At 64.2% G+C, this 67,651-nt stretch overlaps 2 protein-coding genes and 1 long non-coding RNA gene across 8 annotated transcripts; 1 reads left to right on the plus strand and 2 right to left on the minus strand.

The window, feature by feature from the left end:
• Positions 1–4,802: 4,802 nt before the first annotated feature.
• On the minus strand, positions 4,803–6,526 carry LOC125162073 (uncharacterized). The gene is made up of 3 exons (XM_047852617.1): positions 6,415–6,526; positions 5,661–5,977; positions 4,803–5,334 (listed from the first exon to the last, which is right to left on the minus strand). The coding sequence occupies exons 1-3, from the start codon at positions 6,524–6,526 to the stop codon at positions 4,933–4,935; spliced, it is 831 nt and encodes a 276-aa protein (XP_047708573.1). The 3' UTR covers positions 4,803–4,932.
• A 9,993-nt stretch (positions 6,527–16,519) lies between these two features.
• On the minus strand, positions 16,520–41,407 carry SLCO4A1 (solute carrier organic anion transporter family member 4A1). 6 transcript variants are annotated; one of them, XM_047854466.1, is made up of 12 exons: positions 41,316–41,407; positions 29,568–30,430; positions 28,453–28,543; positions 26,692–26,813; positions 26,380–26,491; positions 23,126–23,280; positions 21,698–21,893; positions 20,593–20,758; positions 20,330–20,502; positions 19,998–20,062; positions 19,452–19,600; positions 16,520–17,689 (listed from the first exon to the last, which is right to left on the minus strand). In XM_047854466.1, exons 1-12 carry the CDS (start codon positions 41,387–41,389, stop codon positions 17,525–17,527), a joined length of 2,331 nt encoding a protein of 776 aa, XP_047710422.1. In that variant the 5' UTR covers positions 41,390–41,407; the 3' UTR covers positions 16,520–17,524. The 6 variants fall into 6 exon arrangements, 3 of the variants coding, with proteins under 3 accessions (XP_047710422.1, XP_047710421.1, XP_047710420.1); XM_047854465.1 differs by having other exon boundaries at positions 20,330–20,758; XM_047854464.1 differs by lacking the exon at positions 16,520–17,689 and having other exon boundaries at positions 18,386–19,600.
• An 8,443-nt stretch (positions 41,408–49,850) lies between these two features.
• LOC125162324 (uncharacterized) lies at positions 49,851–54,307 on the plus strand. Its single transcript, XR_007150992.1, has 3 exons — positions 49,851–50,148; positions 51,218–51,316; positions 52,613–54,307. It is a non-coding gene; the product is annotated as an uncharacterized LOC125162324 (long non-coding RNA).
• Positions 54,308–67,651: the final 13,344 nt, after the last annotated feature.

A 67,651-nucleotide genomic window follows, 5' to 3' on the forward strand; every position in this document is an offset into this window, starting at 1 on the left:
GTACTCACCCATCTCAGGAGTGAAGGTCGTGGTTGGGGAGTAGGAGTGTTTTTCATGGCTACAGGAATTTGGTCCCTGGGGTCACTGGCGCCGTGGGGCCCCTTCTGCTTTGCAGGTGTGCCTCTCTCTCCCCTGGGCCCCACCCGCCGTCGGACAGCTCTTAGTGGCAAGAGCTGGGGCTAAATTAAAAATTAAAAAGTTGGGGCGCCTGGGTGGCTCAGTTCGGTTAAGCGTCCGACTTCAGCTCAGGTCGCGATCTCATGGTCCTGAGAGTTCGAGCCCCCGCGTCGGGCTCTGGGCTGACGGCTCAGAGCCTGGAGCCTGTTTCCGATTCTGTGTCTCCCTCTCTCTCTGCCCCTCCCCCGTTCATGCTCTGTCTCTCTCTGTCTCAAAAATAAAATAAACGTTAAAAAAATTATTTTTTAAAAAGTTAATGGCAGGACCGTGTCGGTATATCATGATGTTTCCTGCGGGGGGCGGGGGGAGAACGTTCCTTTGGAGACACCGAGGAAACGTAGTGTGCGTGTGTGAGTGTTCGCTGTAGATCTTCTCATCCGCGGCGTGGAAATTGCATATGTTCCAGAACATTACAGCATTCCAAGGAAAATTGTAAAAATAGGGCAACACACGTGCAAACGTGAGCGAGGTGTGAGCGCGATCCGGCGGAGGGGCCGGGGAGCCTCCCTCCGCCCGGGTGGCCCGTGTGCTCACGGCACATCCTGGCTGCGGGCGCGTCCCGGCCGTCGGCCCCCCGGCCCCTGGAGCTTCGCCACCTGGCCCTCGCCCCTCCCTTCCTCCTGGTGACTCACCCGCCCCTCACGGGGTCTGTGTGCACGTGTGTGCACGTGCGCATGCCCACGTGTGTCGGGCACCCGGGCACGGGGGCTCAGAGGGTCTCCACCGGCCAGCCCACCTGCTGCCCCTGCCCTGAGGCCCCCTGGGCTGGGCGTGTGGTCGTAGAGACAGCGGAGCCCAGAGCAAGAGCCAGGAGGGCCCCGGAGGGGGCTGCGTGCGTCCAGCGTGACCCCTTCCCGAAAGCCGCTGCTCAGGCTCCTGACTGGGCTGCACCTTTCTGGTGAACGTGCATTAGAGCCACTGAGGACGCCTTCACAAAGGGTGCTGCGTGAGCCCCGGCCGCCCCCCCACCCCTGCCCCTGGGCTCCCTGGGGACAAATGCTGCAAAGAGACTTTGTTTCCACCGACCGGAGGCCCTCTCCGTAGGGCTTCCCCTGCATTCACCGTCCAGTTTGCCACCTGTCCAGCACTTACTGAGTGTGGTCAGCGCCCGACGACAGGAGGCCACTTTCCCAGAGCTCACGGCACACTGTGTGCACAGCGCCAAGTGCACAAGTGTTTTCCGGTGGAGGGTGACGGGAGTGACGGGAGGAGGGCCGGGGGGCCTGGCTGGCGGGGGGACACGGGTGGTCTGGAAAGAGCTCCACGGCCAGAGGTGAGGAAGGAGAGGCGAGGCCGCAGGGGCGCAGCGGGTGTAGGTGTGGGGGTTTATTCCCCGTGCGCTGCAGGCTCCATGCAGAGATATGCACGGACGGCTGAGCTCGTGGCTGCAGGTCAGGGGTTGGTTCCCTCAGGACCGTCGGCCCACATCTTCACAGGCGTCAGTCACCCTGCACAGCAGCCAGCCTAACCGGAGATTCGTCAAGCAGAGCCACCGCCGAGAAGGGCAGGTGGGGAGCCCCGGAGGCCCTGGGCCAGCCAGCGGGAGCCCCGTTTGGGACACTGAAGGCTTCTCCAAGGAGACGTGCAAGGAAGCTGGTGATTTGCAGGAAGGGGCCCGTTGGCTCACCTCCTAGGAGATGAGAAAGTCTGACTTCTAAGGCCTGTCAGTGCCACGCGGTTCTCTACGAGTGTCCCGGGGGCTCCCCATGGCTTCACCGCGGGCCCCAGAGGGTGCTGGTTACACTTGCCTTGGAAGCTGCAGTCCAGCGTCTCTGGCCCAGTTTGGAGCTGATGGGGTGGACACTCCCACCCGGAGGTCGCTGCCGCCCTCCCCTCCCCCCCTCCAGGTCATGCTGGAAGGAGGGTCCCTAATTTGCTCTGGGCAAAGACACACACACACACATGCGCACGCACACGCACGTGCACACACACACACAGCACGTCTGACACAGAAGGACCAACTTCCACCTGCTCAGTGTGCAGAGAGGCGGGGTGCCGTCACCTCATCCCAGGAGCCTGGGTTTTTAATGCCTCTTATAAATTTGCTGATTTGCGGTTGAATTTCCCAGGCACGCCTGGGAACGTAGCAGGCAATTTAAAGCCGAAAGGATCCCTTTCGGCTAATGTGAGGCTTCCATTTATTGTCGGGAGGAAGGGGGACGGGGATTCGCGGATTCCATAGTGCGCTGGCTCTCTCCCCTCCCCGTGCCCCCCCCCCCCCCACTCCGGCCCCAGGCACCTCCCTCGGCTTCACCAGGCAGGCGGCACCAGGCCTGGCTGGGCAGCTAGGCTCCCACCTCTCTTTCCTCCGCCTTCCCGTCTTCTCTCCTCCTTGGCGGGGAGGATGGAGTTTTGCATAAACATGATGCTCCCGCTTCCAGCTTTCTCTTCGGATCCGAAGCACACGCTCCCTTTGTCTGTAATCAGGAATTCTAGTTGCCTAGAAATATTTAAATAGAACACTCTCTCATCTTCCAGTGACTTCGTACGAGTTCCAGAAATAAAACCTGAACGGGAGCCTTCTTTGTCATTCCTGCCTCGAAGCTCCGATGGCCCGTTCAAGGCAACACCCTTTCCAAATGCAGCCAGGTGCCCCGGGGTGGGGGGGGGGTGGGGGGCGGGCAAGCGAACTCCAGAGCCTAGAGCCTAGGGTGGAGGAGGGGTCCCACAGAAGCGCACAGAAGGCCGGGCAGCCCGTGGGTTCCGGTGCGGCCCCCACGGCAAGTTGGGGACCCCAGACAGCCGCGGCCACCGGGTCATCGGCAGGTATCCCTGCGTCCCTCTGCCCTCCACCCTGAGTCTCCCGGCTCTGCAGGCAGACATGCCGTGGGCGTGCGCTCTGGCCGCGGGCGTGCAGAGAAAGGCGCCCACTCCACGTAAGGCCTCTTCTGGCTTCTACGTCCTGGCACGCGCTCGTGGCTGTGGGACCCCAGGTTGGAAGCTGTGGGGGAGATGCCCAGCAGCAAGAGAGAGGGTGCTGGAACCCCTCTTCCCTGCGACCCCCCCTCCCTGGGATCCCCCCGCCCCCCTCCGTCCATGAGACCCCCTCCCACCTCGCTGGGGGAGGGGAGCATTAGCACGCGGGAGGAAACGCGTTCCCGGGGAAACGATCTACGAAAACACGCTCCGATTATGCGTGCCTCACGGACGGACAGGATCTGCTGAGGCCGCAAGTACACGCTCACACTCCTACGAACCGCACGCTCACGCAGCCCCGCACGCACACGGGCGCACACGCGCTCACACACACTCGGACGTGTGCGCGCACGCACGGCGCCGCTTTCGTCACGACGGCACGACTCTGCGGATTCTCTGTGCCTGCTCTGTTCCCAGCGCTTTTCCCGCCTGAACCTGCTCGCTCCCGGCACACACGGCCGCGTCGCACGCGGGCTCCCACGCACAGTGAGCGTGACGACTGCGAGGCGCGGTGGCTTACTCGCCTTCCAAGGCCGCCGGACGGTGCTGAGCAAATCGTCTGGCCGGCGACATCCTTCGCGGCCCAGAAGCTCCGAGTCTGGCTTCTGTCATCTTGTTCCAAACAGCGCTCCTGCGTGGCAGCCTGGGCCTCCGGATGGGAAATCTGTTGCTCCTTTGTTAGCCCTCACAACGGGCCAAACAGCGCTGCTCTGCCGTGGACAGCTGGCGCCGACCCCGCGGGGGACATGTGCTGGCCTGGCTCGTCCAGACCCCTGGCTCCCCCAGGCGGGCCCTGCCCTCTCCCGCCCCCTCCCGCCCCCAGGAAACCAGAGACCCCATTCCCACGGCCCCCGGGGGCGCAAGGTGGACCCTCAGACCCCTCCCCACTTGCTGGGAAGGGCAGACGCTCTTGGTTGCGGTCGCCGAACTGCTTCCGGGGACGCTGCTCTGAGCCCTGAGTCCCGGGGCGCCTGGAGCCTGCCCACCCCCCACCCCCCACCCCACCCCCCCGCCCCCGCAGCCTGCTCTCAGTCTGGGTCCACTGGGCTTTCCGGCACCTGCAGTCGAGCACTTCAGACGTCACTTGCGGGTTCTGGTGCCCCTCGATCCCCCAGCCCTTTCTGCGTGAAGTGGGGGGAGGGCAGGGCGGCCGCCAGGCAGGCCCGCGGTTTCACGCACCCGGTCGGGAAATAAGGAAAGAGGCACGCACCAACGGACTCCCGCCTTCTCTGGAAATTTCAAGGCTTGACGATGAAGACATTAGCTCCCGAGACACTTCGGTCTGCCGGGAGCGGAGTGGGGATAATTTGCCTCTTCCTGTGACAGCTGACGATTAGCTTCATAGCAGCACGTCACCGTCTCCGACTGACTTGCCTGCACAGCCGGGTCACTCGAGAAAAACACGCTTCTGAGAAGATACAGTTGGAGGCTCCCCGTGCTATGTCCTCCCCAGTTCACCAGCAGCTCTGCCCTCGGCGTCCACCTGAGCCCCCGAGCAGCCCGGTCCCGGTCTCTCCCGGGGCCACAGGGAGCCGTCCTCCCCGCGGGGCCCTGTCCTCCCCAGGCCTGCGGGGCGCCGTCCTCCCGGGGCCCGTCGTCTGCGACCTGGTGGCACCGGGCGGCCAGCCCGCCCACCCCCCGCCGTCTCCCCTCAGTAAGCTAAGGGGAGTCACCCCGAGGCCAACAGTCCACCCCCTTCCTGACCCGCCCGCACACTGACTAGGAGTGTCTGACTTTGTCGGAAAATGCTAATAAAGGAATTTGGGGGAAGAGGCCCAGCCAGGGCACGAAGCGCGTCGCAGGTCAGGGAGGCCGGCGAGGGGCACCGTCCTCGCGTTTCTACACACTTAGCAGAACCACGTCTGGGGTCGGATCAAACTGTCTATTGAAGGGCAGTCCTCTCTGGCCGCTGTTGAGTCGCCGAGCCTGGAGCCGGGCGGGCGCCTCCTTTCCGCTCAGGAGTCCACGGAGGCGTCTCCTGCCTGAACGAAGGCCGTGGAAGGAGAGGGGAGCCCCGAGTAATGACGCGGAGTCACAGGGGCAGGGAGGCAGCGCAGGGGCCTCTGGGCCGCGAGCCGGGGCGCGTTTGCAGCGGACCCGCTGCCCCTGCTCCCTTCTCGTCGGGGTTCCTGCTGCTCCTGCAAAGCCTTCCCCGGGCAGAGGAGGGGACAGAGTCAGGCGGCCTGGGGGCCATTCCTGCCTTGCCCGCAGGTCGCAGCCTCTCCTGAGCTCCGTGTCACCCTGTGGGAAAACAGAGCGGGACGTGGGGGGAACTGATGAGATCTGGGCGCGCCGGGGAGACGCCTGGGTCCCCTCCCCCCCGAGACAGACGTGAGGCGGGAGCACACGCGGGGAGTATGGGGGCAGGACACCAGGAAGCAGGGCTGGGGGCAGATGGGGCAGGTGAGGCACACGTGACACCTGCTTTGCCCAGGGCGCCCGTGGAAACGTCCCCTGAGCCCCACACCGGTGAGGCGCCGGCTCCAGGGTCACCAGGGGGCCTTCCTTCAGCTCCACCCCTCCCTTGGCCACAGGGTCCCCCCGCCTGGCATGCACGGTGCCGTCACCTGAGCAGCGAGGGCCAGCGTGGTGGACACAGGTGTGGGGGCATCGATGTGCGGGCCACCTCTGTTTGGAACACAATAGGGGTTCCCGAGCCGGGCCAGCGTCCACTCCCCTTCATCAGCCTGAGACTTTCCAAGGTTTTCTAGGACTTTCTGGAAAGTCCTGGGGGGTCTAAGACCAGCAGGAAGTCTTTGGAAAGGACTGGGCCCCCTAGGAGGGGAAGGTGTGGGACGGAGACACTTCTCGAGAGTGACCGCTGAGCTCGGGTGGGGGCGGGGTCCCCTCTGCCACGTCCCCCCTCTGACCGTCTGCTGTCCGCCTCAGGAGGCCCTGAGCGTCTGCCTGTCTGTCCGCGTGGCTGGTGTCCTCTGTGCCCGGGATGGCGTCTGCCCTGTTCCGGCTTCTCCACGAACCCTCCTGTGACGACGTGACAACGAAAGGAAAAGGAAGGCGCCGTGCGTGCGTCCCGCCCGTCCCCACACGTCCCTTCGGGCCCCGGCTGCCCCCACACGTCCCTTCGGCAGGCGCGAGTCAAGGCCAGTCCACGGTTCCGGGAGGGAGAGGTGACGGTTGGTTCTTTGATGACCAGGCTCTGTCCCTGCGGGAAGGGCGGGGGCCTCCAGCCTGCCCGGACTGGACCTCGAGGGCTGTCTTGCAAGAGGGAAGGACAGCGGGGTCTTAATGGAAGCAAACTTCGGCGACTCTGATTTTCCAAACTTCTGGACAGATGGGTTTCACGCCGAGATGTGTGCTCACGGGGCTTTCTCAGGAAACGATAACCCGCCTGCCCCGCCAGCCCGGCACCCCGAGACGCCGGAGGCTTCTCCGCTCCGCTGGGCACTTTGGCTTGCAGGTCCTCCGGGGGCATGTGGCTGAGGCCCGGCCCTGCCCCTGGGGCGTGGAGTCTGCCTAGAGAGGTTGCCCCTACCCGGGGTCCCGACGGAGGGTCTGCCCGTGGGTCCGGGGCCGCCCCCCGCCCGCCCGCGCCTGGCTCACAGTGTGGGTGGTGGAGGGCCGCCGTCTCCAGCCGTCTGGGCCCTGGGCCGTCTCCCCACACCCCCCTCCGCCCCCGCCTGCCGCCTCCTCCCCAGGTGTCGGCTCAAACTCACGTTCTGCACGGGCCCCCCGACGCCCACGGTGGCCCCCTCCGCAGCCCCCCCCTCGGAAGGCGTCAGCACGTACCCCGTGTGGCAGGGGCCTCGCTGCGTTGCCCGCGGCTCTGTGCTCAGCGGTGGCTCCGGGCCTGGGGGCGTCTGCTCACGGCACCGAGGCTCGCCGCGCCCACGCGGCAGCCTGGCCCTCAGCCATCCTCACGGACCTTCGGAGCACTGGGAGGCTGAGCCCGAGGCCGGCCCCAATTAGGGGGGAGAATGAAGACTTTTGTCTTCAGAGGTTCCTAGCTCGCTTTGGGGGCTTTTCTTATAGCTGGCACCCTTTCCACCTGCCCCTCCTCTGTGGCCGCATGTACCCTGCCACCCTCTGCCCTCCCCCACGTCATCCAAATCTGCTGGTGAAATAGCCGATACTAATTCAGACTGAAAGGTAAATGACTGCTAAGTCTTTCGGTGGCCCTTTCCTTTTTATCTTAGAACAGGATTTTCAGGTTTATTTATTTTTTATAATAATATTATTTTTTAATTTGGGGGGGAGGGGGAGAGAGAACCTTAAACAGGCTCAGCGTGCAGCCCAGCTTGGGGCTCAACCCCATGATCGTTGCCGCGATCGTGACCTGAGCCAAAATCAAGAGTCAGACGCTCAGGGGGCCTGGGGGGGCTCCGTCGGTGGAGCGTCCGGCTTCGGCTCAGGTCATGATGTTGCAGTTTGTGGGTTCGAGCCCCGCGTCGGGCTCTGTGCTGACAGTTCAGGGCCTGGAGCCTGCTTCGGATTCTGCGTCTCCCTCTCTCTCTGCTCCTCCCTTGGTTATGCTCTTTCTCTGTCTGTCAAAAATAAATAAAACGTTAAAAACAAAATTAAAAACGAGAAGAGCCAGACGCTCAACCGACCGAGCCACCCGTGGACTTTACGCCAAGAAATCCCGGTTCTGTGGCCGGTCCTGCCTGGGTGTTGGGAGGTGGGCCCGGGTCAGAGCTGCCTGGGGCTCAGCAGTGGGAGCCGCTCCCCAGCTGGTGGACACATCTTCCACCTCCCTCCCCACCTCCAGCCGAGATCCTCATTCTGAAGCCGTGGAACAGGACGTTCAGTCACAACTGGGGACATCAGAAGACTGACAAACCGTGCGTCTCTCAGTCGACTGTTGTCCTTGGTAAACAGGGAGGCGTCTGCCGCATTTCTCAGCTGCCAGGAGAGAAAAGGCTTGTTTAATCTGGTGCTTGTCGAGAGCTATTTAGACGTCACCTGTCATCCTGAGCCCGGGAGGCTCCTCTTGGGGCTGGATTCACACGGAGACACTCGGCATTTTCCAGAAGTAGCCCCTGTCCCCAAACACAAAGGTGGCTCTGCCAGATGCGTGTGGCCAAGACACCTGGGCATATGGCCCCGGGAGGCTCTCCGAACCGAGGCGCCCACCCCACCCTGAAGGGCCCCATCCCCTACGCGGCTCTGGTCTTAATTCAGTAGTTGTTGCTCATGGCGTGTGTACTGTTGTCAGAGATCAGAGGTGGCCAGGAAGGGGACAACTCAGCTGCCCGCTTATGAGCCCTGCAACTGCAGCCTGGGGCAGAGGAAAGGAGCTGGGACAAGTGGGGCAGGGGAAGGAGCGGGGGAAGAAGGGAGAAGAGGAGGACGGGAGGGGGGAGGGAGGAGGGGAGGAGGGGGAGGGGTGGAGAGAAGGGGGAGGAGGGAGGAGGAGGAGGAAGAGGGGAAGGGGACGGTGGGGAGGGGTGGAGGAGAGGAAGGAGGAGGAGGAGGGGTGGAGGGGAGGGGCATCTTGGAGGAAGAAGCCCGGAAGACCCTCCTCGCCAAGATGTACCCTCCATGCGGTATTTCCTTGTGATCAGACAGGCGTCCCCCAAGCTTCATTATACAACCCTAATTTTATATACATATGTATTTAAATGTTTATTTGGGGTGGGGGGAGAGAGAGAGAGAGAGAGACAGCGCAAGCAGGGGAGGGGCAGAGAGGGAGGGAGAGAATCCCCAGCGGGCCCCCCACTGCTCGCGCAGAGCCCAACACGGGGCTCAAATTCACAAACTGAGACCGAGACCTGAGCTGAGATCGGGAGTCGGACGTTTAACCGACTGAGCCCCCCCAGCGCCCTTAACCTTCATTTTATTTATTTATTTTTATTTTATTTTTTAATTTTTTTTTTCAACGTTTATTTATTTTGGGGACAGAGAGAGACAGAGCATGAACGGGGGAGGGGCAGAGAGAGAGGGAGACACAGAATCGGAAACAGGCTCCAGGCTCTGAGCCATCAGCCCAGAGCCCGACGCGGGGCTCGAACCCACGGACCGCGAGATCGTGACCTGGCTGGAGTCGGACGCTTAACCGACTGCGCCACCCAGGCGCCCCAGCCTAACCTTCATTTTAAACGATGCCCCTGGTGCTTCTCAGGACAAGGACTCCGCCATCCGTGGCCATGACCGGCTTTACCTGGCCCCTCTGGGCCCGGGGCGCTGCAAGAACGCATTTATTTCCTGAGGGGCGGACCGTCCGGCCAGGCCGGGTGCTGGATGGTCAGCGAGCCGGCCGCTCGCCCTGGTGGGCCAGGTGCAGGCCCAGGCAGCGGGAACCCACGGTCTGCCCTTGAACACGTCCTGGCCGGGGCGCCCGCCCGCCCGCCGCTCCAAGTGCAGCTTTGACACCCCCCCCCAACAGCTGCTGGCCTCCGCTGGCGGGAGCGCGTGCACAGCAGCCGCGACCCTGGACTCACGCTGGGCGTGCCGTGTGTGTTGTCGGACTCTCCCCACCAAGTGAGCTAGACGGAGGGATGCGCTAAGAAAAGAAAGAAGACGGTTCGCCCACAGGGCTGCCCTGTAAGGTCCCGCGTGCCGAGGACCCACGCAGTTCACATCCGTGTTGCTCGAGGGTGGACGGCGCCCGCAAGGTGCTCCCAGGTCCACGGCCCCTGAGGTCACGCTCTCTCCCCTTCAGACCAAACGAGAGACGCCCCACGGGTGAGGCCACCGCGGGCAGCGCAAAGGGACAGTGTGCGGAGGTGCCCCCACGAGCCGTCTCTGGGGAGCCAGGGTAGCTGGGGGGGGGGGTGGAGGGGCAGAGCGGCCGGGTCCTCCCCCCTTCCGGCCCCACCGGCTCCACCCGCCCCTCCCGTCCCTCCATCACCACCGTCCGTGTTGCTAGGACAGAAGAGGGGGGCCACCGGCCCGTGTGCCCTAGCCTGACCGCCCGCTGGCTCCGGACGGGGCTGCGGGGCCCGCAGTGGCTCACATGTGCTGCTCTGAGCCTCCCCGGGAAGGTGGCAAATACAGACACAGACACAGACCAGTCTTCATTACTGTGGGTGTTGTGACGATGCCAGGGCCCAGACGGGGCCAGCAGAGGACGGGACTGGGGACCTCCAGGCTCCGGATGAGTGACTTCCGGGGGCGGCGATGCCCCCCCCGCGTTGCTCCCGTGCACATGAGTGACTCCTGGGGGGGAGGTCCTGGGGGGTCCTGGGGACGGCCCCGCACGACGTGCATTACCGATCACGCTGTGAATTAAACACAGAACGTAATTACCGTGGGAGCAGCCCTTAGAGGACAGCGGATCATACACAGAACAGGCGTCACACGGTCATCCGATGCGCGTTTCTAATGTGCTGCCGATTAAAATAAATCTGAGCGTAAATGACCAGAGTAATTGCTCTCTACACCTCATCCCTGTGCCCCAGGGAGCGGCCAGCACGGCCACTGGCCTCCGACCAGATCAGAAAGGGGCCACCTGGGGTCCTGGAGCCACCAGGGGTGACTGGGCATCTTTGGAGCTCCACCCAGATGGATCAGCTCTTCCCCTCCTCGCCCCGGGAGGCGGGTCCCCATCCGGGCCCCATTTGCAGATGGGAACACTGAGGCAGAGGGGCCAACATTCCTCACTCAAGGTCAAACCACCTGTGAGTGACAGAGCAGGGATCGGAACCCCGCCCCAGGGTCAGCACTTTAGAAGTGAACGTGTGTATGTGCGTGCAGGGGCACAGCCACGCGTGCACACAGACATGTGAGCACACGTATGCCCCCGATTTGAGTCCGCACCCTCGGTTGCTTCCCGCCCTCCCCCAAGGGGTGGCCCTCCCCAGGCTGCACGTCGGGAATTTGGGGAGGGCTGGGTGGGCGTGGTGCTCAGGACCCAGCAGCCCCCCCCCCCACTTCGGAGGGAGGTGTCCCGTGGGAGGTCCTCGCACCGGTGCTGCGGGCGGCCTGTCCCCGGCCCAGGCCTCTGGCCAATGCAGCTGACGGTGGGGCGTCCCCTGGGGATCCAGCCAGGAGGCGGCTCTCCCGGCCACGGTGGCCCCGTTCCCCTGGGGCCTCTGTCCTGCCTTTTCTCCCCCATCTTGTGTCCACACAGTTACCTCGTGTCCACACACTTACCTCGTGTTAACCGTAGAGGTTTCCATCGGGACTCGGACGGCCCGCGTGGCAGGACACCAGGAGGCTTCTGCATTCCCAGTGCTGCGTGTGGCCGCTTCCTTCGGGGGCGTCTCGGAACCGACATCTGATAATTGTGCCCGGCCCTCCCTGTACGGGGGCGGGGGCGTGCTCTGGACCAGGACCCCCCTCAGGGCCCAGGGCTGAAATCCTGCCAGAGTGACAGACATCGCCCCCAGCTCTGGGGGCCGTGTGGCCGTCCCAGTAAGGACCCGCCTCGTTAGCAGACCTCCCTCTTGTCACGCCCTCACGTGCTGGGCAGGGTGGGGGCTCCGGGGTCCCCTCTCATGAGGACATTAATCCCGTGACGAGCCCCCCGCCACTCCACGGGGGCCAGGCCCTCAGCATGAGAACATTCGATTCATGACGCTTGTCTCTGCCAGTGTGCCGCTGTGGGGCCGGTCGGATCCTCAGTCTTCCCATCGGTAAAATGGGCAATTCCACCCCCTGCAGATGGGGACACGCGGCTCTGGGCACAGGGGCCACCCTCCCCACCGTCCCCCCATCTTCCCTCGCCCCGTTCTTCCTCCTGCCCTTCCAGGCCTGGGTCCCAGGACTCATCTCTGCCGCACAGGACATGTCCACTGGGAGCTTTGAGGCCACACGGCTCTGGCAGGATGCAGTGGGGCCAGGGGACATGGTTCATGCTGTGGGGTGTGAGCGTGTGGACTCAACTGACCCCCTGACACACTCTGCCCCAACTCCTTCTTTGGGTTCTTGGTCCAGATGCCGAAGCCAGGCTGCCATCTTGGAACACTGGGGTGGGAAGGCATTGGAGGGGGTGGGAAGTGGTGGGAAGGGGTGGGAGGGGGTGGGGAGGGGTGGGAGGGGGTGGGGAGGGGTAGGGAGGGGGTGGGGAGGGGTGGGAGGGGGTGGGAGGGGGTGGGAGGGGGTGGGAGGGGTGTGAAGGGGTGGGAGGGGGTGGGAAGGGGTGAGAGGGGTGGGAGGGGGTGGGAGGGGGTGAGAAGGGATGGAAAGGGTGGGAAGGGGTGAGCAGGGATGGAAAGGGTGGGAAGGGGTGAGAGGGGGTGGGAGGGGGTGGGAGGGGGTGGGAGGGGTGAGAAGGGATGGAAAGGGTGGGAAGGGGTGAGAGGGGGTGGGAGGGGGTGGGAGGGGGTGGGAGGGGTGGGAGGGGGTGGGAGGAGTGAGAAGGGATGGAAAGGGTGGGAAGGGGTGGGCCTGGCTGGGAGGGGGTGAGAAGTGGTGGGAAGGGGTGGGAGGGGGTGGGAGGGGTGGGAGGGGGTGGGAAGTGGTGGGAGGGGGTGGGAGGGGGTGAGAAGGGATGGGGAGGGGTCAGAAGGGATGGGAGGGGGTGGGAAGGGGTGGGAGGGGGTGGGAAGGGGTGGGGAGGGGTGGGAGGGGGTGGGAGGGGGTGGAGGGGGTGGGAGGGGGTGGGAGGGGTGTGAAGGGGTGGGAGGGTGTGGGAAGGGGTGAGAGGGGTGGGAGGGGGTGGGAGGGGGTGAGAAGGGATGGAAAGGGTGGGAAGGGGTGAGCAGGGATGGAAAGGGTGGGAAGGGGTGAGAGGGGGTGGGAGGGGGTGGGAGGGGGTGGGAGGGGTGAGAAGGGATGGAAAGGGTGGGAAGGGGTGAGAGGGGGTGGGAGGGGGTGGGAGGGGGTGGGAGGGGTGGGAGGGGGTGGGAGGAGTGAGAAGGGATGGAAAGGGTGGGAAGGGGTGGGCCTGGCTGGGAGGGGGTGAGAAGTGGTGGGAAGGGGTGGGAGGGGGTGGGAAGTGGTGGGAGGGGGTGGGAGGGGGTGAGAAGGGATGGGGAGGGGTGGGAAGGGTGGGAGGGGTGAGAAGGGATGGGGAGGGGTCAGAAGGGATGGGAGGGGGTGGGAAGGGGTGGGAGGGGGTGGGAAGGGGTGGGAAGCGGTGGGAAGGGGTGGGAGGGAGTGAGAAGGGATGGAAGCTGTGGGGGGGGGGGAGGGGGTGGGAGGGGGTGAGAGGGGGTGGGAGGGGGTGGGAAAGGGTGGGAGGAGTGAGAAGGGATGGGGAGAGATGGGAGGGGGTGGGAGGGGGTGGGAGGGGGTAGGAGAGCGTGTGAGGGGGTGAGAAGGGATGGGGAGGGGTGGGAGGGGGTGGGAAGGGGTGGGAGGGGGTGAGAAGGGATGGGGAGAGGTGGGAGGGGGTGGGAAGGGGGGGGAGGGGGTGGGAAGGGATGGGTAGGGGTGGGAAGGGGTGGGAGGGGTGGGAGGGGTGAGAAAGGATGGAAAGGGTGGGCGGGGGTGGGAGGGGGTGAGAATGGATGGGGAGGGGTGGGAGGGAGTGGGAAGTGGTGGGAGGGGGTGACAGGGGGTGGGAGGGTGTGGGAGTGGGTGGGAGGGTTGGGAGGGGGTGAGAAGGGATGGGGAGGGGTGGGAGGGGGTGAGAATCGATGGGTATGGGTGGGAAGGGGTGGGAAGGGGTGGGAGGGGGTGGGAAGGGATGGGTAGGGGTGGGAAGGGGTGGGAGGGGTGGGAGGGGTGAGAAAGGATGGAAAGGGTGGGCGGGGGTGGGAGGGGGTGAGAATGGATGGGGAGGGGTGGGAGGGAGTGGGAAGTGGTGGGAGGGGGTGACAGGGGGTGGGAGGGTGTGGGAGTGGGTGGGAGGGTTGGGAGGGGGTGAGAAGGGATGGGGAGGGGTGGGAGGGGGTGAGAATCGATGGGTATGGGTGGGAAGGGGTGGGAAGGGGTGGGAGGGGGTGGGAAGGGATGGGTAGGGGTGGGAAGGGGTGGGAGGGGTGGGAGGGGTGAGAAAGGATGGAAAGGGTGGGCGGGGGGTGGGAGGGGGTGAGAATGGATGGGGAGGGGTGGGAGGGAGTGGGAAGTGGTGGGAGGGGGTGACAGGGGGTGGGAGGGTGTGGGAGTGGGTGGGAGGGTTGGGAGGGGGTGAGAAGGGATGGGGAGAGGTGGGAGGGGGTTGGAAGGGGTGGGAGGGGGTGACAGGGGATGGGAGGGGTGGGAGGGGGTGGGAAGGGATGGAATGGGTGGGAGGAGTGAGAAGGGATGGAAGGGGTGGGAGGGGGTGACAGGGGATGGGAGGGGTGGGAGGGGGTGGGAGCCGGTGGGAGGTGGTGAGAAGAGATGGAAAGGATGGGTAGGGGTGGGAAGGGGTGCCAGGGGGTGGGAGGGTGTGGGAGGGGGTGACAGGGGATGGGAGGGGTGGGAGGGGGTGGGAAGGGATGAGAGGGGTGGGAAGGGGTGGAAGGGGTGGGTGGGGTGGGCCACAAGGTCAGGCCCTGGCAGCCCCTCGCCCAGGAGCCTGCACACAGGAACCGTGATCCTCTCTGATGGAAGCTGCTGTCCCTCGGGGGCAGTGAGACCTCTTCCTGGGGCTGACCCGGGACCTGCCCTCCAGCCTCTCGTCACCACCTGGCCCACAGGCCGGACCACCGCGGGCTCTCCAGGGTGACTCCGCCAGCCTCACCTCCAGCCCGAAGGCCAGTCTCCCGTTTGGTGGGAGGGGCCTGCTCGGCCCCGGGCACTCTGCCCCCCAGACCTGCGCCTGCTAGTTGACTGCTTGACACTCCGTGTCCCCGGATGCCCTTCCCCGGCCGGCCTGGGCCAGAGGTCACCCGGGTGAGCCTGGCGGACCCCATCCTGGGGACCCCACGGGCCGGGGGCGCAGCAGGGCAGACCGGTGTGGACGCGGCTGTCAGGACGTGCTTATGGGGTGCGCGTGTGCGCGGAGGATGCTGTGTCCCCGCGACGGCCACAGCGCGGCTCGCGGTCAGAGCCCTGCTGGAGGCCATTACCCCGATCCCAGCATCGAAGTGAGCAAAAGTGTATTTCAGCCTGGAAAGGGCCGGGAGAAGCCGGGGACCTTTGTTTCTTCTGTAAGGAATGTGACCGACACAGCGGGGCCCGTCCACACAGCAGACTGTCATTCGACCTTAGACGGGATTTGGGAAACGGCCTGGATGGCACCTGGCGAGCACAGCAGGCGTGGAAGACGCCATCGGTGCGGTCCTGCCCACAGCAAATGCTCCGAGGAGGCAAACAGGGAAGAGAGTGGATTCGTGGCTGCAGGGATGGGGGGGGGGGGGAGCTGGGGGGCGCAGGCCAAGGGGTCTCCGCGAAGAGAACGTTCCAGCCGGCCTTGGCGATGCTGGTCCAATCCTGTGAACAGACCAAGACCCTCTGAGTTTTCCTTTATTTTATTTATTTATTTATTTTCAGAGAGAGGAAGAGAGGGAGGGTCAGAGAGACAGAGAGAGAGAACCCCCAGCAGACTCCGTGCTCAGCGCAGAGCCGGACAAGGGGCTCGATCCCATGACCCTGGGATTGTGACCTGAGCCGAAATCAAGAGTCGGACGCTTAACTTACTGAGCCACCCGGGCGCCCCTAGTTTACTTTGAGTGGGTGATTCGCATTTCAATAAAGCTGCTTAGAAAAAGACATGAGCTTAAGTGAGCACCACCCCAGCTTGGAGCCTCTTCAAGGGCAAAGACAGGGTGGAGGGAATCCAGAGGTACCAGCGTCCGCCAGGATGAGGGGGGTTTGAGGGCCTCCTCCTCCAGGGAGAGGGCATTGGCGCACCTAAGAGGGTCCCAGCGCCCCTGCCAGGCTGTGTGTCCCCGGGCCCGCTGCCCTCCCGCCCGGCCTGGGTTTGCCGTGGGGACCTCTCAGGCAGTGTCTCCCCCGTTCCCTGCCACTCAGCACAGGGCCTGGGATACAGTAGGTGCCCCGTCAATTCTCGAACGTGGTCCAGAAGGCCAGAGAGGCCGTTTCCTGCTCACCACGTAAACCTTGGCCAACGGAAGCGGCCGGGTCAGGATTCAAGCGTGGGGAGTGGAAGGAAAGGCCCATCCGGGACGTGGGCCCACGTGGGCCGGCTGGGGAGACTGGTGTCCAGGACACCTGTGAGCTGCCCCCAGGGCCCCCCGGGCCGTAGTTGTGGACTCTCTGGGCTCCACCTGGGAGGGACTGCGTCAGATCTGGATACCCAGGGAGAAAGCCCAGTGGGGGGGTGGGGGGTGTCTCCCTTTGTGTCCCCTCTCACACACACGCACACCCTTCCTGAGCTACCTGCTGAATCCGGCCGTCCCCATCTGAATCCTGGTGCTGCGGGTCACTCAGGAAAGTGGGACCCTGGGTGGAGGGCTCAGGCCCACCCAGCTGGCGCTGGGCCCCCGAGGGAGGGGACTCTCGGGGCACAACGGGGGTCACTGGTGAGGTGGGTGGCGAGAGGCCAACCGGGAGGGCGCAGGGCCAACGGAGCGCTTGTCCCCGGGGCAGCCCGACACTGGCTTTGGGGCGCGAACTCACAAAAACCCACACGAAGGGGATGTACAAACATCAAACTCTGCACCTTCGAAAGAAAACACATTGGCCAGAGAGGTTTGCTTTAAATATCAAAATATATTTATTTACACATAATTTTGACTGAGGACATCCGCGAACATTCCATGGGAGTCCCAGTGTCCTCCAGGCAGAGTTCACGAATGTCCGCTGAGCCGGCCGCTATGCCCACCACACGAGCAGGTAAAAGACAAATTCTATAAATAAGGTTCTGCAAAATATTGGTCCATAAATATCTGCTTTTGCGACGCGTCCCGTCCCGCTGCAGCTCTGAGGACGGGAGGGGGCAGCAGGGACCGTGCCCCTGGGGACGGCCGCCCATCCAGCTGCCCCGCATCAGAAGAGACACAGGAAGTCGGGGCCAGGCTGGTCCCCAGATGCGCCGAATGAGGCCCGTTCGTGAGCACGGCCGGTGACACGCCCCGGCGGGGCTCAGGGCTTTGTAATTCCCACCCCGCGGTGTCGACGGTGTCACGATGAACAGGAGCGACACGAGCCCCGTGTGCGCGCCACAGGCAGTGACGGGCGCTTCTCCAGTCTCCAGGACAGAACGGTGACTTCCGAACCCCCGGCGGCTGCCAGCTTCACACCGGCCGGCAGCTGGTTCTGGACTTTCTGTAACAGTGCAGCTCAGATCGCATAGAGAGACTGAAAATCACAGCTGTCGACGCGTCCGGGGTTCTCGAGGCCCCCGGGCAAAATCCAGTGCCTCGCGGCTCTGTCCGTTCACGGACTGTGAGAAGGGCTGGGCTGCGGGGCCTCGGTCTTCCTGAGCCAGAGGGACCGTCACACTCTCCCCCGGGGCCAGGGGGGAGGCGCGCCGCGTCCCCCCATGCCTTGCGTTCTTCCTCTTCGGCGTCTCTGAGACTCGGACGTGCGGCCCCCACCAGCTTAGTACCCTCAGGATCCTAGGAGAGATTTTTGGAGGGTCCTCAGCCCTGGGGTATCAATCGGCGAGGGGTCAGCCCTTCTGGGGAGAAATCAGACAGTGCTCGCAGGAAGTGCCAGGCAGCTGGCTCGTGTCTCTGGGCCGACGGGTGGGCGGTCAGACGTCACTCTGGAGCTGGAGGGCCGAGGGGGCGTCCTGGAGGTCCATGGGGGTGTCGGAGGCCGAGGACTGGCTGGGCAGAGAAGCTTCTAGGCCATTGGGAGCCTCCAGCGGATGCTTGTACAGGAGGCAGGCAGCGGCAAAGAACAACAAGCCCAGCACCTGGGAGAGAGGAAGAGGCCAGGCGGCCCGGTTGCTCCCGAGGTCCCGAGGACCCCGCTTCTGGAGAGAAGACCCACCTTTCCTGCATAACCCGCCCTGCGTGGACACCCATACTGTCAGTGAGGGAATGAAAACCAGCATTTGACGACATACTGGCCCTGGATGGGGTGGGGGGGCTCGTCCTGGGCTGAACAGTGCCCCCCCCCCACCAAGATCTGTCCCCGTGTCGACCCCCAGAGCCTATCGTGGGAGCAGTGTCTTGGCAGGTGTAATTAAGTTCAGAAGGTTGAGATGAAATCATCCTGGGTGTCGGGTGGGCCTGCCTGCAGTGACAGGTGTCCTCGTGGGAGCAAGGAGACAGTGGCTTTACAGAGACACCCAGGGGAAGGCCACGCGACACAGGGGCAGAGACGGGGCTGGAGCAGACCCTCCGTCAGAGCCCCCAGAAGGAATTGACGTGCGGATTTTGGACCTCTGGCCCCCAGAACTGAGGAATAAAGATCTTCAGGTTTTTTTGTAATTAAAAAAAAAAGTTTGTTTATTTTAGGTGGGGGGGCAGGGAGGGCAGAGAGAGAGGGAGACCCAGGATCCGAAGCAGGCTCCAGGGTCCGAGCTGTCAGCACAGAGCCCGACGCGGGGCTCGAACCCACGAACTGCGAGATCATGACCTGACCCGGAGTTCGACGCGTAACTGACTGAGCCCCCCAGGCGCCCCTGTACACGTGTGTGTTTTAACGTGCGGATGCTGGGTTTTAGCTTTTCTGGGTGCATCACCAGCCTGAGAAGCCTGGCACCCGTGTCCACTCTGGCGCAGGGATCGGAGGGGGCGCGTTCGGAACCTGTCTGCTACTCCTGCTGAAACTAACACTTACCTGAGAAGCCACCGTAACCGCTGTGCTGACGCAGAGGGCTCGTCGTCTGGGTGGACAGACGGCCCGGGTACCGGCCTGTTGCTCTGGGCACAGGGGCACAGAGGAAGAGCCGGGGGCAGCCCCCAGGAAGCCCTGTCCCCCTCCGACTGACCCCTGGCCTTCCGCTGGGGTCACGCAAATCCTTTCTCACACGTGGCTATTATTATGCTAATCCGTGTGGAGATAAGCCCAGGGGGCTGAGAATTCGCCATCCCAAGATGCTTCCAGACAAACGTGAGGCAAGGGGGGGACCCCTGAGCAGCCACCCCCCCCCACCCAGAGAAGAAAATCGAGACACTCCTACAGGCTGGCCCCAGGATTTCACTTTATTGTGAAGGTTCGGTGTCCCTTCCTCCCATCGGGGAAAATTCAAACTATAAATACCGTGCTTCTCCCCACACCACACGAAACACGAAACACGTGATAAAGCAGGCAGTTTCTCTTCCCAGGGTCGGGCGGAGGGTGGGCCAGCGCCCCAGGCACCTCAAGGTCAGGAAGCGGAATTGCTCAGGGGTCCATAAGCCCCGCCCCCACAGCCCCCAGACACGGACAGGCCAGCCAGAATCTGCCCTCGCAGGACAGAGGGGGGTCTTATCCCTGCAAAGCCCTAGGGGACCAGACTCAGGGGCCAGCGGCAGAGGGGAGGCCCCGGCAGGCAGGGGCTTCGTGGGGCTGGGGCCCCACAACGGGCTCTCACTTGGGAAGGAGGCCGCTTCTGGGAACCGGGGCCCGGGGTTCGAGCGGCTGAAAAGCCCCGGCGGAGAGCCTGGGCCCCTGGGCCAGCAGGAGGAGGCCCCGGGCCTCTGGAGCCCACCCGGGACCGCCCCCCTCCAGCGCGCGCCCGCACTCACCTTGTACACCAGCCCCACGATGAGCATGTAGCGGCTCATGGCCGAGTTCTGGTACACGAAGCAGGAGCCCTGCTGGCCACACTGGTCCTGCCAGAGCAGGCACGCCTTGTCGATCACCCAGCCGAAGGCGATGGGCCCCGGGATGCCCCCTGCAGAAAGAGGCTCACTCAGGACCCAACCCGTGCGGGGGGCCAGAGGGGGCAGGTGGGCAGCGACAAGACCCAGAAGGGTGACGTCAGTCAGCCACTGGTGTTCCCGGGGGGGGGGGGTGCGGACTGGACGTAAATGTTCCTTTCTTGGGACTTGGCACCGGGGGGGAGGTGCCGAATCACCCGCGACTCCCCTGGAGCCTTTGTGCTAATGAGGAAAAGGCAAATAAATGACCATGGGTCCCCCTAGTGGACGGCGAGGGGATGGCGTCCTTCTCCAAAGCGGGCACTAGCTGTTCCCGAACGCACACCGCCGCGTGAGGGGACACAGGCCGGGTGCCCTTGTGCAGCGAACGCACTACACAACTGTACGTGGCTTCCTCACGGGGCACAGTACCTAGAGTTCTAACCACAATCCACTGGATTCCCAGCGCAAACGATCTCTGCCGGTCACAGACACACCTGAAACGTGAGACAGCCGCGTCAGCGCCCGGGGAGGTGGGGCCGTCCGCCAGGTCACACCCCCCGCGCTAGCAGCCAAGTCCTGGCCACGCCCCAGGCTGCAGTGGCCACCTCCCCAGGTGGCAAGCACCTCACAGAGGCAGTTGGCTCTCTCCTGCCGCGGTGTTTGGGGGGCCCGGCACGTACCCCGCGGGATCTGCAGAGCTCCACCGCAGCATGCTGCAAGGGAAGGTTCTGGGCCTGAGCGAAACCCAGGCCCGGGCTTACCGTAACGTTGCCGTGAGCGCAGGAATGCTGCTGAGGAATGTAAATATGATTACAACGAATATGAAAACCAGAAGGAGGGGCTTTCTTTGACAAGTTGAGGTGCATTTCCCTGCAGTGGCATGGCCAAAACCAGAGGAAAAATTCTGAGGGACACAGCTACAGTCTCGGTACACCTGAGGGGCGCAAACAGCGCGGATTACCGGAGGAAGGGGCAGGGGCCCTCCCGGGGCGCGGACGGCACGGGGGGCGGCGGCCACGCTCACCTTCTGGCCGCCGGGGCCGGGTTCGGCTGCCTCCGGGCAGCCCGCGTAGCAGGGCGAGAAGTACGTGAGGCCGTCGGAGCCGCACACGGGGCTGTAGAGCTCGGGCCGGCAGCCGCAGGCCGCGTTGCAGGCGGCGGTCAGCTCCAGGCGGCCCTGGGGCAGGAGGCTGCGGGCGGGAGAGGAGGGGGCGGTGGGGCCGGGCCGGGTGGGGAGCCCAGCCTGGGGCCTCGCGCCCCCCAACCCCCAGCCACGGCCTCGGTTCCCGAGGTTCCGATGCTCCCCTCCCTGCCTCCTGCCCGTAGACCCGCTGGGCGTTCTCACGCCACGCAAACCGCGCTCCGCTCTGCTCTCCGTGTGCGCGGCGCACTTCCCCCGACTTGGTGGTGGGACGGGCAGGTGGCTCAGAGCGCCCGGGGCCAAAGCCCCACCCAGAGGCGCCAGCCCCTCGGGTGACAGCTGTGCACCTGCACGGCTCAGGGGCGCGTGCACACGGTGGCCATCACGGACGCGCGGGCTTCCTTCTCTTTCCACTCAGATGGAAGACCCCATGCCCGTCCGGACCCTTCCCGCCTTCCGCAGCACCCTCCCTGGGAGCTGGCCCGGGACCCTCCTGCCTCCCTCCCGTGGCAGCACGGTCCTCGTGGGGGGACCGTGGCGGTCCTGTCGGGGGACAGTGCTCCCACGGCCACTTTGAGGTCTGCGGTCCTGACCCGCCAGCGGCACCAGGAGTCCCTGAGAGGGGCCGCCCATCCCAGCAGCCACCGTCGCAGCCTGCTTCAGATATTAGCCTGACCGGCTGTCGCTCTCATGTTCCCGTGACTCGGTCACACACGGGAGCCGACCCTGGGCCACCTTCCACGTCCACACGTGGAGAGCGGCCAGGTGAGCGGAGTCACGTTTTCCAGATGGGAACCCCGGGCTGGACGCTGGGACGGAGCCCGGGGCTTCCAAAGGGCCGATGCCGGGCTTTCAGTGACCGTTAGCCCTGACCCTCTCCAAACAGTGACCGAGTCCCCACCCCACCACCGCCATCCCCTGGGGCCACCGGTGCCTCCGACAGGCGCGCTGGGCTCTCCCCTTCTCCCAGGCACCTCTCGGTCCTTACCCGCCGTGGTAGCTGGCGGTCACACCCGCCACGGGCACGTTGGGACAGTGCATGAAGAACACGAAGATGGCCAGCAGGCTGGTCAGGGCACAGAAAAGGCACAGCTTGATGATGCCCGCACCACGGAGCTTGAACTTGTTCACGAAGAAGCCACCCAGGAAGGTGCCGCCACCCCCGGCCGGCACCACCAGGTACCCTGCGGCAGAGGGGACATGCTCGGTGAGGGCCTGCGGGGCCGCAGGGGCGGGGCAGGACTGGGAGGGGGAGAGGCCAATAGCCCGCTGCCCGCCTGACTGGGAGGCCGCCCAGGGACTGTGTTCCCCGGAAAACCACAGCTTCTGCGAGTCCAGCCGTGAGCCACCTTTGAGAAATCCGTGGCCCGCGCCATTTCACAGGAAGCTGGGATTAGTTGGCGCGCAGCTCCCAGGCCGTCCCAGGGACGGGGTGCGGACGGGTGTGGGGCTCGGTGGGCCTGCCTCTCCAGCAAGGACCAAAGCCAGCTCTGACATGGACCCCTTCCAGCTCTGGGCTGCAGCCCGGGGGACCCCAGAGCAGGTGGCCGTTCTGGGACAATGTGAGCACAGGGAGGGGGCCGCTTTGGGAAAGGGGAGGCGCTTGTGGATGGGGCCGAGAGGCCAGGCAAGGAGGGGTGTCTGGGGGCATTAGATAGGGGGACGGGGTCCCTAACTGGATGCCCAAGCCCCGTGCCGGAACAGAACCCCGAGGGCTGGGGGGCGGCCTGCACTGGCCCATGTGCTGCCCAGAAGTCCCCACATTCCACACGGGGTGTTGACTCTCCCGGCCAGGATCCACGCCACGTCTGGCACGGTCCAGCATCGACCCCTTGTCTGGTAACGTGTCCCGCCTGGTGTGTTCTCCGTGAGGCTGCAGGTGCCCTCTGGGCAGCAGCAGGATGGGGTCTAAGCAGGGCCCTCGTTCTCCTGGGGGGGCCAGCCTGGCTCTGGCCACAGAATGTCTCTGGCCGGGCGGGTCCCGGGGCTCCAACCTCACGGTCCCGTGAAATCCTGGGATGCCGGCCACCTGGCTCCCGGGTGCGACCGGGCCTGAGGGTCTGGGTGCCACTAGCCAAACCCTTTCTGCAACGAGCCAGGGACGCTGGAGGGGGTGAGCGGGCGTCACAGGCGATGAGCTCGCCCCGGACCCTCCCAGCCAGAGCGGACCCCCCAGGAGGTCAGCACGCTGTGGTCCGTGCTCCCCACCTCCCGGGAAGGACCATCAGACCCACGAAGCAACACTGCGCACAGCCCAGCACCCGCTCCGGGGGCCTCCCCTGCAGGACCACACGCCCGCGTGTCCTCGCGTGTACAGGAGCCGCGTGCGCTTGTAAAAGAGACTCCGGAGACCCCTCACTCATCCGAGAACTCACGAAAAGTCAGAGGACCCCGAGGATTCAGCGAGTTTTCTCACCGAACAAGGTGGCAGCTTCCGAGGCGCTCAGGCTGAACTGGGACTCCAGGAACTTGGGGCCAAACGTGGACATGCCTGTGATGAGTGTGGCCTCGGTGGCTCCTGCCAGGCACAGCAAGATGAACGTGGGGTTTTTCAGTAGGAGCCAGATGGAGCTAGATGGGGAGACGAGAGAGAAGAGACAGAGGGTCAGAGCAGGCCAGAGCAGGGAGGAAGTGCCCTTCCAGAGGGGAGCGCAGGGGGCTGGGGAGTGGGGGGCCCTCCACGTCTCCCCCAGAGCGGTCAGGATGGGGTGTGAGGCTGGCGGAGAACCAGCTCCAGGAAAGCAAGCCACTAAATCAACCTCCTCACCGCCTCCGCCACAGTTCAGCTCTGGCATGGGGAGAGACCCCGAGCAACCACAACACCGTGGAATCACTTGGCGGTGGGGGGAGTCAGGAGCCGGAGGCCGGGGGAGGCGGCTGTCCCCAAGTCCAGGACTGGCCAGGTCCCCACGGATGGGGACCGGCACTGAAGGCTGGGGTCCTTTCTCAGCCACCAGCTCTCGAGAAGGGGGCACAGGGGGCCCTCCAAGGAGCCTTTGGGTGGACCGGGCTGGTGTGTACTTTGGGGGTGGTGTCGTAGGGATCCTGAGGAAGGACCTCGGCCCTGGCCCCTCGGACCTGACCTGCCCGTTCCCTAGTGAGGCTGGCCTTGCTTCCCTGTGGGGATCAGGGCGGGGAGCCCTGCACGGCCCCGCAGCGCTCTCGGCCTCAGGTCTCACCGAGAAGGGGAGAGACCTCTGTGAGCGCCCGACTCGGGCTCTGACTGCTGTCCACCTGTGTCCCCGCCCCGAGCGACGGGCTGGGCACCAGGCCCTGCCCCACACCGCCTGCCCTCACGTGAGCACGTTTCTCCGAGGGCCGCTGGCTCTGGCCGGACTGCTCTGCACCTTGTTGGGGATTCGGGCCAAGCAGGGCTGGCGCCCGGGTGTGCCGACCACACACGCAGCATAGAACACAGCACACCGTCCTTACGGGGCAGTGGAGGCACGACGCTTGGAGTGGGAACGAAATTACAGCCGCGGGGGGTCCGCAAGTTCGGAAGCTCGGCCTCGGGGGGCAGCCAGCCGCCCGCACTTGAGGCTCTAATGCCCGCTTTCCCGATTCCCGGAGCCACCGGGCGGCAGGTGCCTGGACCTGGGCACCGAGGTGCCGACCGGTACGCTTCTGTCCCTGGGCCCCGGGGAGTGATGTGGGCTGGGGGCAGGGTTTTCTCTGGAGCCCCGGGTCACCGCAGGGCAGCGCCTCCCTCTCCCGCACCTACGAGAAAGCAAACCCTGGAACTAAATGACTACCCTCAGCCCGCCGTGGGGGCCGGCTCTGAAATGGCCCTCGGGGCTTACGCTCTCTGGGTCTGCAGCTCAGGGCTGTGCCACACGTGAAGCCCGTCCTCGTGAGCCCCGGCCCCGGAGACCCCGCTGCTGGTCGTGCTCACACCGGGAGGGAGCCCAGAGTCCCTGCTCACATCTCGGGGCACCTGCCACAGGCCGGCAATTGGATCTTGGAAAGCAGGGACGTGCGGTGCAGCCGTGACTAGGCTTTGCACTGGGACACGCGAGCAGGCGGCCGGGAGGAGGCGAAGGAAAGACGTTCCACGCGGCTCGTGGCACCTGACCCGCCCCAGAGCGACACACATGCAAAACTGACTTTCGAGCCAGAAGACTGAAAACAATGCTTTTTGGTTAATTATTTGGGTCCCATGTCCATGAAGGGAAGAAGAGGGGTGCTGGCGGGTGGGGGTCTGGGGGGGGCCCAGGGCACCGGCCCCTCCCCGGGACCTCCTCTGTTGGGGCTCACAGGTCCTGCCTTGTACGGGGGCCGCCCTGTGTCTGGCTGGCCCCTTCCCTGGGTCTTGTTCAGATCGGCCCAGGCTTCGGGGCGCTCGGCTAGGCTTGGGCGGGGGGGCAGGCGACCCTCCCCAGGGTGTGCAGACTTCGTCCCAGGCTCTAGGTGGCTCTGCTAAAATCTGGTGTTGAATTTGCTCGGAGAACTAGTCATGATGTTAACAGAGGGCACACGTTCCAGGATTTATTTTATTACCGGCAACTGGCTAGGGAACTAAGCCTGGACGCAGACCTCTTCTCCGCCCTCTGTCCCCAGCGCTGCTGACGTGCTGGGTCCCTAGCGCTGCGTGTGGGGCACTGGTGGCCCTGCTCCAGCTCAGAGCGCCTCCCCGTGGCTGCTAGGAGACGGGGCGACCCGGCCTTCACACAGACGCTCCTGCGCCCCTGCCCAGTGCGGCCCCTGGCGGCTTACCTGCCTTGGGGCACCCTCCTGAGCGGGCAGCTCTTGGGTGGCCCCACAGGAAGCAGGAAGCAGGAGAACAAAGCCCGAAGCGAGGCAGGCCCGTCCACCTTCCACCCCTAGCACTCCAGCCCTGCCTCCTCTCCACGCGGACAGCAGACAGCCCCAGGGCTTCCCCGGAGGCCGCCTTCGGCCCCGACGCCCCTCCACCCTTCCCACGGCGAAGGTAGGCAACAAGGGCTCATTCCTGCCACCGACAGCCCCACGAGGCCGGTTAGACACGGCCGTTCCTGGGCCCCGGCTCCAGACTACCGGGGGGCAGGGGAGTACTCAGCGAGGCCGAGGAATCAGGCTGGAGGCCGTCCGGGGGCTCCTTCCCCATTCCCTCGAGAGCCCCCTGTGCGATGCCTGGTCCCGTGAAGAGGGTGTGGGTGGCCAGGAGCCCCCCCAGGGCCCCGAGTCTCCCTGAGATCAGAGCAGGCCAGGGGTCCATGAAGCCCACAAAACAAGACCAGGTCTCACACAAGGGAGGGGAGCACACGAGGAGTGGGGGCTGGTGCAGGGCAGTGCGGGCAGGGGGCCGGAGACAGTCCCGTCCCTTCCTGGGTCGTCAGAGGCCTCAAGGCAGAGAGAGGGCGTGAGCCTGGAACCCTGGCACGTGCAGGTGACCTTAATGAAAAGGTCAGAGGACAGAGGACACAGCAGAGTGAGGGCCCTCCGTCGGGACTGTCCCTCACCGGCTCTGTGTGCAGCTCTGAATCTCCCAGCCCGGATTTCAGGGCTGAGACCTTGAGTCCGTGGGGCCACAAAGGAGGTTCAGAAGCTGTGTGCTCACCGCGGCCCTGGAGGGGCCACGCGGACTCTCCTAGCTTGGGGTCAAGGTCTGGCACGTGTGGGCCCCCCAAGGGTCTGCAGGACACATGGGCACGGGCAGGAGCGCCCCCCCCCCACCGCCCACAAGGTCCTTACAGAGGCAGGTCTCTGATGGTTTTCCCGAAGTCGGGGTTGCTGGCCGCCTCGTGGCCTCTGTCCTTCAGCCGGCATGTCTCCGACGCTCTCATGACCACGTAGTGTCGGGAGCCTGGAAGGACACAGACGTCGGCGAGTGGCAGGGACCAAGGTCTCTGCCTGAGGCTCCCCCCTCCCAGGCCTGGGGGCGCCTGAGGGTCAGCTGCACGTGGCCGGGCTGGCCCTGCAGGACGGTGGCCTCGCCCCGAAAGCGATGGGCCCGGACTCCCCAGGGGTGCCCCCCCCAGGAGGACAGAGGAGCGACGCACTCACCTGGCAGCTGCCGGGGGTAGCCGAGGATGGGGATGGCGATGAGGAAGGCGGCGGCTCCCGCGCCCAGGAAGCCCACCCACCAGGCGCCGACCCACAGGGGGCTCTCGGTGGTCAGCTCCGTCCTGTGGGGGGAGACACTTGGGGTCAGCGTGCTGCCCACATGCACTCAGGGCGCCCACGCCGGGCATCCGCACGCTGCTCCAGAAAGACCTTAGCCCAGGGGATCGGAGGGCTCCGGGGGGGGGGGGGTGCTGGGGTGGCGCACTGCACATAACGGAAGCCTGCACCCCCTCCCACACCTGGCCTCTCCACCTCCTCCATCTGGCGGCTCCTGGGTCGTAATCTGCTTAATAAACCGGTAATCTGGTGCATAAAGCACATTCCTGAGGTCTGGGAGCTGTCCTAGCCGCTCACGAAACCCAAGGACGGGGCCGTGGGAACCCCGATTGGTAGCCAGGCAGGACGGAAGTCGTGGGGACCCAGTGCCTGAGGCTGGCGTCTGCAGGGGGTGGTCTCCTAAGGCTGAGCCTTCACCTGTGGGGTCTGTGCTGACCCTGGGAAGTCTGTCAGACCTGAGCTGAATTTAGGATCCCCAACGGGTGTCAGAAGAGACCTGCCTGGTGTGGAAAACCCCACACAGAAGCTCACATTGGCAGCACTAAATCTGCTCTCCGTTCCGCAAAGGGTATCAGAGTACTGGTGACCTGGTCTCGCCTGGTTCCAGGTCTCTGTCCTCAGGGCCTGTACTCAGGGACCCCCAGACCCCCCGGGCAACCAGAGCAGGGCCAGCCCCCCCAAGACCCTGGGGACCATCCCCCCAGACCCCAGGGCCGCCAGAGCAGGGCCAGCCCCCCCCAAGACCCTAGGGACCACCCCCCAGACCCCGGGGCCGCCAGAGCAGGGCCAGCACCCCCCAAGACCCTGGGGACCACCCCCCCCAGACCCCGGGGCCGCCAGAGCAGGGTCAACCCTCCCAAGACCCTGGGACCACCCCCCCAGACCCCGGGACCGCCAGAGCAGGGCCAACCCTCCCAAGACCCTGGGACCACCCCCCCAGACCCCAGGGCCGCCAGAGCAGGGCCAGCCCCCCCCAAGACCCTAGGGACCACCCCCCAGACCCCAGGGCCATCAGAGCAGGGCCAGCCCCCCCCCCCAGACCCCAGGGCCATTCCCCCCCCAGACCCCAGACCCTGGGGCCTCCAGAGCAGGGCCAGCCCCCCAAGACCCTGGAGACCACCCCCCAGACCCCAGGGCTGCCAGAGTAGGGCCAGCCCCCCCCCCCAGACCCTGGGGCCGCCAGAGCAGGGCCAGCCCCCTCAAGACCTTGGGGACCACCCCCCAGACCCCAGGGCCGCCAGAGCAGGGCCAGCCCCCCCAAGACCCTGGGGACCACCCCCCAGACCCTGGGGCTGCCAGAGCAAGGCCAGCCTCCCCCAGACCCCAGGGCCGCCCCCCACCCAGACCCCAGACCCTGGGGCCTCCAGAGCAGGGCCAGCCCCCCAAGACCCTGGAGACCACCCCCCCAGACCCCGGGGCTGCTAGAGCAGGGCCAGCCCCCCAAGACCCTGGGGATCACCCCCCAGGCCCCGGGGCCGCCAGAGCAGGGCCAGCCCCCTCAAGACCCTGGGGACCACCCCCAGACCCCGGGGCCGCCAGAGCAGGGCCAGCCCAGCTTCTTCCTGCTGTGTGTCCTGCTCTGAGGGAGCCACCGCCCAGGCGAGGTGCCGTCCGCGTGGGGCAGGTTCAGCTGGGGCCACTCACTGTCGGCCTACTTCTGTGTAAATGTTGAGCAGGGTGCCTCCGATCAGGTAGCCAGCGGCGGGGCCGAGGATGGCCGCCGTGTAGAAGATGGCTGGGGAGAAGCAGAGAGGTTGAGGCCGGCCACGTCCGCTGCCCCAGGGCTCGCGAGCCACTGACACGCAGAAGCCCACCTGCGAGGAGCCCCCCACTCCGTGTGTCTGCACCTGTCTGTCCCCGTCACACGGACCCTTTGGGCCAGGGTTTACGTCGGGGCGGCCTTCACGGAGTCTGAAATCTGGCTGCTTTTAAGATTTTTCTGGGGGCACCTGGGGGCTCAGTCGGGTGGGCATCTGAGTTTGCCTCAGGTCACGATCTCATGACTCGTGAGTTCGAGCTCTGCGTCTGGCTCTCTGCTGATGGCATGGAGCCTGCTTGGGATTCTCTGTCCCTCTTTCTCTCTCTGTCCCTCCCCTGCTTGCGCGCGCGCGCTCTCTCTCTCTCTCTCTCTCTCTCTCTCTCAAATAAGTAAACATTTAAAAAAATTTTACAGCTTTCCTGGCCGAGCCGACCGCAGATGTTATTTGGACCCTTTCTCCCGGAAGAGCAAAGACCCCCAGGGCCTGTGTTCCAGGCCATGGCTGTCTCCACGCAGCATCACAGGCCCACCAGGGCGTCGCTGGACTAAGGAGACCCCAACGTCCCTGGGTCGGCACCGCTAGGTGACTAGGGGGACAGAGTCCGAGGTGGGAACAAGCAGGCTGCAGCCAGCTGACGGGGTCAGGGGAGGCCTTGGAGCGCCGGCCGGTCCCTCGCGCGCGTCCCCGAGCACCTCTCCCTGGGAAAGCCTGGCCTGGCAGGAGGGATGCGGGGACGTAGTGCCACGAGGTTGAAAACCCCAAAATCTGACGCCCCCCCCCCCCAAACGAGGGTGTCTCAGCGGGAGCGTGAGGCTCGAGCCCAGTCCCGGGGGCAGCAGGGCAGCGCCTGGCTGACCCGGGGCACGAGCCAGCCCCGGGCCCACTTACTCTGCGCGCGTCCCCCGGACCCCCAAGACGTGCTGGGGGCCAGGCTGAGGTCGGCCAGGACCACCGCCAGCCCCTGCGCTCGCCCGCTGCCTCGCCTGCGACCCCACTCACCGATGTAGACGGGCGAGTGGCTGGACTTGACGTTCTCGTCCAGGTAGGTGACGCCCAGCGTGTAGAGCGGCGTGGCGCCCGCACCGTGCAGGAACTGGCCCAGCATGAAGACCAGGCGGTAGGCGGACAGGCCGGAGGCGCGGTCCCCGCAGGCCAGGCTGCGGTTGGCCCGGCACGCGCCCAGGCCCTCGGCGCCCTCCGCCTCGTAGGCGCCCGCGGCGAAGTGGGGCAGCGCGAACACCAGCGAGCCGGCGCCCATGACCAGCACGCCCCGGCCCAGCCAGAGCGGCTTGTGGCCGGTGCCCCCGAAGTAGCTGACGAAGGTGAGGCACAGGCAGGCGGCCACGTCGTAGGAGCTGGCGATGAGGCCGCTCTGGTAGCTGCGCAGGTCGTAGCGGCGCTCGATGGAGGTGATGACCGTGTTGATGAAGCCGTTCACCGTCATGCCCTGCAGGAAGGCGGCCGCACACAGGAAGAGCAGGAAGGCCCTGGGCGTGTTGAAGGCCCGCAGGCACTCGGGCGCGAAGGCCCGCCAGCCACACACTGTGCTCTGCGGCCCCGCAGCCACGCGGCGCGTCTCGGGGGCCGCCCGGGGGTCACGCTTCCCGGCCGGCGGCTGGCACAGCGGCTGGCTGCAGGAGCCCAGGGCGTCGTGGCTGGGGGGCGAGCCGAGGGACGCCCGCCTGCTGGGGGGGCTGTGGCCGCTCCCGCCGTCCGCGGCCGAGGGCGGGCTCGGGAGGATCAGCTGTGGCAACGACGTCGGGGGCTTGTCCCCCGTCGAGTGCTGAGGCATCTCCGCCGGGGGGGGGGTCCCGGGGGCGGCCACGGAAGCCGCCGAACGGTATTCCGGGGGCCGGTTCGTCCTGTGAGAAGAGTTTCCGGGTCAGAAAGCTTCCATCTGCCCTCAGAGCACGGATATCGCCGGGAGCGTGTCCCCCTCCCCACCCCCCCACCCCGTGCCCGGTCCCTCGGGGCAGCCGATGGCTCTGCTGTCCGCTACCCAGTCTGATGGGGTTTGACCTTCCCTGGCCAGCCCCCTTCTGAATCCGGGGCCGGACCTCCCAGACCCACACACGTGAGCAAGCCACAGTCGGGGAGCGGGGCTGAGGCACAGCGGGACCGAGCCGGATGGCCCGCACCATCCCCCCACCCCCAGCCTGTGCCCGGCCGGCGTGAGCCGTGCGCTTTGCCGCTGGGAGGGCCGCCCCGTGTGGACGCGATCTCCGCACTGACCGTCCTGCCTCACTTCCGCAGGAGACTCACACCCCGCTCGCTTTCCGTGCCCTCAGCACGAAGGGGACATCGTTGCAGCCCAGCACTTGGAGGGCGCGGGCCACGCGGGAGGGGAAAAGGGCACCACAGCTGGCCCGGCTTGTTCTGCGGCCGCGGTGCTCGCTGCCCACGGCACGTTTCTCAGGATGTCGCCGCAGAGCACGTGTGCGGCCACGCGGGCGGGTTAGGAGAAAGGCAGACACTCCTCTCCGCCGAGGCCCCAGCCCAGCCCCGTTCCCTCCCGGCCCCCACACCCCCACCCCGCCCACTGTTAGAAAGGGCAGCACATCCTGCCGGGTACACGGTGGCTTCTGGGCGTCCACCCGGTTCAGCCGGCGCTCCCGCCAGAACTAAACCGTCGGCCCGCTCGCGCTCCCTGCAGGAGAAGACACTGGACCCTCCCCGTAGCCCAGCTGCTTCTGGCAAACCCCACATAGTCTCTGCTTCTCGGGGCTGACGGTCCTCCCCAAGGAAGGCGTGCTGCAGCCCCGACCGCCGGCCCCTCAGAACGGGGGCGTGTTTGGGCCAGGGCCTTCGAAGAGGTGACTGAGGTCAGATTCGGGGGTCAGTGCGGGCCCCAGTTCACTGTGACTGGCGTCCGGACTCAGGCACACACAGAGCGAACACCACGTGCGCACAGAACACTGTCCCCTAGGCAGGTGCTCCCTCGCGGCCGCACCTCCGTCCCAGGCATCCTGCTCCCAGGACTAAGACCCTCAACACCTGCTGTGTCAGCGTCCGGTCTGCGGTCTGCCGTCTGGCAGCCCCAGGACGCCGCCACGCCCTTCACCTTTGGGGCCGGGCCACTTTGTATACAGAGTGTTTCTGAAGCCCAGCCATCCTGGGGAGCCTCATGCCGTGGGAGGCACGGGAAACATCACAGGGTTGTTCTCGGAGGCCCGGAGCTGCCTGCTGGCCTCCCCCAGGGCTGGGGTCCCGTTGCTGGTGACTCAGGACCCCGACGGATCCTCAGACCCAGAGCATCAGGCCACAGGGGTTCACTCCCACCCACGCCCCCACCAGGCGCAGAGACGAGGGTGTCCAGAACTGCCTCCCGTCCACTTTCGCCGGCTGAGACTCCATCAGGGACCCAGTTACGGGGCGCTGCCTCGTCGGGCCCTGCGCTGGGCGAATGGGGATCTCCCCAAAACAGCCAGTGTCCGCCCAGACACTGAGTGCGACCTTATTTGGAAAAAGTCTTTGCAGACGTGGTTAATGGTTTGAGATGAGGTCATCTGGATTGGGGTGGGCCCCAATCCAGTGACAAGGCTCCTTAGAAGAGAAGACACAGAGAAGTCACGTGACAATGGGAGCCAAGAGCGGAGAGACGCAGTCACCAGGAGGCCAGGGGCCCCAGGGCACGAAGACCCTCTCCTGGAGCCTCCAGACAGCGCGAGGCCCGCTGACCTCAGGCTCTGGCCTGCAGAGCCGGGAGAGGCTGAAGTCCTGCGGCTTTAAGCTCCCGGTTTGGGAAGCTTGGCGAAGGCAGCCGCCGAGGACGCCACAAGCTGTCGCATGTGGCCCGGCACCGAGGAGGCCGCAGGCCTGAGGGGGTGGGGCGGCCGAGCTAGATGCGGGCGTGCGACACGGCCATCCTCGCCAACACCGTGCTGAAAGAACCCCGACTGATGGTGGCGTTCGAGCACGGGGCTGGCTGCTCCCCGTGAAGGGGGCGCCGCCAGGCCATCCATGCCGAGTCCCGAGGCCGTGCAGGGACAGCGCCATTGTCTCGCGGTGGCCGCGAGTGTTCCAGGCGCCTTGCTAGTCACTTGTAGCGCCTCCCAGCCTTGTAGGCCCGGCTCCGCGGAGCCGCGGTGAGCAGAGCGGGGAGGGGGCAGCTCCTGGGGACCCTGCAGGACAGCGGAGCGGGTGCTGCAGCTGATGGCCGCGGGGCCACCTCCAGCCCACGCAGTACAGGCGCCCGGACCACGGCAGAGCCTCGCAGAAGAGAGCAGCCAGCGCGAGCCCCGGCACGGGCGGGCCGTCGAAACAGACACACGGAGAGATACCACGAAGGCTGGACGTTCCCCGAAATGCCAAGGCCCAGAGGCCAGCCCGTGCTGTCGCCGTGGCGTGGTTTCCTCTAGATGCACCAACACACGCGTGGGTGCGGGTCCACGCGTGCACACAGAGCTATCTGCACTTTGCACGCACAATGCACACATCATCTGGGGCAGGTGCGGAAGCAGAGGAACCTCAACCAGGTGAAGGCCAGCAGGGGCCACAGGGAGCTCAGGGAGGCCACCAGCAGCCTGCATGGATGACAGGCCGGGATGGGGCCTCGGGAATTATTCGTGGGTCGGCGTTTCCAGTAAGTGGCAGAGACACCAGCCGCGGGCAGAAGCCTGCTGCCCCAGCTCTGGGCTCGCCTCACACGCCCCACCCCTGCAGGAGAGACGCAGGGCAGGTGACCCGGAAAGATCAGGCCCACAGCAGGGTTCAGGAGGCGGCGGGACAGCCAGCTGTTGTGACTGGGGCCAGGCACAAGATCTGAAATCAAAAGCCACAAGCGAGCACCCACGAGCAGCCCCAAGTCAGTGGGAAAATCCCACCTGCACCAACACTGTGGACGGACCTCGGACATGAGTGTATAAGGCTCAGGCCAAATCCTATGCGTCCCATTATTTAAATTAGCAAATTGAACCGCCAGTCGGGGTGCTGGCCGGCGACCCACTTGTGGCTGCCACCCGCACACGGCAAGAATTATCAGCAGCGTTCAGGGCCGCCGGCCCTGGCGCCTCCTCCAGGGGTTCCGCCAGGAGGCTGACTGCGGCGGGCACGGCCGCCTCTCCTTGCTGTCCGCGGCCAGGTCAGCGCGCTGTGGAAAAGCCTTTGCAACCTTACGCCTGCAGCTCCGCCCCAGCTTTCCTGTGCCTCCTGGAGGCTGGAGTTCTTTGTCTGTCCGGCTCTCACCCTTCTGGACGGACGCTCTGGATGGGGAATGAGGAGGCCAGCCCTCCCGGTGGCCCCGGCGCTCCCGGCACTGCAGCGTGAGCGAGGAGCGGGTGCTGCCTGGAACCGTCCCTCCACCGGCAGGCAGGCGGCGGGGTCCTGAGCGAGTCTAGGCTCCACGACACCTGGAATCTCACAGCCACAAGGACGGTCCGAGCATCATGGGGCTTCCAAAGGACATTTCCGAGTTTGTGCCAGGATCTCACACGGCCCTGCCTGGACACTGTCGTGTGCCAAAGCCTGGGGGTGGATGCACAGACGGCCATGCCGAAGCTTGCTGTGCGTGCCCGAGGCCCGACACGTCACCGGGGAGGCCTGCTAGAGAACGGGGTCCTGCACGACAGCAGTCGGCCGCACTGGCCGAGCCCGGTGGTGTGGGCGTGGAGGCGAGGGCCGGACATCACGGCTGCGCTCGGAGAAGCCTTGCTCCCGAGGCCCTGTGAGCATGTGACAGGTGCCTAGTTTCTGTCCGCTGGGAACCGTTTGTACAGAACGTGTGTCGGCTTCCCACCTGCCGATCGGGCCTCACTGCATTGCTGAGCCGGGTCCAGCCGGTGCCAAGGTGCTCACTGGCGCTGGTGCAGAGGGGCCGGGCAAGGTAGCCGGACGGCGGAGGAGGGAGCGTGTGGACGCAGGAGGCCGGCCGCGGGAGCCGAGGGGCAGACAGACCCCACAGCGGGAGGGACGGGCTGCGAGGCCACCCTCACCCCCCGGGGGCTCCAGGCATAGCCCGCGGGTACCCTCACCCAAAAGGATCCCAGGGCATCTCACTCCTGACGACTCCTCCCCCTCCTCTACCCAGACCACCACTCAGAGTCTGGCCCAGAGCCACGGCCACGGCCTCAGAGCCAAGGGCAGCATGATGGTGGATTCCACCTGTCGACCTGGTGGGCCACGAGGTGTGTGGGCAGGGGTGTCTCTGGGAGAGGTTAGCGTCTGAACTGGTGGACCCAATGCAGGTGTGTGGGCCTCGTCCAGCCAGTCGAATGGCGGGATAGGGCGGCAGGGCTCACCCTTCTCTGAATTTCTCTGCCTGGCTACCTTTGAACTGGGAATTGACTTTTTCCTGACTTTAGACTCGAACTAGCACGTTGTTCTTCTCAGGTCTCGAGCCCACCCTGCCGGCCCTCAGGCCAGAAGCGCACCTTTATGTGTCCCGGGTCTCCAGCTTGCCGACTGCCCATTTAGAGAATTGCCAGCCTCCACAGTTGTGCAGCCCAAGTTTCTAATAATAAATCTCTTTATATATAAATATCTCCTATTGACTGTGTTTCTCTGGAGAATTCGGGCCGCCGGGGCGGGTGGTTCTACACCGACGCCTGCTGTACGTGAGTGAGGCTGTGATGGGCAGCGGGGCTTGGGGACCCCCGGGGCACTGTCCCATCCACCAGGAGCTCACAGCCCCCCTACACCCGGGGAGCCATTTAAGAGCCAGCCGCAAACTGCCCGCTACCAATCACAACAGCACAGGCTGCGAGAGCCAGCAGAGGCAGGAGGCAGGCGGCCAGCAGAGGCCCCGGGAGGAGGGCTTCAGGGCAGTGGGATCTGGCAGGATGGCCGCCACTGTCGCAGGTCATGAGCACCCTGCGGCCTGGTGCCGGCTGAGGCCTCTCCCACGCACACATAACCTCTGAGATCCCCGGTCTCAGGAGGGGGGTCCTCTTACCATGGAGCCGTGCGCGTTGCCCAGGACGAGGGAAAAGTCCTCCAGGGGAGCCCCAGCCACGTGACCCCCAAACAGTGGCGGCAGCAGGAAGGAGCCCCCGCGACTGGAGCGACTGGAGCGGACTGGGGGGCTCCGTCTGGTGCCCTCCACCCCCTGCAGCACCTGCTCACACGCTGGGCCGTCCCTCCCTGCTGCTCTGCTGCCTTCAGCCCTGTGGAGGCGCATCTGAGGCCGCCAGACGCTCCGCAGGACGCTGGGAGGGCTTCCCAAGACCCAGAGGAGAGACAAAGCATCCCCCTCCTCCAGCTGTGCAGGGAGGAGGCAGCTCCTTCACAGGGAGCCACTGTCTGGGGCCTTACCCCGTCCTCCAGGCCTGTCCCGGGTCCTTGGGAGCCTCCCCCTGCTGCCAGAGGCCCTCCGCCTGCTCCCATAGGAGACGCGCCCTGTGGGATTAGGTGCCCGGGATTAGCGGCGAGGACAACGGGGTCCCCGGAGCCTCCAGCCAGAGGCTCTGCACCTGGGGCTCCGGTGCGAGAGGCAAGGGCGTGGCTGCGCACGCACACGTGTGTGTGTGCGGGGGGGGGGGGGGGGGGGGGTGAGCTCGCTCAGGAGGACAACGCAGATCTCTTCCACCGGCCCAGCCAACAGCCACAGCTCTCCGAGTCCGAGCCACTCGGCTCCAAGAACTCCAGGTGCATCTCCTCCCCGCCCCGCCGGCCCCAGCGGCCGCAGCGTGAGCACCGGGGGCCCCTGTGTGGGAGGCTCGGGGTCCTGGTCTCAACCCAGGGCTGCAGCAGCCCTAGTACCCACAAGCCCCTCTGCCGGCTCAGGCCTTGTGCGCTCACCCACGCCCCACGCGGAGGCTGCCCACAAACCCAGTGGGCGGGAAGGACGCAGGTCACCCCCGGCGCCACTGGTCCTCGCCTGCCGGCTCAGTCTGGCTCTGGCCCAGCCAGCGCCCCAGGGGGGCCTTTCCTGTTAGGGGCCGGGGCGCTCCCAGGCTCCATCCTGAACCCCGTTCGCCGGGGACGTGGCAGCCAGGGACACACACACTGGTGTCACTTCTGCTTCCTCTCTGCGCTCCAGCCGGTAGGTCCCCTTCTGCACTGATGGCTCTGAGGTTGACGGCCACAGCCCACGCCACTGTGACATGGGCCACACCACATGGTGGCCTCTGCCTGAGCTCCTGCACGTGGGTCCCCTCCCTGTCCCCTCCCCTTCTCCCTCCTAACCCCCTGCTCCTGGGTCCTTGCCCTGTGACCCTGGACCCTTGCCCCTGGGGCCCTGGGCCCTTGCCCCTGTGATCCTGGGTCCTTGCCCCTAGGGCCCTGAGGCTTGTCCCTATGACCCTGGGCCCTTGCCCCTGAGGCCCTTGCCCCTGTGACCCTAGACCCTTGCCCTGTGGCCCTGGGCCCCTGCCCCTGTGACCCTGGGCCCTTGCCCCTAGGGCCCTGGGCCTTGTCCCTATGACCCTTGCCCCTGTGGCCCTTGCCCCTGTGACCCTGGGCCCTTGCCCCTGTGACCCTGGGCCCTTGCCCCTGTGACCCTGGGTCCTTGCCCCTAGGGCCCTGGGCCTTGTCCCTATGACCCTTGCCCCTGTGGCCCTTGCCCCTGTGACCCTGGACCCTTGCCCTGTGGCCCTGGGCCCTTGCCCCTGTGACCCTGGGTCCTAGCCCCTAGAGCCCTGGGGCTTGTCCGTATGACCCTGGACCCTTGCCCCTGTGACCCTGGACCCTGCCCTGTGGCCCTGGGCCCTTGTCCCCACGACCCTGGACCCTTGCCCCTAAGGCTCTGGGCCTTTTCCCTATGAGCTTGGGCCCTCGCCCCCATGACCCTGGACCCTCGCCCCTGTGACCCCAGACCCTCACCCCTAGGGCCCTGGGCCTTGTCCCCATGACCCTGGACCCTCGCCCCTGTGACCCCAGACCCTCACCCCTAGGGCCCTGGGCCTTGTCCCCATGACCCTGGACCCTTGCACCTGTGGCCCTTGCCCCCGGGACCCTGGGCCCTTGCCCCTGTGACCCTGGGTCCTTGCCCCTAGGGCCCTGAGGCTTGTCCCTATGACCCTGGACCCTTGCCCCTGTGGCCCTTGCCCCTGTGACCCTGGGCCCTTGCCCCTAGGGCCCTGGGCCTTGTCCCTGTGACCCTGGGCCCTCACCCCTTGACTTGTGGCGGTCTTCAGGCAGCTCTTTTCTGGTCTCCTACATCCATCTTGGTGTTTTATCCTCTGACTGAGGGAGAGGAGGGGACTTTCACTTGTTGAAAACGAGGCCAAAACTATTCAGAGGGCAGACTGTGGGTGGCAGGCAGATCTGGGCTGGTCATCCCAATTTGCATACTAGGGTGAGCAGGAAGCCGGCCACTTTGCATGGAGGTCAACAACGAAGGCTAGGAGAGAGCCAAGGACCTGTCCCTTGGGGCTGTCCTGCACGGACGTCCCCGCACCCACCTTGTCCCCACCAGCGGGCAGGAGTGTGGGGAGGGCCGGATGAGCCAGAGAGAGGGGAGTCCAAGTTTACTGGTCTTTCCAGTTCCCCACGTTTGATCCCTGGAGGAATGAAGATAGGATGTGTTGCAGCCACACAAGCGTTCCCACCTTGGGCAGTGGTGGATTTCTCCGCACTCTCTGTGCCTCAGATTTTCCACTTAAACATAAGTGTGGCCTCACGGGGAGGAGGGAGTAAGCCTCTTCTCAGGTGGGTCTGGGCACCACTTGGGGCTCGTGAGAAACAGAGACTGGCAGAAGGGCCCTCGTAGGGTTTGGAGGGGCTGGGTGGGGCACAGGTTCGCTCGGCTGTGTCCGGGTGGCCTCTGAGGCCTGGGGCTCCAAGTACCAGGCTGAGGGCACCTGCTGAGAGGCAGACCGCCAGGACCAAATGCGCGGACTCCACACCAGCCCAATGGGCACCACCCTCGGCTCAGCTGGTCCCAAGCCCTAAAGGGCACTGAGCCGAGGGACGTGGCCTCGGGTACCCCCAAGGCTTCCTGGATAAAAAGCCAATGAGGAAAGGGGGCCCCCGTGGGAGGAGAGGACGTGTTCGAAGTTCCCCAGCCCAGGAGCCTACGACTCTCCCGGCGGCCATAAGCGGAGTGGCCAAGCCCTGGCGAGCAAGCCCCGCCCTGTGCCTGGTCCTCCGTGGGCCACACCTGGCCACGCTGTGAGCGCCGTCTGCAAAAGGCATGATGTTGTGCAAGATGTCCACCAGCCCCAACAAATGTGGTTCAAGAGGCTAATTCTGGGTAATGCTGGTGGGAGGGGGTGCACCATGGCCACAAAGGGAAAATGAGGAGTATCTGAGAACAGCAGGCCGAGGGCCTACAGCAGGAAGAGTCCCCATGACCAGCCGAGGAGGGGATACGACCCGGGGCCCAGAAGGCCGGTTTCCTCCCCTGCTAGCAGGCCCCGGGCTCCACGGACACACACGAGCTCTGGTCCCCAGAGACCTGAGCTGGTGCCGCCTTCCCACCCACGGGCAGGGGCCTGGTGGGCCTGTCGATTACCTGCCGTGGTGGAGCCCCGGGCCTGGCCTGAAGTGGGCTCACCACGACCAGGCCCAGGCCAGACAAGCAGCTCAGTGTTCCAGAACAAAAGCAGCTGGGCTTCTGAGGATTATTGTCTATCCCCTTCCAAAAGCAGACAATGGGCTCTTTGCCATGCCTGAGAACAGGAGGCCACGTGGCTCAGGAGGGAATATTTTCGTGGTTTCTGCCCACAACAGAGGAAGCAGAAATGGGGCCAGGCGGGTCTTCTGGGTTCGCGCCGGGCCAGCTGTTGAGCCCCCTCCTGACCGCGAGCACCGGGCACCGCTCTGCTACCCGCCGGAAACCCGGGGAGGCCTCCCGGACCAAAACCACCCCAGCGAGCTTCAGCACTGACAGCAGCTCAGCAGTGCCGGCCCAGGAAATGGATCACCGCTCGCGGAGACTTCTACATCGTTTAGAAGCCGGACGTGGACCCAGAGCCCAGACTGCAGCGGCGGTTTGTCAAGGCGAGGGTCCACTGCAGACTGGGGAGAGCCAGACTGTCTGAGCCGAATCCCTCAGAACAGGTGTTCAGCAGACAGAAAACATCAGCCCCGAGACTTCCATTCACTCGGCCACCATCAAGCCCCGCCTCCAGGCCCCGGCCACCTCACCATGGTGTTGGGAGGGACTCGGTCGGTCGGGACCTGCCCAGGCACCTGCCTGAGGGGCCACACCCAGGGCGGACTAGGTCACAGCCACCCAGGAGGTAAGCAGCCCCATAAAAACTTTCCAGGTAGTGTCCACCAGGCCTGTCCGGCAGGAAGGCAGTACTGAGGCAGGGCAGCCCGGAGTACGGGGACCCAGCCAGAGGGGCCCTTCCCTCCTCTCCCTGCATCCGTGGGCATTGGCCATCCCTGCCGGATGCTCCAGTCCCCTTAGCCACGGGCCCACCTTTTGGGACACTGCCCTGCATCAGGCCGGGTCACCCGGGTTGCCTTCTCCCCACCAGCATGAGAGCTGTGAGAGCTCCGGAGGCACCCAAGTCTGGATGGAAACCTCTCCATCACATGCTAGCGGTGTGACCGTGCTCGAGTCACCTAACTCCTCAGTGCCTCGGTTTATTCATCTGTGAAATGGGAGTGGTAGTAGCCCACTCCACAGGGTTGTTGTGGGGCTTACATGAGATAACGCTCAAAGCACTTAGCACCGGGCCTGGCACGTTCGACTGCTCAGCAAACAGCTTCTCCCCCGTGAGCATTACTGATGTTGTCAGGTTCGAACACACAGCGGCTCAAACCAGACACTTTCTCTCCTCTGAAGGCCACGACCCGGGGCACACAGGGAATGAGATCTTCCCGGGTCGCGGGGTCCCAGCCCGGCTCCCCAGAGCCAGGGTCTGGTCTGACGGCAGGAACCCAGGTTCCAAACAGCGCAGCGGGAAGCGGCGACTAAGCTGGTTCCTTCAGGTGGAAAACTACTGCGCTCCCCCGCGGCTGCGGAGAGGAACAGGCCCCTCCACCCAGTCCGCCGCCCACGAGGGAGCGCACGCACGCGGCCGGTCTCTACCCTCGTGGCGCTGACCCCGCGGAGCCCGGCTCGGGTCCGCACGGCCGGCCGGCTCGTCCTGCCTCGGGTCTCCAGGTCCGGGGCCAAGGGTGCCCCGCGGCGCCTCAGGCGGGTGCGCACCCTCGTTTCCATCCCCCCACCCCGCCCTCTGCGGGCACCCGGGCGCCCGGGGGCTCCCCGCCGCGCCCTGCGCCTCGCGCCGGGGTACCCGCACCTGGCGTGGTGGGGCGGGAGAGGGGCCGGCCGGCGACGCCCGGGCTGGGGACCAGCCCCGCGTGCCCGCCCCAAAGCCCAGCGCTCCGCCCGCGCCCCCGCCGCGGGGTGTCTTTAGCGCAGCAGGCGCGCGAACAAAGCCCGGCCGCCCGCGAGAAACTTCTGCGCCTGGCGATTTCCTCCCGGACCCGGCCCGCCGCCACTCTGCACCCCGAGGAGGCGCGTCCGTCCCTGAGCTGACCCGCGGGGCCTGCGCCTGCGAGCGCGCCCAGCCACCTGCCCGGGCACCAGCCCGGCCGCTCCCGCCCTGCCCTCCCCTGCCGGTCGCCCTCCCCACCCCCCCCCACCCCCCAAGGCTTCCCGCCCGGGCTGCCGGCGGCGACCGGGGTGCATTTGCCTCGGATTTCCCAGAGGCGGCCGGGCCGCCGGGCGCACCGCCCGTGCCCTGCGTCCCGCCCCGCCCGCGCCGGCGCCACCTCGAGCCCGCTGGCCCCAGCCCGGCGTCAGCGGGCACCTGCCGCGCTCCTGACGTCAGCAGGCCGGGGCCGGCGCGCCCTGGCGGCGCCCCACGAAGGCGCCCCGAGCCCCGCGCCCGCGCCCGCCGGAGCGCTCACCGTCCCGAGGTCCGGCCGCCGCGCCGCGCTCCGCGCTCTGGCGGCCGCTCGCAGCCGCCTCCCGCTCCATTCATCCGCGTCCGCGCCCCCGCCCGGCCGCCCGGCGCTGGCCCCACCTACCCGGGCCAATGGCCGCGCCGCGCCCCGGGCCCGCCCCCAGCGGTGGGGAGCGGCGGGGCGGGGCGGGGCGGGGTGGGGAGCGGCGGGGCGGGGCGGGGCGGGGCGGGGCGTGCCTTTCCGGCCCCCGGGTCTCTGTCGCCCCCCGCCGCTCACCGACCCCTCCCCAACCGCGACAGCCCGGCCTCCGCCGCCGCGGGTCGGAAACCTGGAGCCCAGCGGTGAAGTCCCCGGGCCGGGCGTGACTCAGACCTGAACCCGCGCGTGTGGGACCCGGGCGGTGGTGGAGGCCGTGGTGGAGGAAGTGAAGTTTCCCGCCCAACCCTTCGGAAAGGCCGCCGGGGGCCAAGGGAGTTGGGGGGGTGCCGCTCCGGGGGCTCGCCCCGGCGGCGCATGGTGAGGCCAGCACCCTTGCCCGGCGAATCCAGCGTTCCCTGCCTGCAGCCTTCTCGGTAAAATGACCCTTCCTTAGATGGCAGCCCTTGGGGGGGGGGGGGTGACGGGCACCAGACACATCCCCGTGGAAAGGAGGTTCCGTCTGAATCCCTGCCCCAGCTCTCCTCGGCCTGACCTTGAACACGAGGCTTAATCTCTCTGAGCCTCCGTCGGGGGGGGGGGGGGGCGGGGATGACAACAGCTCCTCAAAGGTCCCTGAAGACCCTGAGCGGGATGAAAGGGAAGCGCCCTGGGGGTTGCCAAACTCCTAGAGTAACAGCACATCACGACCACAAGACTTTTTGCTTTCTGGTTGCCACAAAATGAATGTATTTTAACAGAAATCTACAAAAGTCAACCGTGTGTGTTTAAATCCTGAGGTAGGTTGGGGTAAGGGAGAAATGACCAAAGCATGACCTTAGGCCGGTGAGGGGGCGCACCCAGAGCTCGAGGTGGGTGCAACCACCCCGGGGGGAGGGAGGCTGGCGTCTTCCTGTGTGTGCAGGGGGAGGGGAGGAGAGCCGCAGCGCAGGGGGGTGGTGGTTGCTGGGCCTTAGGGTCATGTCCACATTTGCTCGTTATTTATGAAATGCTCTGCCTTCAGAGGGCCGCCCCCAGGGTCCCCGGTTTTGCCTTTGTCCCCACGCCTGCAAGCTGGGGCAAAGTCTCGCTGCTCCGGGAGCATTAGCCTCCACTGCCCGCACTGCCCTTTAAGAGGAAAACCCAGCACCTGTGCTCCCAGCTGGAGACCGTCTCTCTGAGAGTGTGAGGCAACCTCGCTGGCCTGCCTGGAAGAGGAGGCTGTTGGGAGAAAGTGGGAGCACGGTCTCTGCCAAGATCCCCGCCCGAGGAAGGGACGGTGAGCTGGTCTGCAGACCCGGCCTCCGTGCGGAGCCTGCTGGGAGCTGACCGGAGATGCCTTTGGTAGATCGTGAGCTCCCCATCCTGGGAGTGTGTGAACAGGGCTGGCCGATGCTGTGAGAGGATGCCGTGAACGCACCTCAGATGGCAGAAGCAGCTATGGGACTCACTGTTTCCAAGTTCATTTTGGATTCTACGCCTTGAAACTGTTACATACACATGATCTTCCTTTGGGCGACTCCTGTATTTCACTGAAAGAGTGAGTTTCCTTTTAAAAAGGCCAATCCGTATCTTTATCGTAGAGCACGGACGCAGATAAGAGAACACGGAAAGTGGGGTTACGTTCTAGACAGATGCTACTGTCTGCTGAGCGCTCCGGCCACAGACCCTCTTGCCTGAAAAAGGGCTGGTGTCAGACAGGTGTCCGAAGGGCTGTCGCTGACGAGGGGAGCCCGTCTCCTGGACGTGTGGGACGTGTGGGACGATCGGCGGGTGGGACAAGGAAGGGGAGAGAAGCCGGCTCCCGCTGCGACTCACTGTTGTCCCCGTGCTGCTCAGGCACTGTCTCCATCACCCACCCCAGGGAAACACTGTCCCCGAGGCCCCCCGGGGAGCCTGGGCTCCTGGCCCTCCGCGTGGGCCCCACCAAACCCAGGGTCACATTGGACAGTCTCCTCAGCGGGGACCCTCGTCCAGGACTCATCCACAGGTGCAATTTGAAAGGTAAATCAGGAGGGAACGTTTCAGGCACATTAATGCAAAACTCGGGCCTTTGGTTCTCCAATGTTAAGCCGGTGTCTTGGTACCTCGGGAGGCCCCTGGGAGCACCTGTGTGCCCGAGACCACGCCCTATGTGGCCTGCCCAAGGGGGCAGCCAGGTGCCTCGGGGCAGGTGTCATGGGGCCGAAAGTGCTGGCCCACGCTCCACTGGCCACTGGTGCCGTGGGACTGGGCGGCGGCCTGCTCTCCAGAAGCCACCCCTGTCCTTCAGCGTGTGGGGGACGGATTAGGAGAGCAGGGACGAGGCCTTCGAGAGGTCACTCACAGAGCACAGCAGCCTTTGAGAATAAGCCAACCTGATAAAGTGCCCTGGAACATTCTGAACTCAGTTCTATTCCGGGGGGGGGGGGGGGTGGCAGGGAGGTTTGTCTGGAGAGGAAGTAATTAGAAGGAAAAGAAAAAAAGTACCCAAGTTGCACCGGCCCCCCTGTGGTCCCGCGGAGGCCGTGCCACCGCCTGTCAGAGCCTCTCTAGGAGACTCGCAACAGACATGTTACATTTTTACGGTCGATCACCACCGTCTGGTGTCACCTCCGGAGGCACCCCAGGAAACCGAGATGTGTAAGCTCCTGCCGACCGGCACACCCTCTCTCCGTGTTCGCCCGCTGGATTTACGCACATCTCACACCTCCTCGTACGATCAGAAGCAAAGAGAGAGGGAGAAACGTTCCCCACGTCCCAAGACAAGTTGATGGTCAAACCAGAAGTGCCCCTGACGCTCCACAGGCAGCAGATGGGGCGTCGTGTTCTTTTTAGGAGCCGCTCCTAACTGAACAGGTCGCTGCTCAGAGAAGCTGCTGTGACACTTTAGTTTCTGGTGGAGAAAGAAGGGGTCCGGGCTTTCCTGCCCGACTACACGGCCGTGTGATCTGAGGACGTCACTTGAGGACACCCAGGGCACCAAAGTTCCAGGAAAGTCCGACTCAGCAGAGACGGGGGAAGGCCCCTCTCTCTGCAGCTCCACGGCACAGGTACTCCGGGACCCGCCGAATGGCAGGTGCCAGGCTCCCGCGACCCGTGGGGTCCAGCCCTTGTCGAGACCCAGGGCCTCGGCCGCCCGGCACTTCCCTGGAAGGATCACTTGACTTTCATTGGGATCCACTTGTGCGGCCCTTCTCCGTTCGCTTCCACAGAGGCAAATGTCTGCCAGCCGGAGGGCTTCTGGAACTGCCCAGGCCTGCCCCGGGCCTGCCCTGTCGGACTGGGGTGGAGGTGGGGTCGGAAGGTCTGTTTGGCAGAGACCTCACATTCCAGAATGACCTCATGGTAGGTGAGTTGTTACTTCAGCCTCACCGATCCGCACGCGGGGCCTCCCGACGAGGCCTTGGGGAGTCCAGCCTTCCCGCTCGCCGTTGTGCCCACCCAGGTAACGCGCGTCATTTGTGAATCCTGTTAATTGGCCTGACTAGGAAGACGGTATTGCATCGAGGGTGTTTTTGTGTCGGAAACGCTTAAAGCAAACATTCAAATTATCAACAATTATTTGTAGGCCTGCTTGGGCATTTCTTCGTGTTTGATTTTGTTGGAAACCTCAGCAAATGGAGTGGGCGGGACCTTTCCCGCCACCGAGGCACTGCCCGGGGCATCTCTGCCCCTACGGCCACAGGAAGGGACGACACAGGATGCAGGGGGCCGGGGCCTCTGCTTCTCCGTGGGGCTGGGTGGTCTGCCCCGTGCCCTTCCGGCCCCAGCCCTCCCTTGTCCAGTGTCCTTGTCCTGTCTCCCGCCCGCCTGGGCCGCAGCTCACGCCCCACAGCCCAGGCCGACCTGCCGCCTGCCCTCTCACTCCAGCCAGGACCCTCCTGCACCACAAACACCTCATGGGTCGTCCCGTCTCCGTGCCTTACACTTGCAGCGTACTTGTTTCTGGAAGTTTCCTTCCTTGCTGACTATGGACACCTCTATCCCACCTCCTCCAGGTCCTCAAGGACCATGTCTCTCTCCGCACTCCTGGAAGCCAGATCTCCGGGCTCTGTAGGTCTTTGTTCGTGGGTGTAGGCCTCACCCTGGTACCTGCCAGGCTGCATGCTCCCTGCAGAACCTTCCAGAAATCTGGCCATCCAGCATCGACACTCAGGCTGCCAGTGAGGCACTGATGGTGTGAGGAAGGGGGGGGACACATGTTCATGAGACATGATCGCAAGGGGGCTGCCTCAGTTTCCCCAGCTGTGGGAGGCATCCTGGACATCCACAGCCTAGTGCCGGCCCCAGGGTCCCCTCTGCTTGGCATGGCTTCATCATGGTCCCAGAACTGCTACCTGGGCTGACCCCTTCAAGCCCGGTGGTTCTGTTCACTGAGTCTGGCTGAGCCACCTTCCTCCCCTACCCTGACCTTCTCAACCTCCATCCAGGACAACATGGCTCCTTCCCAGCAGACAAGCTGCAGGGCCTGAGAGCCCCCTTCCCCGGAGTCAGCTGCCAGACCTCCCCGCCACCAACCCCTGTCCTGGAAATAAGGGACAAATTCCGAACTGAGAAACAGACCTCCAGGGGCTTCTAGCTTAGTGATGGGACAGCAACAAGGTGGAGACCAGCTGCACGGCAGTTCTCAGTAAGTGCTGGGGGGCTGCTAGGAGGGAGAGACCACGTCGGGAGGCCTACCGGCCAGTGTGAAACGGCTCTGGGGCGGCTGGGGAGGGCAAAGCTGGCAGGTGCAGCGGGAGAGCCAGGCTGTCCGCAGGCAGCTGACCTCGGGCACTGTGCACTGGCATCGGGTGGGTCTGGTGCGGGAAGGACAGCCGGCTGTAGTCACAGAGGAGGGGCCGAGATTTGCAAGGAGACAGGACGCTGAGTCTGGAGCCTGCCAGGCACGAGTCAGGTGGAGCCGTCACTGCAGGCAGGGAGACCGCCCTGAGGGGGGTCCTGGGGCCCAGGGAGACCCTCGTGGGAGGACTGAGACTTTGGGACTTCGCCTGAGGGGGGTATGTCCCTGCAGAGCCTGGCTTGGGGGGCCAAGGGACCAGGCCCTCTCCAGGCTCCCCGGCTGTGAGCAGAGAGCTGCCTGCAGAGGCCCCTGGAAGGACCACTGGGGGGAGGCCAGGAGCGAGCCCTCTGGTCCCCCAGCTTCCTTCTCCGGAGCCCTGGTGGCCACCAGGACCCCGACAGCTTGCCGACCCACCCTGCCCCGGGACGGGGGACCAGGGGGCTGGGTGAGCTCAGGTGAGTTCTCCCAACACCCGAGCCTGCTCAATGGTGAGATCTTTCCCAAAGTCTCCACGGTTCGGTGGCCTGTGGCCAGCATCCTGCAGGACTGGTGGGCACCTTCCCCATCCCGGGGTCGAAATGCGATTCTCCCGCTCGCCCAGAGGCCTGAATGTTCTATCAACCTCAGGAACACCGAGACCCAGAGGGGATTTGGAGAGCTGGCTTAATTTCCGGATCCCAGATGGCTTGCCCCGTCACAGGAAGTGGGTGGCTCGGCAAGGCCCTCCGAGGCCCCCTGCCTCCCTCACCCCGCCCCTCCCCTCGTGGTGCCTCCCCCCTCCTGCCTCCAGGCCTGCGGGACCCCTCCCTGCAGGTACACCTGAGGCTTCCCAGAAATGCTTCCTGAAAACCCTCCCACAGGCTCCTGGCTGGGCCGGGGGACCCGCTGAGGTCACCTCCGAACCCGGCCCCACATCCTCCCGTGCAGACCCCGCCCCCGCCTCCTAAGACGACCTCAGCGCCCGCTCCTCACTTCTCCCCCCTCGCTGATCACTGCCCCTCCCAGGAACGCATCTCCCCTGCCCGCCAAGGCCTTACACGCCTGACGTCCTTCTCTGCCTCCTCTGTCCCCTCACTCGTGAGGCAGGCTCGCCGTGGCCCAGGCCCCAAACCTGTGCCCGCAGCCGGCGTCCTCTGAGCTCTGCCTTCCAAGACCCATGGCTGGCCTCCCCCGTGTCCCCCCTGGGAGGGGTCCGTGTGGGTCTCTCCGGCTGACCCCCGACCACAGGCATGGCCCAGGGCCTCCTCCTTGGGCCTCGACTGGCTCCCTCCCGGTGTCCTCGTCTTGCCCAGGGACCTGTCCAGACCGTTTGGGTTCTCCAGTCTCCCGTCACCGCTGCTTGCCACTGTCCCTGCCAGCCCCCCGGTGGATCGTCGTGTATTCGGAAAACGCCAGCCTCCCTGCCGTCGTTCCGGGGGCCGTGCTGGGCTCCAGTGCAGACAGCCCCCTGCACACCTCGGCGTTTCGGCCACCTCGTCCCCACCTTGTTCACGGTCACATCCGTGCCCCTCCCCAGGGCCCCACCTCCAGGGCTCCCGGAGACCCCAGAGCCCTCGGCCAGGACGTCCCACACCCTCCGTTCGGCCCCGTTTATCCCACCCGGGTCTTGCCTCCCTTCCTCCCTGCCAGGCTTTCTTCTCCCCACCCTCCATGACTCGCGCTCCACCTCTGTCTCTGCCTCTCTGTCTCTCTCTGTCTCTGTCTCTGTGTCTCTGTCTCTGCATCTCTGTCTCTGCGTCTCTGTCTCTGCGTCTCTGTCTCTGCATCTCTGTCTCTCTGTCTCCATCTCTGTGTCTCTGTGTCTCTGTCTCTATCTCTCCATCTCTGTGTCACTGTCTCTCTCTGTGTCTCTGTCTTTCTGTCTCTGCCTCTGTCTCCATCTATGCGTCTCTCCGTCTCCGTCTCTGTCACTGTCTCTCTCTGTCTCTCCGTCTCTGTTCCTGTATCTCTGTCTCATTTGTGTCTATCTCTCTGCCTCCTCCGTTGTCTCAGGAATTTATTTATTGCCAAGCGACGTTGCAACAGTGTCACAGGGAACGTTTAAAGGACAGAAGTTTGCTCCCGGCCCGGGACGTGAGCACAGTGGCTGGTCTTCCCTATTTTTCTTGTTTTCTCTTGGCCTCGGCCAGCAACCTGGTGGGTGAGGTACAGCTCCAGAGGCAGCCTCTCCTCAACACTGCGTCCACGCGGACACGTCCCCTGGCCGGTGTCGGCACCGTCCTCCTGCCGATGGCCACGTGCCTGTGTGGACATGTGTCCCGGGGGACGTCGGCACGGGTGGTGGGTCCCCGCCACGGCCTTCGGGGAACAGCCCGGCAGAGCCTCCTTGCTGGGGCCTGGAAGGCATGGAACCCGCACCCAGAGATGCCGGGGACCTCCCCCTGCAGCCACCACACGGGAGCCAGGCTGGTGTCGCCGGAGGCGGGTCCGCACTACGCCCTTGTGCGGTGGGTCCCTCCAGCGCGCACCTGTTTTAGCGGAAGGTGGGGAAGGGTGACCGCTGTCAGCACTGGGGCCGCAGGCGGAGGGAGGGGGGCAGCGTGACTTCTCCTGGACGCCCCCGGCTGGGTCCGTGGAGCTCATGTTCCCTTGTCTTAAGAAACCCATGAGGGCCCAGACACCGCAGAGGCCAGATGCCCCCAGTGTGGCCCCCTGGGAGCAGCCGGGGGAAGGGAACTCGGTGAACGGCCGGGGCCAGGACGCCGTGCTCCTGAGGATGGGCTCCATCCTCCACCTTGGCGCCAGCTCCCTGGGTGGCCTCCCGCACCGGGCAATTACCACCTCAGTCACCTCCCACGCGTCTCAGTCCAGAGCCAGGCCAGCCACGGTCCTCGGGCAAGACGCCGCCCACGCGGGCAGGGGGCCGGCTCCCTCCTCCTGGCCCCCTCCTCCAACCCTCCCCCCTCCCTTCTCCCTCCCTCCTGTCTCCTCCACCCCTCCCCCTCCCCCTCCTCTCCCTCCTCCCTCCCTCGTCCTCCCTCCACCTGGCTCCTCACCCAGGTCACCTGGGCTCTGCCCCTCCCACCCCACCTTCGTGTCCTAGGCTGTCCTCCTCATCTATGAGCACAGCCTCCAACACGGTCCTGCCACCTCCGCTCCGACACGGGCCGCCCTCTGTCCTCGTCCGCACCCTCAGGAGGGTGCTCCCTCCTCCCCGGACCCCAGGCTGAGGACCCCCAGAGAAGGTGCCCACTCTACCCCACGCTCCACGAGGGGGCCCCGGCAGCTTCTGGTTGGGTAGAGGCCCCAGTCCCGGGAGAGGGGCCACCCCAGGTGGGCGAGCGAACCCCCTTGGCACAGAGCGCGCCTTCAGGTAGGAAATCGGCTGATGTGCCGGGAGCCACAGCTTTCGTGCGGAGACGGCGGAGGCGCAGGTGCCCGCCCACCAGGCGCCCCGGGCCCGGCTCTCGGCGGGCAAACCCCCTTCTCCCCGCTGCTCCCGTGGGCCCGAAGTCAGCCCCTGGCCAGAAGCCCCTCCCCCACCACGGTGGACTCCCGGTTTACGCCTCGGCTGGGCGCGTGTGGGATGCTCTCTCCATGTGGGCAGGTGACGCGGAGCCTGGCGCCCGCAGGGGCCAGAGCTGCCTCTGGGCTGCCTCGGCCCAGACGTGGTTTCTCAGGCCATGTGGCGGCATCTCTCAGGAGCACACCCACCGCTCCTCTCCTTCCGGGGGCTTCTGAAAAACACACGGGCCAAGCACCGTTGGTGAGGATGGGACGTGGTGTAGCTGCCGGGGAAAATGGCGCAGCGGTTCCTCGGAAAATTCGGAACGGAATTGCTGTGCGAGCCGGCAACCCCACCTCTCGGCGTATCCCCCCGAAAGCAGGGACTCGGGGGGATCTGTGCGCACCCACGTTCACAGCAGCCTTATTCGCAACAGCCGACAGGTGGAAGCGACCCGAATGTCCGTCAACGGAGGAGCAGGCGAACAAGCTGTGTGTGTCCATACAGTGGGGTATTCGGGCTTAAGGGGGCCGACGTGGGGCAGTTGCACGGGGTGGGGTTCCAGATGGCAGGCTTCACAGTTGGCTGAGTGAGGTTGGGGCTGCCAGGCCTGATTGACTCACAGCCAGTTCCCTTGGATCAGGAAGGTGGAAAAACCCCAAGAATGTGAATAAGTATTTTCCTGACAACCTTCGTTAACTGTGTCTCTACATGGCCCGGGAGATGTTAATTTCCTTGTGTCCAGGTCTCACTCATAGTGACAGAAACACTGTCTGGGGGTGTCTCTGCCTCCTGGGTCCCCCACGTAGGGAGAGGCTCCCTCCCTTTCTAGGCAAACTAGGAAAATGATGATGGTGATGGTGAGAGTGGAGATAACGGTGATGGTGGTGATGGTGGGTCAGCAGCTGGGCATACAGCTCTGGGTTTTGAGAACAGTCAGGCTGGAGGGCCAAAATGGGATGTTGTCTGTGACACTTACGTGGTATTTATCTCAGACCAAGGCCAGGGCCCTCTGTGTGGGGTTTGCAGGGAGGAGACTGGGAAGGACGGGTGTCTGGGACATGGAGAGCGGAGGGACCTGCCTTTCTAGTCTCTTCTGACATCCCACCTCACGATCATGTGTCCCGAGCCCGGGCGGCCCTTGGCCGCACGCATGCCTGGGGACGGCAGGGTGGCCGGCCTCCTCCTCCCTCGGCACCGCTCCCCGTCCCGACCACACCCTCGGCAGGACCAGCCCCACGAGGAAGTGCATTCCAGCAGCTTCCAGCTTTCGTCCTGGGCGCTGCGGCTGGGTGGGCGGGAAGGTGGCCCGCCCAGGACCGTGTGTTGTTCCGTCCTCGTTTAGGGCAACATGAAGAAGCCACATTAAGCTCTAAACCAGAGACTCAGAACCGCAGGATTCCGTCGTGCCCGGTGGAGCAGAGAATGCTCACTGGGCCCAGACAGTGACCGGCCCGCCGTCCCTCGCTGGGCCCAGACGGTGGCCTGGCTGCGCTCCGCACGTGGACCATGCTGTGCGCGGCTAACGCACCCGCTCCGTGTTTCTGTTCTGCACCACAGGCGGTTACCTGGAAATGGGAGGACGGTTCATGACGAAAACTGAGCTCATAAGGTGGGGATTTGCATGAAGCGTTCTTTGACCTCGTTTCTGGGGAGGAGGTAAGAGCTGGGGCGTCTACGTGGGTGACTCCAAACTGCTGGCCCGTGTGTGCCCCGTGCAATGCTGTGTCACTCTCGGTGGCTGGGAGGGACGCAGGGATGAGGGGCTGTGGGGCCAGAGTCTGACCTGTCCCGGCAGGCGGGGCGGGGGCGGGGGAGGGGGGGCCCGCCATGCCCTTGGGGGCACCGGCTGCAGCACAGTCTGCTCTTTCTGGGGAAACCGGAAGGAGTGTGGTGTGGACGGCGTTTCCCCTTTTTGATAGTCACACACTTGGGTAATAATAAAGAACTGCCCTTAAAAATATCCAAATGCAGAGTTGCCGGGAGGTTTTGTAGAAGACGAGGCTCGCTCATGGGCGCGTAGGGGCAGCATCCGCTTCTGAGGGGGGCGGTCGGCACGGGCCCACACGAACAGGTCCCCGGGCCCGGGCTTCGGCCCCGGGAGCCCCTCTGGGTGCCGTGCAGCCAGGGCAGGGGAGGAGGAGCTGGGGAGCCGCACACGAGTCCTGAGGTCTCCCGTCCAAACTGCAGACTGCCACATCCTGTCGCTCTCCACGTGGGCCCCTGGCGGGCGGAGGTGACCTCCTGCCTTGTGCCTGAAGCTGGAGGAGGGCCCCTCGCTTGGTGCGGCGTGGTTTGGGCCCGGTTCGAGGTTCATTCTGGGGGAACGGGGGCAGAGCTCGGCCACGGAGCCCCTGCCGCCTGCCCGCGGTGGGTGGGTGGGAGTCCTGAGACCTCGGGGCTGAGAAGGAGTCGCGTCTTGCTGGCCTCTCTCCCGCCTGCGGCCGGGGTCCTGAGTCCTTGGCCACCTGGGCCTGCCCCCTGGAATGTTCTGTACCTGGGAAGTGATGCTCACGTGTGGCCAGAGATGCACGTGGTCTGAAGGTGGCGGGGGGGGGGGGGGGGAAGGGGGGGACAGCCAGACCTCCCAGCGCCCCACCTGCCATGGCTCTGGCTGCGTCCTGGGACGGCACCCCGCCCCCACAGCCGGCGGCCCCCGCCTCCCATCAAGAGCTGCCTCTGCCCCTGCTCTGCCGGCTTCCCTTATGCTGCTGAGTCACGTCCCGGATCCCACTCTGGGCAGTTGCGACTTCTGGCTGGGTTGTCAGCAGCTGAATGTCCTTCCTGCCCCTTGACAGGAAAGTTGCAGCTCTGGAAAATTACCAGGCCAGGAAGCTAAGGGAAGTTTCTGCCCTGGGGAGGCTGACAGAGGAATTTCCCAGGTTGGTCCGAGCCTGCGAGGAGAAATACTGACTCCTGGCAACCTTTATAATTTTTTTTCTTTAATTTAAGTAGGCTCAACGCCCAGCGTGGGGCTTGAACTCACGACCTCGATGTCAAAAGTGGCATGCTCCACCGACTGAGCCAGCCAGGAGCCCCACCCGGTAGCCTTTATTACAACCAATTTCCTGATTCTGGGGCAGCCGGGAAGGCTGTGTCCCAGACTGCGCTCGTGGACCCAAGCCAGTCTGTTCAAGAGAAACTCGGTCCTTTGTGAGAGGTGGAGACTCTAAGCGGACTCCTTCCAGAAAGCACGGGAACCCCCAGTGACGGCCTGAAGTGACTAAAACACGGCCAGGAGGCACATCCCTGCCCCAGCCCTCCCTAGGCAAACTTCGTGTTCAACGCACCTGAGAGTCAGGTAAATACCGATAGCAGGTTAAATACGAGTTGAACCATTAGAACAGAAAATACAGCTGCCGAGCAGCCCAGAGAGGCTGCGGGTTCCGGGAGGGGCAGGCCCAGCACTGACTGAGCTCGCCGCCGGGCACAGGTCGTTCGCTTCTGTAGGAACCACTGATCTGGACACCCGCCTCCCCCCCTCTGTCTCTCTGCCGCTGGCCCGCGTGTTTGTCGCGCCCACGTGGGTGTCGCATGGCGCACAGTTCCGGGGAAGGCTCCCGAACGCTCCTGAGGAGAAGCCACTGAGGAGTTATGCACAGCTCAGCCCCGGACGGAGCACGCGAACCTGATGAGCGGAGCTGTGGACAACCCCAGCAACCTGACGGGGGCCCCCGAGCAAGGGGCTTCGAGGCCAAGTTTGATACTGAAAGAGAAAGCCGGCTGACAGAGGCACACGTGACACCCGAGGATGCCTGCAGGGTGACATCCACCCGTCTGAGCTGCTCTGCCGTCCAGCACCCACCGGGAGGGCCAGTACGCAGGCAGGCCTCAGTTTGCCCATCTGTAAGATGGGGACCCAGCCGCGCTGCAGGGAGAGCAAAGGAGGCTGTGCCGCCAGGGGCAGGGGCCGCGTGAGCCGTCCGCAAGGGTCCTGGGGCCACCCTCCCAGCAGGTGCTCACAGTTAAGAAACACAGACTTAGACTGTATCTCTTCCTGCTTCAAACCCTCCACGGTCCCGGGAACCTCCCCACGCTCAGCACCCACGCTCCTTCTCTCAAAGGCCACGTGAGCCTCCTGTTGCTGCTGTGACAAATCACCGCGAGCCCAGGGCTGAAAACGACACACGGTCCCAGGGCCGAAGTCCAACCCGGCCTCACCGGGCTGCAGGTGTCCACAGGACGGAACTCCTTCCGGAGGCTCCAGGAGAGAATCCGGGTCCTTGTCTGTTCCGGCTCCTGGGGGCAGAGGCCTGGGGTGGAGGGCATGGAGTCTCCACAGAAGCACGGTGAATAGAGAAGAGTCGAGCTCTGGGCTCCTGGGGCCCTCGCTGGAGGACTTGTCGCGTTCTCCGCTCCCCATCAGAGTGGCTCTCCGAGAGCGGCCGGGTCGGCCTGGTGCGCCAGCTCACGCGGCCTTGGAGTCCTTGCTCATCCCTCAGAACGCCGAGTGTCACCTTATGGCCGTTAACCCAGGTGGGCTGCCTGCAGGCGGGGGGCTGGCAACATGGGTTTTGAAACCCCAGTCCCATTCGGCAACCACAGAGTGCTTTAATCTGACTTTAATTAGGTCAGATTTAAAAATTTTAATGACAGGGGGTGCCTGGAGGGCTCAGTCGGTTAAGCATCGACTTTGGCTCAGGTCACGATCTCACGGTTCGGGGGCTCGAGCCCCGTGTCAGGCTCTGTGCTGACAGCTCGGAGCCTGGAGCCTGGTTTGGATTCTGGGTCTCCCTCTCTCTCTGCACCTCCCCTGCTCCTGCTCTGTCTCTGCCTCTCTCTCAAAAGTGAATAAACATTAATAAAAAAAATTGTTTTTTAGGTTTTAATGACAGTTCAGTTACTGAAAACTTTTATGTATGTTTGGAACAACTTAGGTAAATGGATGTCCCTTTTGGACTATAAATCTTATGAAATGTAAGTACAATCAATCATACCTGATAACAAATTTAGCGAGTGAATTGAAAAGTGCGGTGAGTGTAACAAAGACACTGGACTTTGAGGACTTCTAGAAAAAAAGGAAAGTATCCCACCAATAATTCCTTATATGGATCACATGTGTAAGTGGTAAGTTTTGGCTCTGTTGGATTAAATAAGATATTCTTTCTCTTTTCCCTTAAGACAGATCTTGCTCAGCCCAGGTAAATAAAACGTATTATTACAGTTAACTTCGCCCATTTCATGTACAAATTACCCACGTGGCTCCATTATATTTTTATTGGACTGTTTCATTCCGGGTGCGCAAAGTGTAAAAAACCGAAGCAAACCCCGGCGGTTTTGCGGCGCCACCTAGTGGAACCGCGGAGAGAGTGCGTTCTCTGGAGAGCAGGCGCGTGGGTGCCGGAGTGCGACCCCCGGGGGGGGGGGGGGGGGGGGCGGGGGGTGAGGAGGGCTCCGTCCCCGCGCCCGAGCGGGAGTCCGGCCACCGTCGCCGCAGGGGCTGGAGGCCTTTCCTCCAAACCCCGAAGACAACTGCAAACAGCAAGGCTGGCGCAGCAGGGACCAGCCGCGTGCAGTGGCCTGGGCCACAGGTCCGGCACCAGAACCTTCCAGCGGCCCCGCTGCCCTCCGCGTCCTGTTGCAGCCTGTGGGCTCGGAGCCCGTTCCGAGCCGGGGACCGCGGGCACCGCGCCTCAGTCTCCCCTCCCGCCCCCGGCCACCCGGAGCCGCACACGAACGGGGCACCTCGTGCCAGCGGACCCCACCTGTGCCGCCCCAGGGCCCCCCCCCCCCCCCAGCCCACCGAGCGGGAGGCCAGTGCCTGCGTGGGGCTTGGGCAGGAGGCCATCCCCCTGCGGGGCTCGCAGCCCTGCGTGGGGGGGGGGGGGGGAGAGGGGGTGCGGTTCCCGCCCCCTCGGGGAAGGTCCCGGCTCGGCTTCGTCACCCTCCCATCAAGGCCACTTCCGGGAGCACCGTGACCCCGCATGACTCAGCCCAGGCCTCCGCGCTCAGGAAACGGCAGGTGACACAGGGTCACAGTGAAACCACCGTGACTGTGACCCGGAGCTGGAGTGGAAACGTTTGAGGAGCCGTAAATCCTTCCTGGGAAACTCCCCGGGCTTCGCGGGGGGCCGAGCCACCAGACTCCGGCCTGTGCCGCGTTCGCGTGCGGCCCCGGGTGGCCGGGGGCGGGCGGGGAAACCGAGGGGCCGCGCCCGCGGTCCGGACACGGACTCCGAGCCCGCGGGCTGCAACGGGCGTCCATCGGGGCCGAGGAGCCCCTGGAAAGTTCCGGCGTCCCGGGTGCGCCGAGGCGCCGCGCCCTCCTCTGCCCCCTGGAGGCCGGCGAGCCTGGGGACGCCCCCGGGAGGCACCGGCAGCCTCTCCACGCCGCGGATTCCAGGCAGCTGGCTTTCCCCGCGCCTCCCTCCCGGATCGCGGGCAGGGACCCCGGGGGACGGCGGCCTGGCTGCACGCTGCGGGGGTTTCGGTCACCGGTGTTTCCCTACGCGTGGCTTCCACCGTCCACACCGCAAGATCGCTGCGCGCAGGAGGCGGGGCGGGCCCTTCTGGAATCGCGCGCCCGCCCTTCTCTGGGGAGAACACACAGCAAAGCAGGGGGAAAAGCAGGTGCTCCAGCTGACCCCACCCACCCCAGGCGCAGACACTCCCGGACCCCACAGTCCCTACAGCAAAGGCAGCACAAATGCCTCAGTCTTGCCTTAAAAACCAAACATTTTTCAAAAAGAAAGCCTGGGCTGTGCTGCTGTTGTCATCACCGTCTCGAAGGTGTGCGTCTCGACGCAGCGGCCGGACGGGTGTGGACAATGGCTGCCGTCACCCTTCCCGGTGCCCAGTCGGGCCTTTCCGAGGGCTTGCCACCACCCGGCCCTGCGGAGCTGCCATCCTGGCTCGGGGAGGCGTGGCATCGAGGTCTGGCCCAGGGCCCCGTGGGGCCTGCGGGCCCTTCTTCTGGCACCTTCCCTCCCCTCCCGGGGCCGGACCCCCTCTCTGCTGGCTCTCACAGGCTGTGCGTGCAACTTGGGCATGGTTAGGGGTCTTCTCTACACATAAACGCTACCTTTCTGACAGTTTGAGAAAGAGTAGAGGGGAGGCAAACGCTCAGCCGGGTCCCCCAGCGCCGGGCTCTCTCCAGGCATATGATGCACACGCCTGCCGCCCAGAGGGAGGGGCCCCGCTCATTCATTCGCTTTGCTGTAGGCCATTGTCCAAACACTCACAGTTTACCCACTGAGCTGTTCGCGGGCACTTGGGCCCTACCACTTTGGGGCTGTTCCCAACGGCACCGCCATGCCTGCGGGAGCGGCCACACTGGCGTGCCCGCGTGTGCACTTCTGATGGAAGCGGGTGCCGCGGCGTTGTGGCTCCAGGATACGCTCGTGCCTCGCCTGGATCTGTGTGATCCGTGCCAAGCAACGTTCCCTTGGAAAGAGGCTGTGTTCTTCTCGAATAAATACAGCAGCAAAACCCAGGTTAGCCGTAGCATGGGTGTTTATCAAGTCCTTCCAAAGCGGATCCCAACTCTGTGAGGTGCATCGAGGGGGCAGACACGATCACTTCTGTGGCGTCACGGATGAGGATAAAGTGAGAAGTCGGGTGGCTCGCCCTGAGTCCATCGCTAGTGAGCGCGGAGCCTGAATCCCACCCGCTGGGCGCTGGCGCTGAGGTGAACAGTCTTCGTTCCCATCACTTACCTCTCCATCACTCGCATTGCCTTGTAAAAAATCGGTTTTAATTGCAAGGGGACTATGGTAATGGTTGTCCCGCCGCGCCCCGGCTCTTTCCTCCTCTGTTATGACAATAACCCGCTTGCTAAGCGGATGCCCGTCTTCCCTGTGTTTGCAGCCCCATTCGGGTGCGTGCCTCCTTGCACTACGATCCTAAATAACTGTTGGAAGTGATTTATAGAACAAAGTCAGTGGGAACAGATAGGGGAGTCATCAGCAGGACACTGACCGGCCTGTCTTGTGATTTCTTCTGATTTGCCGCGAGTAAGTTTAGGAAGGCCCGCTGCTCACCCCGGGCACGGGTGGGGACGGCCCTGGGCCCTTGGCCGCCCACCTGTCCGACTCTTACAGAACTGCGTGCGCATCTGCCCACTGTTTCTGGAACTCTCTTCACCCCACTCGGCCGTGCTCGGGGTTACACGCTTCGTCAGTGAGCGTTCTTTTACAGCATTTCAGTGGCTGCGTACGATTCTCCCACAACCTGCTTATGCTCGGAGACCGTTTCCAGCTTCAGGTGCTATGTGGAGCGACGGTGCTGGATGCAGATCTTCCCGCGGGAATGCATTTTTTACGGACATATTTCTATGAATTTTATTAGGATTTCGGTTCATTGTATCTAAATGCGCCCCGTTGCCTTGCCCCCACCCCAGCCTTCGTGCCGCAGGGCATAAGGGGTCTTTTCTCTGTTCTTTGGCCAGAAGTGGTTTTATGATTTAAAACATTGTTTGCCAGAAGATAAATTGAACGCCATCGATGCTTTTGTGGCATTTCTCTGACTCCAGCGAGGTGAAGCATTGGTCATGAGCTCAACCGGCCGCAGTGCAGTTTGTGAAATGCCTGTTCAAGTCTTTTGCCCATTTCTTGTGGGTGCACTTGTCCTTTAAAAATGTAGTGCATTGGGGCACCTGGGTGGCGCAGTCAGTTAAGCGTCCGACTTCAGCCAGGTCACGATCTCGCGGTCCGTGAGTTCGAGCCCCGTGTCGGGCTCTGGGCTGATGGCTCAGAGCCTGGAGCCTGTTTCCGATTCTGTGTCTCCCTCTCTCTCTGCCCCTCCCCCGTTCATGCTCTGTCTCTCTCTGTCCCAAAAATAAATAAACGTTAAAAAAAGTTTTAAAAAAATGTAGTGCTTTAAGGGCGCCTGGGTGGCTCTGTCGGTTAGGCGTCTGACTTCCACTCAGGTCATGATCTCGCAGTTCGTGAGTTGAAGTCCCTCGTCTGGCTCTGGTCTGATAGCTCAGAGCCTGGAGCCTGCTTCGGAGTCTGTGTCTCCCTCTCTCTCTGCTCCTCCCCTGCTCACGCTCTGTCTCTCTCTCTCTCAAAAACAAACATTTAAAAAAAAATTTTTTTTAATGTATTGCTTTATAAAATCATTACTAACCATTTGTGACATATATTGAAACACTTTCTCCTGGTTTGCCATTTGCTTCTAATTTTGGTTTATGGTAACTTTAACCATTCAGATGTTTTACGTTTTTATGTGGTCAAATATATGAGTCTTTCCTTTTGTGGTGCTTGGAAAGACTCACCATCCCAGAGCAATAAAATAACTCACTGTGTCCCTGTTATTTTATCTGTCTGGCGGATTTGGGTATACGGTGACGTGACGCTTCTAAACCTTGGTTCCAACTGCACATTTAAATAATTAGCTGAGGGTCTGGCACTGGTGACCCACGATCGCAGATCGCGTGTAATTATACGGTTTGAAAGGGATAGAGGCTAATGTATTCTAGAGATCTTCATCGACAGCCCTGAATAAACTCATTTGTCCGTGTCCGTGGGGTTGGAGACAATGATTTTCCCCCAACCGGAGATCTTTCAGCTACTGGGCAGTGACCCCTGAGGTTGGGGTCTGTCTCAGGGCCACTGCCGCCCCCCACGTACACACACAAGGTCGCAGACGGAAGGGAAGAGCCCGAAGCAGCGTCCTTGCACACACGCCGGGCGTGAGTGTGGCCTGGGCTGTGTGGCTGCGTCTGGAGATCGGTCCCCAGGGGCCAGGCGGGCACCCAGGAGGGTGTGGGCCGGAGTGAAGGCCGCCTCGCACCGGGCGGAGCCGCCTGGGAGGACGCCCCTGCTCGCGACGCCGGGCTGCCTGGAAAAGACCTGACTTGTGGGATTTCATAAATCAAGATGATTTTCGTGTCGAGGGTTGAAAATTGATTAAAATCTGAGCTGTCACGTGTCGTATGGATCCGGGAGGCCGGTCTCCCTCGCGCTGTCTCTGCCAGAGTCCCGGGTATCAGCAGTTTTCCCGGAAAGCCATCTTTCCACGTTTAGCGTCGGTGCCATTACCGTGATGCCGTGGTGGCCGCGGGCCTGGCAGGCGGGGGCTCGGTGACTGGGGTTCGCACAGCTCCCGGCACTGCTCCGCTCCTGAGAACCTTGGCCGGGGGGGACCCGTAGGGCAAAAGCTGAGGCGTGCTGGCCGGATGCCTCAGGACCTCCCTGCCGCGGGGGCGGGGGCTCCCGCTGACGTCAGATCGCTGGGCCGGGTTCGCGCTGGGGCGGGGGCCTCAAAAGAGCTGACCAGTCGCTCTACCCTCGTGCCAGGCTCCCTTCCGCCCCTGACAGAGGTCGTGCGGCGTCATCACCCGCTTCCGTGAGCAGGGGCCTGGAGGGGGGCCCCCCGCGTCCACCAGCCCGCGGAGTTTTGGTGACCGTGAAGCCAAGGCCCGGACCGAGTGTGGGCGTCTGGCCCGTGGGCTCGTGCTTGGCCGTCACCTGACGAGGACGGGCCCTGGGCTCCCGCCGGTCCCAGAAGATTAAGGGGGACGGGAAACCGTCATCCTTTTCGTGGCCGAGGGCTCTCAAGCCCGACTGCGTGTCTGCCCACACAACCCCTGCCCGTTCATCCTCGGGCGGCCCGGGAACCTGTATTTTTCTCGCTGTGGGATTTTGTGCTGCGTGGACTGCTTGCACACGTAACAAAGTTCCAGACCCACGCGGGGCGGCCGCACGCCTCCCAGCCCCTCCCTTCTTCTAGAGCTGAAACGTGTAACATCAAACCGAAGGCTCACTGGTGTCTGCGAAACCGTATCTCCTCAGTAAATTTTCAAGTTGTGATTTATTTTTCTCCTTCCTGTTTTAAACACACATGGAAAATTTTAGAAGGGTTTCAATTTACAGAAATGCTGCAAAGAGAGGGTGGCGAGTCCCCACGTGCCCCCAGCCAGATGCCCTGCCGCTCCCGTCTTGGGTCACGATGGTACGTTTGTCACAGGGAAGGAGCGTGTGAACCCGTGATGGGAAATGGGCTTTGCTGACGTCCCACTGTCCTCCTTCTGTGCCAGGACCACATGACGCTTGGTCACCACGTCTCCTCGGGCCCCTCTCGGCTGGGACACTCTTGGACTTTCCTTGTTTTTGGCGACCTTGGCAGCTGTAAGGAGGATTGGACCGGTGTTTTGTAGAATGTCCCTCAAGTTGGATTTGTCAGGGGCTTTTCTCACGATGGGGTCATGGCATCTTCTCCGCTGCCTGGCGTGGGCCCAGCGAGCCCGCGCCGCCCCATCCTGCCCCTTCAGCTTGAACACAGGCTGGCCGGCCTCCCTCGGTTGCAGGTGGCGGAAAACACAACCCGGAAGGTCAGGGCAGGCTGATTTCAGGTACGGCTTGATCAAGGGTTTAGAAGGTGTGGTGCCTGGGTGGCTCAGTCGGTTGAGCGTCCGACTTCATCTCAGGTCACGATCTCCCAGCTTGTGGGTTCGAGCCCCGCGTCGGGCTCTGTGCTGACAGCTCGGAGCCTGGAGCCTGTTCGGCTTCTGTGTCTCCCTCTCTCTGTGCCCCTCCCCTGCTCATGCTCTGTCTCTCTCTCTCAAAAATAAACATTTTATTTAAAAAGGATTTAAAATATATTGCCAAGATGAGATTTCTCCTCTCTCTGTCCCACCCACATCGGCTCTGTCCTCAAGAACCCACTTCGCTGACATGGATGCAGTCCCCGAATCACCCCCCTCCCCAGGGTCACGTGCCCGCCCTGGATGGCAGCCAGGCAGCCGAGCCTGTAACACGTGGGCTAGAGGGGCAGCGGTGGATCCCCAAGGCAAAACCAGTCCACCACCGTAAGAGGGGGGCCCTCCACTAAGGTCTTCTGCAGCGGGGAAGGGATTCCCAGCAGCCCTGGCCCCACTGGGCCTGCAGCCCAGAACTCTGCTGAGGAGGCCACGAGGAGGCAGGGGTAGGACATGTGCCCTCAGCCCCGACGTCTGCCCCAGTGGCGGGATGGCAGACGGTGTCTCGCGCTTGCATTAAGGCCAAACAATGAGTGGTCCCGTTTAGAAAAGGGTGTCACCCGACAGTGCTCTGTTCCTCACTCGCGAAATCATGGCAGCGAGGCTCGAGCCTCCACGAGTGTCTTAGAAGGCTGCTACCACAGGTGTGGGGAAGAACCTTCTGGAAGAGGGCGCTTTCGCTGCACTTCTCCAAAGTGGAAAAGTGTGAATTTCCCTGGGACACCGGCCTATTAGGAGGCCACAGCGTGACCTCAGAGAAGTGCGGATGGTAAGTACGAGAAATATCATTCAGAAGGGCCACTGTGGGCTCCCCCAGCCACCCGCTGGGCTCCCTGACCACTCACCCCTGCGGTCCGCCGGATATGGAGCTGGGCCTGTATGTCCCCCCTGCCCCATGAGGACAAGGACCGGCCTGCGGGGCAACCTGGCCCAGAGCCTGGGCGAGTGCCAACCCCAGGAGTGGACGACAGGCCATCTCCGAGAGATGCTGAAGTGCAGGGGTGGCTGGGGAGGGACATCGGACCCCAACAGGGTCCCAGGTGGGGGCGTGACGGGAGCTGGCAGGTGTCCGGGGCCGAAGGGTCCGTCAGTTCCATCTTCCCTCTCCACCCGCCCACTCCACCTCTGTCCGTCCCACCCTGCCTCTCCCCTGCCCGCCCCTGAGCCTCTCCCGGAACTTACCCTCTGCAGACAGGGTTGTGAGTCGGTGCCTGGAGCTGGCTACACTGGGGTTGCTCTGGACACTGAGCACTGTCGGTGCAGGAGACTGGCCCTGGGGAGCGTCCAGGACAGGAGGGGGCGCTGAGCATAGAGCCTGCTGCGGGGGGAGGAGTGAGGGGCTCGGAGCATTGCCCGGCACTGAAAGGAAACCAGGGGGCATGGCTGGTGGGGCAGGAGCGCCCTGGAGGCCCCACCACCCTGCAGTCCCGAGTCCTAAACCGCTTCAGGGCCTGTGCCTCCAGGATCGAGGCCAGCAGGGCTTTCCCCCTAGCCACCCCCCACCCCGCCCCGCCTCCCCCCACCCCGCGCTCTCCGCTGCCCTGCCCTCTGACTCCAGCCTGGGCTGAGACCCTGCCCTCCTTCCGCCTCCCTCACTGCTGGGCCAGGATGGGCAGCGTGTGACCTGCTGTGACCTACAGGTCTGCCCGGGCTGGTGGGGCAGGGGCGCTTACCTGGGACACCCGGCGGGGGGCTGCGGGAGAGTCTGACCTGTGTTGGCTCAGCCTGCTGTGTGCACACTTCCCACGTCCAGGCTCTGAGCCGGGGGTCCCCGGCTCCCAATCTGGTCCTGAGCCAACCTCGGGGGGGGGGCACATGTTTCTACAGGTGTCCCCTTGGGTGTCCCCCCGACCCCCAGGGTACATGGTTGAAGAATCACGCTCCTGCTGAGCACAGACCTTGGAAATGGAAGGAACAGAGAGCCCAGCCAGTTGGTGGGACCGTGGTGGAACTGGGGCCCTTTTAGTGGCTCAGCACCCACCCCCACCCAGGAAGGAGGTCCCTGTGTGGCTTGTCCGAGCCCTGGCCCACAGACTCTGAGAGCAACACACGAGGTCGTCTTACAACCTGAGTCTCGGTGCTTGTGATGTGGTAGTCCTGGGAACAACGTTTGAGGTCTGGGGGCAGGCCCTGGGACATCTGGGGGCTGATCCCGGTGGGCTGTCGGGGGAGGCCCTGGGGGTCTTACAGTGGCACTTGCTAGACAAGCATCTCCTGCAGCAGCCTAGCTGACATCCTTTGGTTGAAGCAAATATTGGCCTTGGGGGCTCACCTCCCTCCAACCTCGCCCACACGTGCTCTGGGTACATGGTGCGTCTCCTGCCACAGGGCCTTTGCACACATAGGTCTGGTCTTGGGGAAATCTCCCCTCACCCCGCATGGGTGAGGGCCTCCATTACCCACTGCCCCTGTGCCCCAAAACTCTTCCTGTTCCCATCAGGTCTGTGCCTACTGTTTCCTGCTGGGGACATTATCTGACACATAATAGGACCTTACTTTGTATTTGTGAATAAAAAGTGAATGGGGTGACATTCATGCGGCCCGAGCGCCCAGTCCCTCCGTGTCTGTGGTTGAACGTGGGCCCCGCCCTCCCACCTGGCCTCCGGAGCTCACGGCGCAGAGGAGCTGGGCCCCCCAGGCTCTCCGCTGCCAGGATGTGACCTCCCCCCACCACGCTGTGAGTCCTCAGTCCGCGGCTGACCTCTTCGTTGAGATCCTGAACCTGAGAATTCTCAAGACACTGCCTTCTCCCCTCTCCCCTAAGACAGCTAACCCCTGGGACGAGAGCTTCCTGCCGAAATCCCAAAGAGCCCGTTTTATAGGCTTCTTTTATTTGCAAGCACTCTCTGGAAAGCTGACCTTTAGGACGCACCTCCCCCTCTACCGTTCAAAGTTTGAAGTCTGCACACATGGGTCGCTGAAGGGAATGTGGTTTGTCACACTGGATCAGGACAGGGGCCCCCTCGGGCTGTGTGACCCCAGCAGGTGTGCCGAGGGCTCTGTGGGGGGCGGGGGAGTTCCCTGGTCACCGGTCACCGCAAAGGTGAGAACGTAACTACCCGTGAGCAGACCCACATCGTGCAGCCGGCCCGGCCCAGGGTCCCCAGAGAGGAGACGGGGGTGGGGGGGGCTGAGGCACGGGCTTCCCGGGGGGCTGCAGAGGGGAGCTCGGGGGTGGCGTGGGGAGGGGGCCCAGACGCACTGGCGGGGCCCCGGGGCAGCCAGTGATCTCATCAGAGCAGATCAGAGGGTTCCACCCAGGTGCGGGGTGGGGTGCTGTGTGTCCGCGACAAGGGGGGAGGGAAGGGGGGCAGGGCTGCCTGGGGCCCGCAGGAGACCCAGGCGGGGGAGCCCCGACGGGGGGTGCGGGAGCTGGCAGAGTGGGCTGGGACACGGGTTGAGGGGCGCCCCTGAGATCGCTAGCGGACGGGCCAGCGGGAGCCGGATGCTCAGGCCTTGAGTTCGGAGGCAAGAGTAAGGGTGACGACAACTGGGGGACAGATGCCGGCTGGTGCTGATGGGGGCTGACGGGGCTGCAGCTGTGGAGAAGGACGGCCCTGGCCCCAAGGGAACGCTGCCCGGGGGACGTGGCCTTATTCTAGACTCGGGGGGGGGGGGGATGCCCAGGTCCTTCCTGACCTCACTATTCTCCCCAAAAAGGGACAGCAGATCTGGAGGGACTGTAGTGTGTGGGTGGCCCAGGTTGCAGCCTCCAGATGGCCAGTGTGTGGTTTGGGGCCGCGGGCCCTCGCTGTCCCCTCTTCCCGGCTCCTGCTGGTGGGGGCCAGGGAGGGGCCCGCAGGGGAGGTGGGCTCGTAGTGAACAGGCAGGGAGGGGCCAGGTTCACCCCCATCCGGATGTGCCCTCCGTCCCGGCCTGCCCACCGTCCCTCGGAGGCTGGGCAGGTCCTACAGGGGGGGCATGGCCCGCACGTGTGTGCGCACTGTGGCTGCCACACCGTCCCCGCCCGGCCGCCGCGTGACGGGGATTGCGTCCGCGTCCGCACAGAGCCTCGCCCGCGCTGGCACACTCAGGGGACGCTTTAGCCAAAGGCCATTAAGCTGTCACACTCCATATGTCTCACGTCCTTCTTCCTGCCCCGTGTGCGTGCGACACCTCTGCCTCCCGTCTCCCCCTCTGCACTGAGTCACCGCCGTCCGGCCAGACCGCCCCCAGCTCTGAGCTCACCGGCCCCGCCATCAGCGAGCCGCCCCGGAGCGGCGGGGTGGGGCCGAAGAGACCGGGTCCTTCCTGCAAGGACTCAGCCGGCCCAAGCGGCTGGAGGAGCTCAGAGAACTCGGGGCCGGGGCAGTGCCTCCGTGTGACGACGGAGCGGGGACGAGGTCCGGAGGCCCCAGCTCAGGTTTCGAGTCCGGCCCTGCCTCCCGTCCCCACGGCCGTGGGTGTGCCGCTCCGGGCTGCCCGCGTCTGAGGATGCCGGCCAGACGTGTCGACACGAGGGGGCCGATCCCTACTCCACCTGACCCGGCCTCTGGCCGCAGCCTCCCCACCAGTTGCGGGACAGCTCCAGCCAACTGCCAGGAAAAGAGTCCTCACCACCTGCCTGAGCTGCCAGCACCGCCCGGCGGGGGGGGGGGGGGGGGGGGGGGGGAGGGGGCCCGGAAAGATCCTCCTGCAAGCGTCACGGGCAGGAAACCCTCGAAGGAGCACAGAGGTGGCGTCTCCCACGCGGCCAAGGTGCGGATTGGGCTACAGCCCATCCCTCCACTAATCACAATGGAAATCCATGCAAAATGCAAACGAAAACTTCTGCCGAGGACGCGGTGAAGTGCGCAGAACTTCTGGGTTTTCCCGGCGGCTCTGCCCAGGAGGCGAGGCCCGGCCTTGGGTCAGCGCGGCCACGCGAGAGGCTCTGATTGTGATAGAAACCCTCCCCTTTCCAGGGAGAGAAACAGGGAGAAGGGCTCCTGCGGGCCAGGGGGGGCGAGGACCCGGGGGGGGGGAGGGAGCCGACAAGAGGGTCCCCTAGTTCCGTGTCTGGCCCCACACCCACCTCAGAACAGCCCCGGAGGGTGTGAGGCCCACAGAAGGCGAGGTGAACCCGCCTCCACGCCACAAATGCCAGCATCTCCAGAGGATTAAAACAGGACCCGGCATCTATGCAGCACGGCATTCCAGTGCTCACGATGTGAAACAAAATCGCTCGACAGAAACCAGGAAAATGGGGGCCCCCGGGCGACTCGGTCGGTTAAGCGTCTGACCCTTGATTTCGGCTCAGGTCGTGATCTCACGATTCTTTTTTTTTTTTTTTTTAATTTTTTTTTCAACGTTTATTTATTTTTGGGACAGAGAGAGACAGAGCATGAACGGGGGAGGGGCAGAGAGAGAGGGAGACACAGAATCGGAAACAGGCTCCAGGCTCCGAGCCATCAGCCCAGAGCCCGACGCGGGGCTCGAACTCACGGACCGCGAGATCGTGACCTGGCTGAAGTCGGACGCTTAACCGGCTGCGCCACCCAGGCGCCCCATGATCTCACGATTCTTAAGATCGAGCCCCATGTTGGGCTCTGTGCTGACAGCATGCAGGCTGCTTGGGATTCTCTCTCTCTCCCTCTCTCTCTGCCCCTCCGCTCTCCTCTCTCTCAAAATAAATAAATAAACACACAAAAACAAAAAACAGGAAAAAGATCAATCCTCAGGAGGAGGGACGATGGATGGCCAGATGCCAGTCCTGGGTATGACCAGGTACTTACAGCTGGCGTCCTGACTGTTTTGTGAGACCTCTGTCTCTCTCTCTCTCTCTCTTTCTCACACACACACACACACACACACACTGTATGATAAGAAATTAATAAGAATCCTCAGCAGAGAGGTAGGAAACATAAAAAACAAATGAGTATTTTCGAATCCAAAAATGCAAGACCTGAAACCCCCTGATGGAGTTGAGAGCAGAACAGGGATGAAAGAGAAAGCCAGTGAACTTGAAGATGAGCAGAGAAGACCCAATCCGGAGAAGAGAGACAGGAAGTGACAGCTGAGTGGAGGCTCAGGGGCCAGCGGGCACGACCTCAGAAAGTCCAGGCGGAGGGAAGAAAGGTGGGGAAGGGATTCAAAGGAATAGTGGCGGGAAACATCCCCAATTTGGTGAGAGAAACGTGTCAAAACGTTTAAGAAGCTCAGAGAATCCCAAAGAGGATGAGCTTAAAGAAAACCACACTGAGAAACATAATAATCCCTGAAAACCAAAGAAAACATCCTGGAGGCAGCTAGAGAGAAACGACACGTTGCAGTCACCGTCTGGTGATTCAGTCGCCACACGTCGCGGGGACGAGGCGCAGGGAAGCAGCGCCTGGAATGCGGAAAGACAAGGGCTTTGGCGGAGTTTCATTTCCGGTGACTACCTCTTTCAGGAATGAAGGTAAAGATCATCCCAGGTGAAAGAAGCCCGAGAGGATCCTCCAGCGCAGACCGTCTGCTCCCGAAATGGCGCGGGGGCTCCCCAGGCTGGTGGCGAGCAGCGCCAGGGAGGGGTGGGGTGGGGGGAGCCGCCTTCACAACAGAAATGTGGTTCCCTGAGTAAACACAGGAGTCTGCTTCCCTCCCCCTTTGAAAAA

This window comes from Prionailurus viverrinus, chromosome A3, assembly GCF_022837055.1.
Source record: "Prionailurus viverrinus isolate Anna chromosome A3, UM_Priviv_1.0, whole genome shotgun sequence".
NCBI lineage: Eukaryota > Metazoa > Chordata > Mammalia > Carnivora > Felidae > Prionailurus > Prionailurus viverrinus.

Bases quoted from the DNA above. Each gene is read 5' to 3' on its own strand.
- LOC125162073 (XM_047852617.1), bottom strand. From the start codon at position 6,526: ATGCCCCCGGAGGACCTGCAAGCCAAAGTGCCCAGCGGAGCGGAGAAG. The intron at 5,978-6,414 runs GTGAGCACACAT...GGGCCTCCTGAG, and splicing joins TCGTTTCCTGAGAAAGCCCC to GCGGACAGCAGACGGTCAGA. The intron at 5,335-5,660 runs GTGACGGCACCG...GTTTTCCCACAG, and splicing joins CGCTGGCCCTCGCTGCTCAG to GGTGACACGGAGCTCAGGAG.
- SLCO4A1 (XM_047854464.1), bottom strand. From the start codon at position 41,389: ATGAATGGAGCGGGAGGCGGCTGCGAGCGGCCGCCAGAGCGCGGAGCG. The intron at 20,759-21,697 runs GTAAGGACCGAG...TCCCGCCCGCAG, and splicing joins ACCGCCAGCTACCACGGCGG to CCTCCTGCCCCAGGGCCGCC. The intron at 19,601-19,997 runs GTACTGTGCCCC...CTCTTTCTGCAG, and splicing joins GATTGTGGTTAGAACTCTAG to GGGGCATCCCGGGGCCCATC.